This window comes from Hirundo rustica, chromosome 6, assembly GCF_015227805.2.
Source record: "Hirundo rustica isolate bHirRus1 chromosome 6, bHirRus1.pri.v3, whole genome shotgun sequence".
NCBI lineage: Eukaryota > Metazoa > Chordata > Aves > Passeriformes > Hirundinidae > Hirundo > Hirundo rustica.
The window spans coordinates 6240930-6313018 of NC_053455.1; the positions used below are offsets into that span (position 1 = coordinate 6240930).

Sequence of the window (72089 nt, forward strand, 5' to 3'; positions counted from 1 at the left end):
GAGAAAAAAACATCCATCAGCTGGGGTGAAAATGTGTTGGTAATGTACCTGTGTTTTGATGTGAAAACACATTAAATAAACCAAATATTCTGAAACTGAATATTGAAAAAACAAAACAAAACAAACACTTGAAAACAAGAAGTAATGGGGTTGGCAGGAGCCCGTGCCCCCTTTCAGGCTGCACCAGAACTGTCTTCTTCCCTGCCACGAGCATTGAGGTGGAATCTGACGTGCTGGGTGGAGAAGGGAGAATCAGGTATTGCTTTGGCTGGCAAAATAACGTTGTGTCTTAAATGCCATCAGTAGGGGCCCATGAAGCTTTTGTTCCATATTCCCCATTGCCCACAGCATAACTGATAAAAGTTTTTCCCCGTGAAAAGAATGGGGAAATTTGTATTGGTCCTGTCTTGGTGTGGGGAAGAAAATCTGCAATTCCCACTTCCATGCTGGTGGAAATGTTTAGAGGTCACGGTAGTTGCTATCACTGCATTAAGTATGAGCATTGATGCTGCTTTTGCAGCAATAAATACTAATGTTTGCAATGCCACAGGTTGTTTGGTTAGTGAAATTTAATGTGCCCAGCAGAGCTCCCCAAAGGTGAATGACCTCACAGAATCCATAGCAATCTAAAGCCTTCTGCTTCTGGTAATTTAGAAAACTAGTCTTGCTCTGCTGCTGTAGCTGCTGGCTTTCAAAGCTTTCATTACCTACAGAGAAATCATGTTTGACACAATGCTGTAGTTATTGAGAACAATAGTTCTATTACACAGTGCACCTAATATATCAAACTCCACATTCCCCTGGATGCAGACAAGATAATTTTTTAATCTTTTTCCTGAGTCGTGCAGGACAGCTACATCATTGGGAGAGACCACCAGAATTACAGCAGACAGGGAAAGAATAATAGAGCAGAACTAGTTTACATATCAAACAGTAATTTTTTCTTTGCAGTAGGTAGGCTATTCCATGACTTTAGCACTGTTGAAACAGCTGGTACCTGCTGTGGGTAGCGACAGGATGCTGTAAAAAATAATCCTCTAGTTTTGATCTAATTTTCTCTCATTCCTAACAGCACTCCCTGCTCCTGAATAAATGTGCTCTGTTTTTGCCATTGTTCTCCTATATGAAGCTATATAATAGTAGCTCTGTTTTTCAGGGGAGGAGCCCTGTTCAAGCTAGATGAGAATGTATAAGCCAAACATGACAAGCCTTATTGATGGTGACCTAATTCATGCTGCCATCTCCATAATTCTAATTTCTCTGACTGTCCCTTCTCCACCTCTAAGGTGAGCTGGGAAGTCTGTGTTACATAGCAAAGTATCCTCATCCACAAGGAAACTGCTTTCATCAAAGTGTTAGATTTTAGCACATAAGTCTGCTGCCGGAACAAAAGAAATTCTGTTTTCTGTGCCCCAGACTGGAATTCATGTATTGATTAGTTGGGGTGAGGGTGGGCATTGGTGGGGTTGGCACACAATCTGGACCAGGCTCAAGGGAAAGTAGCACCATCGCCTTTTTCCACAGATGACTTGAGTTTCTCACCAAGAAATGCAGCGTGTGTCTAATAAATTACAGATTTATTAAGAATTCCCCTGAGAATACTCAGAACGAGACGAGAATTAATTCATTATTCATTAGCAAAACTGCTTAGATTCAGGAAGTGTTTGTGGCCTGGATTAATGTGCGACGCTATCGCAGGGTTAAACAAAGCTGCCAAATCGCTGCCATCAGGGCATCCTCACCCCTCTGCCTGCAGCTTTCTGCAGTTACCTGGAGGCAATTGCTCAGCTGCTCTGAGCTCTCTGCTCTTATCTTGTGTTTTAAACATCCTACAAGGTTGTTTTCTGCAAAGTACAAAATCTTTCTGATTTGCCAGCCATGTGCTATCACAGCGCAGAGCCAGCTGAAACTGGGTACTACTCGAGAGCTCAGAGCTTTGTTTTGTGTGCCCCTCACAGCAACTCCTCCTTGCTGAGATTTTTGTGCTGCATAAGGCATCTCCCACGGTGCTGGAAGCAGCTGTTGTCTGGTTTTAATGGCATTTTTCGTAACACCCCTGTATGCAGCCTTATGCCTGGAGCCCTTCTCTCTGGTCCCTGCTTTCACCATGGCCTGCCTCTTGCTAAAGTGGAATCATCTGCTTGTCAAAGCCACACAAAGCACTCTGAGATAGTTTCTGTGAGTTTGCAGCCCCCTTGCAGGTGCCTAGATGGCTGCCTCTTGTGACCATATCTATCTGTATCTATGTGTGTGTGTGTGTATATATATATATATATATATATATATATATATATATATATATATATTTTCCCCCCCACTATAGGTTCACGGTCCTCTCTCTTTCCTTTTCTGAGTATCTGAGTAAAAAATTTCTGAGGTGTCACCATCTCTGTTATTTCTTTAATTTGCCACTGCTGGAAGTTCGCCACTTCTATAGCAATGTCCTATTTCCCCCATAGAGCAAAAAGGTGTGGGTTTTTTGTTGTTGTTGTTGTTGGTTTTTGTTTGTTTGTTTTGTTATTGTTGTTGTTGTTTTTGTTTTTCCTCCAATAGTAAAGGAGAAAAAGGTTTCAGTTTTCAGGAAACTTTGAACACTGTTCCCTTGGCCTTTGTTATTTGCCAGTGGAGAGAGATTGTTAGATCATTTTAGCCCAACACTCACTCATTTGGATTTCCAGCCCCTCCATTTCTAGGAATTTTTCGCTGCCTTTGTGCAATTGTTCTGGCCTTTTCTGGTCCCCTGACTTCCCCCAGGGTTTAATAAAACTTAATATTTTCTCAATTTCTTGGATGCCCTCAACAATCACTTTTACAGCACAGGGGTATAATAATAATTTTCAAGTCTAGTTCAACCCTTTTGTATCTTTCCAGCAGTAAATGGATACAGTCTTGTGAGAATGCTTATATGGAGTTAAGTTTATTGAAACCCATTTTTGATCCAAAAATAGGATAGCATTTTGCTGGGTACGATTTTCCCAGGCTGTGTGAACACCTGGTGTCTCTCAGGCCTAAATTCTGTGACCATTTATGCATGTGTTTAATTTCACAAATTAATTTCACTGGGATTGTCCCTGCGTAACTTTTGATTAATCACAGCCTTTCCGATGCTGTGTCCTTCCCTTCATGCAAATCCTCTCTGCTGCGGGGTCATCTAGACATGTCTCTAAGGAGAGGCTCTGTTCAGGGTGTGCTGCAGGACAGACACTTGAAGAGAGTCTGTCCTGTGCTCCCTGAGGAGCAGGGGTGGATTTGTTGGCTCCCCTGGGGATGTGGGCTCCTGTGCTCCTGTGGCCAATAATTCACAAGAGTGGGGGCAATGTGTGAGGAGTTCTGCTGCAGGAAACTCCTGCTCAGGGCAGGATGCTTGACAGATCATAGAATCACAGAATGACAGAATGGTTTGGGTTGGAAAGGACCCTGAAGATCATCCAGTGCCAACCCCTGCTGAAAGGTTACTGTTTCCCATTTTACACACAGAATGGAGATCCCTGCTCTTTTGTGGTTTACCATAGGAGTGACAAGCAAGTTCCTTGAGCACTTGGAGGAAGCTGGTTAAAACCTTCATCCTTGAGAGATGGGAGCATTGTGTGAAAAACCTGACCCATGAGCCTTTGTCATCTTCTGACCTGGGGATAGCTTTGTGTAGATTATTTAGGTTGGCTTTCTTCTTCTTCTTCTTCTTCTTCTTCTTCTTCTTCTTCTTCTTCTTCTTCTTCTTCTTCTTCTTCTTCTTCTTCTTCTTCTTCTTCTTCTTCTTCTTCTTCTTCTTCTTCTTCTTCTTCTTCTTCTTCTTCTTTTTTTTTTAATTTTTATTTCTCTGATGAGGGGAGTGCATCATACGGCAGAGGAGAAAGAAGATGTAAATCCAAACACAGGCCTCCACAATGAGTTTGGAACAAGTTGAGTGCTGTCTATGAATTAAAAACACTGTTTGGATTTCTCCTTCTCGTGCTTTTGCAAGCTGTGGCTGTGTCCACATGCACAGCTACTGCAGCTTCAGAATCACAGTGGATCACTTAAAGATTAAACTATTATTTTCTGAATTAAATCTGTCATGAAAATGTGGCATCTTCTGGGGCTGCTTTCAGTCATTCCTCACCATTAAAATCTTGAAGTTAGCAAGTTTTTTGAAGTGTGCAAGCAATTCCCTTTCTTCTTTGGAAGCTGTTTAAAGTGGGCGCTTAACTTCTGCAGCATGAGAGAAGTCTTGCCTCATTAATTTTTAGCCCATTTCTGCATCACACACAGAGTAAAAAAAGGGCCACAAAAAAGTGATGAATAATTTCTTTTCTCCAAAACCAGCCCTCAAGTTTCTGGAGCTGTTCATTTCTGTATCAATGGTAGATATTGAGCTCCTGCTTTTTCTGTAAAAGCAGGATTATGATTATTACAGGGAAATGACACAGCTGATGGTAACTTTATCAAGATTGTTTTCATCATGCTGCTATGACGAGGAATAATCTGTAATTAGAAAGCTGTGTTGAAGTTTTTAGTCTGGAATCATTCCATGTCTTCTCTGACAGGCAGGTTTATTAATGTCTTAATTTCAGTTTTGCATTTGCCCCTTACTAAATCCATACCTTGTTATGCAGTTAAGGTTAAAATCCTTTTTCTCCAATTAGATACGTTTTGGAATCCCTTTGGAACTTAAGCAACAGGAGATGTAATTTTTTTTATTTTAAAAATGTCTGAAACTTGGTGAATATTATGAAAAAAAAAGGTTAGAATTTATTTGCTATTGTATGTTTAATTTCCTCACTAGCAGTGAAAAATTTAAAGGTATTTTAGCATCTAAACTGTCACCATCAACTATCCCACCAAGAGACTTCAATTTCCTGAGGCAATCATTGGAGATTCTTTGCAAGACTAGGAAAGCAATGCTTTTTCTTGGCTCACATACAAATTTGTTCCTAAAATTTTGCTTCTTTTAAAATCATGGCATCTGGAATCTTATTTTCATAACAGATACTGGACTAGAGCTCCTGTGAAGGCCACAGCAGAGTGGGAACCCAAAATTTCTTTCCAATTGCTCTCAACCTTTGGGCTGGGGTTCCTGACAATCCTGCTGGCTGACAGATCCCTCTCCTGCACCTTTCTTCCTTCTGGGGGCTGTGCTGCTCCCTTTCCACTCTCCAACAGTAGATGGGGATGCTCCATTGACAGAACAGAACCTCTCTGCTGCCTCAGAATGTGATGAAGAATTAATTGTGCAGTTATTTAGACTTCAGACAGAAATGCAAGTCCCCATCCCAAAGACTCTGATGCTTATCAAGCAACATCCCAGATTATCTGAGCTCTGCCCTGTGTGTACTGTGAGGCAGAAACACGACAATTTGGAAATTGCAGTCTGAAGAAACCCTTGTCTTTTTTTTGTGCTTGTTTTTGGCTCCCGTTATTCTGCCTGAAGGAATTATGTGGTGGATAGTAGCCTCGGCAGCCAACTACAGGAGCTGGGAAGCTGCACTTCTCCCAGGGAGTGTCACCATACATTTCTCAGTGCCACCTGTCTCATTTGTAGCAGTGACTGCTGCCTTCTTGCTGGTTATCCTGGAGGAGGGGGTGACTGGCATCACAGCCCTTCTTCCACTTTAGGCATAATGAACTCCTACTCAGTGTGACAGGCAGAGCTGGGATCGGGATCACAGGGAGGGGCCGAGTTTAAACGGTCAAAAGTGGCTGGGAATGAGGGTGTGGATGAGACCGTGGAGGGTGTACAGATCTATAACTGGTGTTCACAAAATAAGCTGAAAAATTTCTTGGGCATGATTCTGGTGAAGTTGGTGCTGATGCTGACAGGAACTTCTGTGGATCTGAGGAATACTTCGGGCTTGCAGTAGTCCACCTGTTCATCAAGAAGCAATGGGATCTGATAGACTAGAAATTGTCTTCTGTGTTGGGGTTTGCCCCAGGCCCTGAGCCCTGAGTTGCTCTCTTGCTTTTGACATGCTCTGGATCCTGAGCCTCTGCACCGGAGCAGCAGCATTTGGTCTTTGCTGATACAGAAAGTCATTTATCTTCTCGTGTCTTGCTGTGCAGAGCAATAAGGGCTTCAAGCAGGCAGGGCTTCTGGTTTCTGGAAAATAAGCTAACAAACCCCACTTTGCAAGATTACCATTTCCTCCTACTATTTTTGGAAGTGTTTATTTTAAACCCCTGAAATTAATCTCAGAAATGCCAAGCAGCACTTAAAAGGAGGAGGGTATTGGGGCCTGGGGAGGAGGGAACTAGAGGAGAGATTATGTCACTGAGTTTTCTTCATGTAATTGAGTTTGTTCTTTAATCACAAAAAACAGTCATTTGGTTCTGAAATAACTGTCATTGCAGTACACCCTTCTCTTTTCTGATTCCTGCCATTTTTGGCAAACACTGCATACAATACAAAGGCCTTTGCAGCGTTATTAATCATGTTTGGCAGACAGGCTGCACTAATCCACTGTCTGGAAGCAGGGAAAGTACTAACTTGTGTGTTTTGAGATGTAGTGATTAAAGCTCTTTATACCTTTGTTGCTGCAATGAGAACTGCATGGAAAAAACGGGATGACCACAGGAAAAGCAGAGCTTCTCAAACCTTCCCTCCATCCCAGTAATTTGTACCGTGCTGGGACCAGAGGTATTTAATGTGCCTCTCAACCACAAGAGTGTCAAAATGGACACTGTTTCATGGGACACAGTTGGTGCAAAGCACTGGGGAGGTGGTGGCTGTGGTGGTGTAACACAGATTTCACAGCAGGTGGATGGAAAGGGCAAGATTTTGTACACCTTGCCTAAGGGAGTTGGTGATTTAGGAATTGGGAAGGAGTAAGAACTTTCCTGGCCTGATTCCCATCAGGAATTCTGGAACAAGGTTCCCTGTTGAAGGCAAACAACTTGATGGTAAAGGGATAAAAGCCTCTTTCTTTCCCTCCAGCCCAGTGGCCACATCCTTCATGTCTACACTTGGAATGTGTCAGGCATGGAAAAGCGGTGCCAGTAGCTCAGAACTTGGAGCCAGCAAAAAGCAACTGCATGTGTGTGCTGTACTCCATCAGTCAGCTCTCCACAGGTGCCAGGGTAGCAGTTCACATGCAAATAAAGTCGTTCTTTGGCTCTGAATACCTTCAAGTTTCAGCTGTACCTGAGGTTAAAGCACAGACATGCATTAACTCTTTCCTGTGCAGAAGGAGAAGCCAACTGCCAGCTCTGAAAAGACTTGCAGGGTCTCAATTCTGGGTGCAGATTTTTGGTCTAATTCTATGACCCAGTGTGCAGAGAATAGAAGCCAGAACTGTGTTTAAAAATGAATTCTTTATGGCAGACGGACCTGTGATTTTTCACTTCATTTTGATGGCCAGCACATGGATGCTGTGTAGGTGACATGGAGCAGAATAGTGGGACAGGATGCTCTTGGACAGCAATAGTCTGATCCATCCTTCAGTTTTTTATTTTCCTTCACTCCTTTTTTATTCACACACAGTGCCATGCTTCTGTTAGGCACTTCTTGAGCAGGTGGATTTTAAATGAAGTTTTCTTTCAAATAATTGAACTGAAAGCTAATGGGGTGTATCGCTTCTCGTTTAGTGGAAAAGGTAGTCTAGGTAAAGAGCTTCTGACTGGGTGTTTGGCTTCTTACCAATGGCAAAGAGTTTCTTAAGGAGTTTTAGCAGTTACCTTCTGAGGCTTTTTAATACAGACAGAAATGGCATAGACAGGTGATTGGTTTTCATGGACATTGTATATAATGGCTTTAAACCATATTAATTTACTCTCCTGAAATCATAATAGGACAGTAAGGACTCAGTGATCTGCAGTGGAACTCAAAAGATATTTATTCTCTTTTCTGCTGTACATGGTGACATTGCATCACTCAAAGCAAAAATGGGTCTGAGGTACCTCTTGGTGTAGAACAGTGAAATTGGTGTGCAAGAGAGGTATAGAGAGGTCCTGTCTTAATCTTAGTAGCTGAAAAACCTCTGTAACAGCCAATTATTTTAATGACTAAGAGTTTTCAAGTAAGAAATGATTCAATGAAAACAAAAATTATTTATGAAATCACATTGATTTCCTTTTCCTGCTCAAAATTTCTATGAGTCCTGGAATCAATTTTGTTTGTATTTCAGATTTTTCTGGGATAGATTTACAATTTCCTTTATGTTTTTCTAGTTTCTGTCTTATGCTTTTGTTCTCCTTTAGAGCACCAAGGGGGGCTGAACAAGTGCTTGTGGATGCCATTCCACCCTCTATTTCCAAGCATCCTTGGGACACTGGGATGAATCTGTGTCTTAGGTTGCAATGCAAGATGTAACCGAAAGTTTGTATTCTATTACCAGCTGTTGAAACCAGGTGGGGGAGAGTTCTGTGGCTTTTTTATCTTCTTTTCGTGTCAGAGTTGCGATTAAAGGCAGTTTTTCATGTTCAGACTTAGATGTTTATTAATTCTTATCTATGTTACAGCCTCACAAGCTGTGAGTTCTGGCTAACAAAGTGAAAAAATGGCTCTGTCTCTATCTCTCTACAAGGTTTTTAAGAACAAACTGTCCAATTATGAAATGACACCTAAATTATTTTTACTTTTAACCCAATAACCAATAACCCGTGGTCCACAATGCAGTCTTTTCTAATTACAAAATACCACCCAGACCCATGAAGAAGGTGAAAAAGAAGGACTAGCTCTAAAACCTCCATCTTGCTTTATATATATTACTGTAGTCTAAAACCTTAAACTCTAAGTTTTTCACCATGTGATGTTACACACTTCTATTCAAAATACAGTCCCATAATCCCAGTACTATGAGTGAATTTTGGAAGCCTTTTCCAAGGCCTCAGGTCAAATGTAGTGTTCTCTTGGGGGTCGGTGCCTCTCAGCACAGAAACTCTAAAATTCTCACTGCCAGGGTTCCAACAGTGCTCTTTATCTCTTCCAGGGCTCATCCTCCTTCCAGGGGATATCTGCTGTTAATGGGCCATTGAGGCTCACTGCATGACTGATACAATTACATCATCCAATTGGGAGATGCTCCACCCAGGGGAGGAGCCAGGCATTCCTACCTGGATAAAACCTGAGATTCAGAGCACCAGCACAGCCTGTTTGCACTGGATTCCCAGAGAAAGACTGGACCCATCTCAACACCACTGGACCTTCAGAGGAAAACTACACCCTTCTACAGGATCATCTCTGCTGCAACAGAACCACATCTGTCACTCCAGGAGGACTTGATTGTGCTGCTACTAAATGCCTGACCAAGAGGGTGCCAGGTTGTATTCTGACTCTGACAGGGGTTTTGTTTTTGTTTGTTTGGTTTTTTGTACTACTACGTTTTCATTTTAATTTTCCAAGTAAAGACTTCTTATTCCTATTCCCACCTCTTTGCCTGACAGCCCCTTAATTTCAAAATCATAACAATTCAGAGGGAGGGGGTTTATATTCTCCATTTCAAGGGGAGCTCCTGCCTTCCTTAGTAGACACGTGTCCTTTCAAACCAGGACAATCAGCAGGGCCACAGTGGTGCTGGGAGCCTGCAGGAGCAAACACTGCTGCCTCCCAGGGTTTCATTTATCGGATGGGATAATGTCAGTCGTGCTTTTCATACATTCCTGCAGCTCTGTGTGGGGTAAGCTGTCTCCAGACAGTCCTGACAGCTTGCTCTGAATTTTAAGAGGAAATTTTGGGGGTCATCTCTAAATGCTGAAGTATATGTTTCTGTATATTTTGATGAAGAAAATATGAGTGTTCACCAATGCCGTTATCATGGAATGGAGGGGAAAGTGAGAAGGATTAAAATGGCTTTCCTCTACCTTGCTCTGCACTTTTTCTGGTGATGATCTGCACACCTTTCCAGAAGGTTTAGGAATAAAAATTTTCTTTGGATCCCCAAAGTTTGGATGTTTTCCCAGTGGGGTAAATACTTGTATCTGAGGGTGAGGAAGAGGGGAAACAAATTGTTCACGAAGTCCTCAGTTAAGACTCAACCAGCTGAACCCGGAGAGTTCAAGAAAACATAAGTACCATCTCAATATCTAAAGTTAAATTTTGTCTGTTTCCTTAATCAAACAAACCACAGGAATTCTAGTGTATGGACAGAAAGCATAACTAATGCAGGCATCTTTCCCTCTTAAGAGAGGGTAAGTTTCATACTAAATCCTGTTTTTTACTGTCCTGAAATTGTGCTACTAATTCAGTATTTTTCACTGCTGCTGCACTTTTGTGACAGTACGTCTTAAACTGCAGTCTTGAGCTGTTAAATTCTTTTAGCCAATATATTTATATTTTCATTTTATAGAGTTCTTTTATAACATGTTGACGCAGTAGTAGCTTCGCCTGTCTGAAACTTCTAAGCTCAAAAAGATGAAGGTCGTAGCTGGTGTTCCCTGATGAGGAGAGGTGCTTTGAAGAGAGGTGAAATGAGAATGGAAGGATTCTTCTCATCCTGGATATATCCAAGCCAGGTAGAAGATACTCAACAGTGAGCTTTTCAGCAGGGAGCTCCACATGGAAAAAATTGTACGGCTAAAGTAATACCATGGAGCCTACTCTCTATCTGTCTTCCTACTCTGGTAAAAGAACCCTACATTTAAGAGAGCAATAGCTGTTTCAGAAGGTCCCTCTGCCAATTTTTTTTCCATGAGCACCATCTGAGCCATAGACACATGAGTTTGGGGAGGAGAAGACTAATTTATAAACTGTTGACTGTACGTGCTAAGGGTTTGTGGTGATCAGTAACATTCCCAGTGCTGGGAATTGTCTGCTGTCTGTAACTCACAGTGGGGTGTGGCAGGGATCTGGATGCTTTGATACCATGGTGCTTTGATTAATCAGGAGTTTATCTGTTCACACAGAAAGCTGCCACTCTGGCTCTTGTCTTGCTCACCAGATATGATGCAGAGATATTTAATGTCCCTCTCAACCAACTTAGTTGTTGAAATTATGGAGAAATTTACAATTGCTTTTGGTTATTTGACGTCTACAACTATCTTTGGTCCTATGTCTTTATCTACAAACACTGGCTTTCACATGCAAATCAGATCATTGCCTGGGCAAATAATGACTGAGAGTCCAAATTCTATTGTTTGCACAAATACAATTTGATAAGTGAAACATTTAGAATTGAATAATGTACAACTGAGCCTTGTCTCCTCAGGCACTCTAGTGGAAGAAATCAGATTCTGAGAGGTGCTACCATGTAAAAAGAGATTTTTAGTTTCTAGTATGACTCACTCTGGTGTCCTCCATGATAATCTTTCCTGTCTGCTAAATTAGCACACCGGTGATGTTCGTTAAGTCATGGTGTCTCAAAGACTCTAAGACTGGCTTCCAAGAAAACTAATTTTAGCTCAGACATTTCTGAAGACTTGGAAGAGGTCTCCTGGTTCATCAGGTCTTTCTTACTGTCTTCCAACCAAAATCTGTCTTGGATGAAATTAGAATTTCCCTTCGCCTCTGTTCCTACTGGAAGATTTTCCAGAAGATCTCTGTTCTCTTTTTTTTTTTTTTTTTTTTTTTTCCCACATTGAATATATCTTTATTGTAATGTAATCACAGAAAAATACAGTTTCAAGGTGTTGTATCTAATTGTCAGTTTATTTTGCACGTAAATTCCAGTATTTCAAAGAGTGCAATTAAATATTCTGAGTATCATTTAAAATATTTACAATTCTCTTAGCCAGATAAGACACAATATTTTTAGTTGAAGATATTCCTCAGACATCTGCTTTTTTCTAGCCCATATGGTGGAATGTGTGCCACATCTCATCTGTACGTTATGCCGTACAACTGCTGCCAAAAAGGATTCTAAGCTACTATCTAAAACAAAGCTACTCAGTAATCTGGCAAAAAACCTTTCCAGAGCTCTGTCTTTTGTAATCTCTGAGCAACCAGATACCAGTGTCATATTCTGCCCATTTTTTTTTTTTTTTCAAAATAATGTTGGAACATGACAGAATCATTAGTGGTATGCTGGAATCATTAGTGGTGTGCTGGCTTTGTCCAAGATCCTCTTGAACAAGAGATTATTCACAGTCCTCCAGCTGATCTGTATTTGTTCCACCAAGGACCCTCTACCAATGGACTTTTTTTCTTCTGGTCTTGTTAGCATAATCCAAAGGTTTCAGTGAAACTCTCTGGGTTACTGCCTAGGGATTAAATAACAGCAGAAACATGTACTGGGGCTGTTTTGTTGCTAGAGCTACAGTCCTCATACTGGATTCAGACTCTCTGCTATGTTTTGGGGAAGTGAAGTTTGATTTAGGATATTCTCCAATTAAACTGTAATTTATAAACCATATAAAGTGTAATCTATAAACTATATTCTGCTACTTCAGCTAGATTTAAATGGCAGAGAGAAAGGGGAGGGGAGGGAGTCATAGAATCTTAAAGGGTGGGAATGGACCTTAATAACCACCTAGTCCCAACACCTCTGCCATGGGGCAGGGGCACCTTCCACCAGACGAGGCTGCTCCAAGCCCCATCCAACCTGGCCTGGAACACAGCCAGGGATGGGGCAGCCACAGCTCTTCTGGCCAACCTGTGCCAGGGCCTCACCACCCTCATACTAAAAAATTTCTTCCTAATATCTAACCCAAATTTCTCCTCTTTTATTTTGTGCCCAATACTCCTCATCACTATGGTTCCTACAGACTCACTCTCTGGCGTCCCTGCAGACCCCTCAGATACTGGAGGGTGCTGTGAGGCCTCACACAGCCTTCTCTTCTCCAGGCTGAACAGACCAAATTTTCTCAGGAAGGGATTTCATAGGGGAATTACTCCAACCACCTTATTAACTTCCTGCTCTCCTCTGGACTTGCTCCAAGAGTTCCATGTCCTTCTCATGTCTTCTTCAAAATGGCCCAGCCAGTTCTTTATCCACCTAGTAGTCCATCCATCAAATCCATGTCGCTCCAATTTGGAGACAAGGATGTCATGCAGGACAGCATCATATATATTTTTATATATATATACATATATATATATATATTTGAAATCCTTGTATATGGATTTGACACCAGGAACATACACAACTAATTCTGAAATTTGATTAGAGCCCAGTGACATCCCATGTTCATATCCCAAGTGGTGGTGGCCTTTTGCTCATGCCAGGGTTGGAAGTGTGTAAGAGTGGATGTACATTTCAGCAAGAGCCTAAATTGCTCAAGGCATTGTGCTTTAAAACTTCTGTACTACAAAGTCTGTTCTGCAACCACAGGAGTCCCCAAGACTCTCATTTGAGCTGTGTCACCTCTCTGTGCTCTCTGAAACATTTTGAGCAGCTGTGTGATTTGTGCATCAAATGAAGGTGTTCTCCTTTTACACCAGTGTATGTTTTTATTGTGTTAATCACCCAATACAGGCATCTGGTTGAGTTTAAAATCACTGCTGAAAAGGTCTCTGTGCCTGGTGCTCAAAAGGATGTCTTCTTATAAGCTTCTTCTTGTGCCTTTCTTAATGATGTCAGCTTCTTCACCATCCCTATGTTGGAGTCCAGGGCATTCCTTTGGTTGCGCTGGAGGGTCAGGGACCTGGGCAGGGGGGTCTGGGACCCCAGCCCAGAGCTCAGAGAGACACTGGCTTTGATTTCAGTCCATGGGAAAAACTTCCTACACTGAGAGAAGGTTTACAGACCACAAGAATGTGAAAAAATAGTAGTTTAGCTTATCACAGGGTGAGAAAATAGTAATTTTAGGTTCCTAGCATTGAAGTGAATGGGGACAAGATGGAGAATCTGGGGCGTTGTCTCCTTCTCCTTCTCCTTCCCTCACTCCATTGCTGCATTGACATGGCACAAAGTAGTTAGTGAGGATTGGGTCAAAGTAAAGATGACCTTTTTAGTATTAGTGATAGACATTGGTAAGAAATAGTAAACAAGAAATACGTAGCAATTAGTATAAAAGATAAGGACAGCCCAGCTCGGGGGGAGACGTGAGGAATCCATGCAGCTGCGAACATCTTGTCGGACTCCGAGAAAATTGTAAGATAAGAAACAATAAACGAAGTATGCAACATTCAAAAATCTAAACCTGAGAACTCCGTCTCTTCCTTCGGCTTGGCTCAGAGCTGTGCAGGGGAGCAAGGACCCTGAAACCACCTGAATGTTGGGGAAAGCCCCCGACATCCCTATGGAATTAGCTGCAGTTCCTGGACAATTAATATAGAAAGACACGTAGGATATTAGCTCAATAAACCCATTTTTGCTTTATTGATTATCTAAAGGTCTACTTTCATGCATTTATTCTGGAGGCAGAGGAAGTTTGCATGCAGTCTTCTCACTGCAAGTGATATTTTCCTGATCTGATGTCTAATCCAAACACGATGGTTGCAGCAGAAATATTGTAAGGAAGAGGAATCAAGCTTTTTTACTAGGTGGGGAATGTAGAAGATTCTCTCTATTTTCATTTCCTAATCTAAAAAAGGGTGACAGGAAAGCACCATCAGCCTGCTGAAACCTCATTTCAGTTTTTTGCTCACCGTGCCCCTTTCCATTTGAAGCATTGCCTGTTCCTTTCTCACCACAGAGGGAGAAGTGTGAAATGCTCCTTAATTTTGTCTCAGCCCTGTGAGTAAATCCTGTTGCTGGATCCTCTCAGTTCAGCTGTTCTCAGTTGCAGGGATCTTACAGAGTGTCTTTCAATTGTTGTCCCTATTACCCATCTGTGACATTTACTTTCTCTTGCTATGATTCTCGTCCCTTCCCACTCTCAGCAGAGGTGGGTGGTGGGGAATAATTGCACCCCTTTTTATTTAGGTTTTGGTGCCTTTCACTGGAATTTTTATAGACCTCTTGATATTCGGAGGACCTGTCTTTGCCTTTCCCAAGTGTATAATTATTCTTGTTATCTTTAATTATTATGTGCACGTAGGTATATCAAATTAATTCCTTCTCTTTCCTTGCCTTATTATAGCTCTGCAATAGGGGCAGTTTTGTTATTCTTTCTCTGATGAAGTTCTTGGGGGTAGTGGTGTATCTCTTACAGGCCAAGAACCATCAAAATAAACTGAATTCTGACCTCTTTTCTTGCTGCACTAAAAATTGGGATGCTTTGGAAACAGCACATCATACATCTGTCCCACTCCTTGTTTTCTCATAGGGACATGGTGGAGTGAGGCTCTGATGTGTTTGGGGCTTCTCCATATTTTTCTAAGAGAGAGCTTGTGCTGTGGGGAGGGTTTGCTGCTTTATGGTAGGGTCACCACCCCAGTTAGGGAGCCCTGGTCAGCATGGCTGGATGGCAGGTTGCAATCAGATGCTGTTCCACCAAAAGCTGGCTAAGAGAATCAAAGGGAAATAATAACTTCTCAACTCTGTTTTTCTTCCAATGTAATTTATGTTCACTTAGTGTATTCAGAGTATGATTAAGACCCCTGTGGTTTTAGAGAACAGACCAGATAAATACGTATCATAGAATTATGGAATGGTTTGGGTTGAAAGGGGCCTCAAAGACCACTTAGTTCCAACTCCTCTGTCTTGGGTAGGGGTACCTTCCACTAGACCAGGTTGTGTACAAATGTATATTAGGCCCTCAAATCAAGGAGTTATCTGTGCTGTGCTTTAAGGGACAACCTTTGGGATGTGTTCAGCTAGAGCATTCTGAGCATGGTCGAACACAACAATAAATTGCAGAAGTTGGTGCCCATTAAAAAGCACAAAACAGTGCAGATTTGGGGAATGTGTGTGCCTGCATTTCTGTGTCTTAATGGCAGACAAAGGAGCTGGACTACACAAATGTATCTGTTGTATCCATTTTGTTCCCCTTTACAGTTCTCCATGGAGTGTCAGGGAAGCTGCTGGTGAGAGAGCTCAAAGTGCTGCTGCTACTGGGAGGGGATTCTGCTTTCCTCTCCCACTACAGAGATGCAGGCATCATTTGCCTGTGGGCACAGACACTGGGCAGAGAGGAGCATCCACAACTTGGATAATGAGCACCAGCTAAAAACCTGACCCAATTTAACCCAGCATGGGCACGAAGGGCAGAAATCACAGGTGAGGAGCAAAAGGACAAAAGACTTTGAAGTAGCCCCTTATGCGAATAACGCAAAAGCGTTCCACTTGCCTCTATTAATCTTGAAGAAATTAGCATTTAATTTCTATAATTAGCCTTTCATGCACTCCAAGGAAGCGAGCGCACACTTACACACTCATTCCTGTTTCTTTTAAATCTTGAAGGCTTTGCCACCCGGTTGCTAAGGGGAAGCAAAGACTGGAGTCGGAGAGGAACAAAAGGCAGAACTTGGTCCCATGTGTTGGTGAATCATCAGGGAATGGAGGTTTTTAATAATGTCTAAGGGAAGGCAAAGGGGAAGTGTGTGGGTGTAAATTAAATTTTCCTGAAAGGTGCAGATCTGACAGAGCAGGGATTGCTGTCCAGTGAGAACCAGAGGGGACAGGGCTGGTGCCGTGTATGTGTCCTCTCTGCCTGAGTCACCACCTGGACAGGATGGTCCTGAGCATCAGAGCAGCACCCTCAGTGGCCCTTTGGGAAATGATGGCCTGCTCAGCAGAGAGAAGAGAGGGTTTTTTGAGAAAAGAGAGCATGCCACAGAGCCGTGAAGTCTGAAACCTTAAGAAAATTGATTAAGGTTTTTCATTTCCCTAATTTCAAAACCAGGAAGATACTAGGTGGAGCAGTAAGCTAATGAATAAAAAGATGAGAATTGGAAGGAATTCTCCCACATATGTTGAAGATAACTGGGTCTGTGGGATAAACCTAGGGATTTCTATGCCATGAATTTCCAAAGTTAGTATTGTTTCTTAAATATATATTTCAATATTTGTACCATAAATCTGATCCTGAGAGTTACGTTTTTAGTCCTGTGGCTGAAATTCCCCTGTCAGCAATTGATGCAGATCAAATGTTGAATTTCAAATATATGCAGCAATCCGCAGATCAAAGATTGTGCATGGGAACCTTAGCAAACAGCTAAGAAAAAAAATCCTGTACTCTGCTTGTAGGTAGCTGGCAAACAGGAAGAACTGAGGGGTGGAGAATGACTGAAGCAGTTTACTATGAAATATCTACTGGGATGTAGTTTGTCATCTGTGGCTGAGCATTATAAAGTGCTGCTGCAGCTCTGCCAATAAAATACTGATAGTGGAATTGCTGCCCAGCTGGAGCTTTCTCAGAAAACAGATATAATTATTTAGATTCTGTAGTCCTTGGACATTGATCATGTCAACAAAGACATCCCACAGTTATTAGGTGCCAGGTGATCTATGTTACTGCTCTGTAAGGGGTTCACACTTCCCTGCTGTCCTGTCAGCAGCTCCTGCCATGAGCCTGGGAAGTGTTGAATGATTTTATTCCAGATCAGAAGAGCTGAGCTGATTTGAGCCCTTGCCAGGGGTTGGGTGCATCACCTTCCAAGTTGTGTTCAGCCACAACTGCAGCCTCCTGCTCCATGCACTGTGCAGTGCAGGCTCTTTTCCTCATGCAGGGGTTTTCCTTCAGTCTACTCAATCCCTTTTTTGTGGATGCTGTGGCTCGATCCAGTTGGTGATAGCCCCCAACATGCATATCTTCCTGGGATACTTTCTCTGCACCAACCTCCCCACTGAAAAGGAAGATGAGAATGGTTAATTAGGAGAATTGGACCTCAAGAGCTACTAAAAATCAAATAATCAAACAAGATAAAGGACAATAGGCAAATGAGAAGTTTTCAGGATGGTCCTCTCTTCCTCAACCCACTAACAAAAACAAAACAAACAAACAAAACAAAACAACAAAGAAAGAGAAGTAGATATTCTATATTCTATTGACTGTACCAAACCATCGCTTGGAGGTGGAAATGGTATCCTTTCATCTAGAAGGAACTACAAGAATTAAACAGTAGCCAAATGTCAGCTTGGTTAGTCAATAATATTGCCTCTGACTTTCTCCTAATGCTCAAATACTGCAAAACTTTGCCAAGGAGATTATCTTCTGCCCTGTTTGTTTGGGGATTTTGGAGCCTTGTTCTTTCACTTGCACACAGTGGATGACCTTGTCTTTGTCCTTCTGTTCTGCAGCAGATAAACTTCACAGCTTTTAATACCTGTTAGGGTTTTAGTGTGGTGTGCAAGTTTCCTCTTGTGGTATGACTGCCATAAAAAGTGTCTTCCATTTTGAAATATTCTGTTAGATTAAGGTTTTAAAAACAGAAATTTACTTTCAACTCCTTTTAATATTTTTGGTATGAACTCCTCACCCTACTGCTCCTCTTCTCTCCACTGAGTCAAGACTCCACTGAATATGTTACTGGTATTTCATCTTGGTTCTCTGAACACCATTACTGGGTGTGATGCAAGCTCCAGAAGGTTGTTGATTATTTTTATTAGTGCCTCGAAGCTCATCAGTGAGCTGCCTGGCTCAGAGCTGGAAATGGAACCATTCCTCATGAAAACTTTAGGAGGGAGAGGTGTAAGAGCAGAGTCATTCCTCCACATTCTAACATCAGAGATGAGAAGCTGTTTGTCTTGCTTGCTCCTGATTCTAATAGTCCTACATATTTCAGATAAGTAAGTAATTTAGGATGAGAAATGTTACCTGTTAATTCCATCTGAAGTCAATGAGGTCGACTGAAACTGCATAATCCAGAAACACTGAAAATACAAGAAAAGCACCAGAAAGTTACTGGTGTTTGAAATTTTTTTTTTAAATTTTTTTTTTTTTTTATCCCCTGCAAACAAACACAAAGCTTGATGATTCAGTGCATCTGCAGTTTCAGAGAAATATATTGGAGATTAGAAAGGGAAAACAAGGTTCTACTGCTATGCAAAGCCTGCAGCAGGCAGGAATATCTTCCCACAATTTCTGTAGGACATAAAGAGATAAAAACTAAGCAATACCTCATCACCTTGGATTATTTGATTTGTTCAAGAACATGGGTCCATTCAACAATAGGGAGGGCTATTTGAAGTTCATTATGATAAAGATCTCAGAAAAAAAAGAGTTAATTACAAAACATTTTATTCACTTCTGTCTGTGACTCCTCCTAGAAAATCTAGCAATAGATTGTCTAGAGAATGTGACTGGTATTTTGCTTCCTTCTTTTTTCCTTTGCTTTTTAAAAGCAGAGCATGTGGGTGTGTAGGAAGAACACCTTCCAGTTTCTCAGGCATTATTCCTCTCAAGATTATTATGACAATACCCTGGCAGTATTTTTGTATATGTATATATATGCACCTTGAATTGAAAACACCAACAAAACCAAAACTAAAAGCAGAATCTAAAACTCCAGGCACTTGTTAAATCTAAGATAAATTACCTACAGAGCCTGTGCTGGGATGAGAAACAGTGGGGCACTGCTGGGAGGGCAGTGTGACAGTGAAGTCACTTGGAGCTGTCACCTCCACCTGGGCAGGGCTGAAAAACCTGTCAGGAAGGGGGGGAGCAGAGTGCAACGAGTATCTGCCTCTGCTTCATTCTGGGGGAAGGAGGTGCTGCTAGGAATAGTTCCAACATGGTTCTTACACAGCTCTGTGCTTTTAAAAGCTCTGAGGAAGCAGCACTAACGTGCAGCACAAGCAAGGTGATGTACACTTGCTGGTTGTGTTCATGCTGCTCTGTCAAAAGGGCCCATCTGTATCACAAAAACCAAGCTCTCTGGCTGTCTCTGTCATGAATCCTTTGGCATACCCTCCTAGGTGCTTCCTCTGGGAAGTTCAGGACATTCAGAGCATCGAGGAAAGGTCACATTTATCTTCTATAGGATTTTCTTTCCTTCAGTCTTGGTCTGGTCACAGGAATTGTACCAAGCCATGGGTCTCAACACTTGCTGCAACTGGGTACCACTCTAGCAGGTCTTTTATAAAAACAAAAACTTCTGGCTTCTAAATCACATCTACAGGCATTATTACTGCTACTATTATTACTACTACTATTACTATTACTATTACTACTAATAATAATAATGTGGTGCCACCACGTGCTCAAGCCCCAAGCTGGTACCTACCCTCAGGGCAGTGTGGGCACAGGACCTGCTCCATGTCATTTTTTCGGGACTACAAACTGGGGAGAAGTTCCTGGCAACCACAAGTCCAGGGCTGAGGGACTGCAGGGCCATGTTGCTGCAGCAGAGCTGCTTCAAGATAGAGGAGAGGGCCCAATTTGTGACCTGCCCACTCACCATTTTGGGGGATTGGAGTTATTTGCTCTTTGGCAGTCCCCAGCCACTGACTATGAACACGGACAATCCTTTTTAAAGGTGTCCCCAGGCAGAAGTGCTCCATAAGGAGCCAGCAGCTGTGAGCTTTTGCCGTGGTCTGTAGCAGCCCTGGAGCCAGACTGCATTAATATTTGTGAATTCACTGTCTTGGACTCCTGCACAAGGGAGCTGGTTGCCTTCCTTAGTTGTGAAAGTCAGAGCACAGAGCAAAGACTTCTGGCAACACTGCTCTGGGAAGGAAATAGGCAACAGAGAAATGAAAATATTGAGTAGGTGGCTGTTGGGTTGATTGCTAAAGGCTCTGTTTTACAGGCTTGGGTGCTCAGGTAGAAAAGAGCCTTGACCATTTGCCTGTCCCAAGGGTAAAAGTGTGGGGTCAGTTTAGTTAGAGCTAAGCCTTTTCAGCCATATAAGCTATCGCATCTGGCATTAGTGCACCAGCCCATACAGAAAAATAACTGATTTTCATCCTGCTTTAAAATTCAGATCAATAAAAATTAAGCCCCTGCAGTAGACTTCTGTTTTGTTTTCTTTTCACTCTGCTGGAAGGACTTAGAGGATTAATTTCTTATATGTCTTCTTTCTATTCTGGTGCAAATGGGCAGAACCAGTGACTGCATATGCTGAGCTCTCTATCATTTGAAGCTGAAGCATCAGGATTGGAAGTTTTTCTGGAAGCTGTGTGTTGGGACAGTCAGAAGCCTTGTGGTTATCGTATGAATGATGGGGAAATTGCTGTGTCACCCACGTGGTTACAAGTTTAGGCCCAGGTCAAATGGTCAAAATTTGCTTTATCTCAGGCTCTCTCCAAGCTGTAATGAGAAATCTTTTTCATCCTATCTCCCTGCTTTGATTCCAGTGATGGATTTGTAAATCTGAAGAACCAGAAGGAGAATTACTGGCTGTCTGTTCTGACCTCCTCAAGTTAACAAGGCTGAAGTTAATAATGTTAAAGTTAATAATAAAAGTTAATAATGTTTCCTAATCAAAACATTCACATAAAGTAAGGTAAACCATTATTTAAAAAAAATAATACTAAATAATCCTGTCTTCAATTACAAAATTACCTAAAATGGTGAATGCACTGGTTTAAAGCTTGGGAAATGAGTAGTCAGTCCAAAATTTTAATATCCTTGGGATATAACCAGGTTTTTAAAGCTACTTTTTACAAGCCTAATTTCAAGGTTTGATAAAAAAAGCTTCACAATTCCCACCATGAAGTTCTGCTAGACTTACTATCTACTTTCAGTCTTCAAAGCATGCGTGGGTGGTGATTGATGTAGATGTATTGCAGAGTGAATATAATTGTCAAAAATGTTAAAGCTCTTCGAATTTTCTGTTTCTATACGAAAATGAATCTACTCCTTTTCTTTGCCATGAAATGCTGAAGTTGGTATTCAGTTGTCTTGTTTATGGAGACAGAGAATCAACACACATTGTTTTGATTAAGTTTGGGTCTGATTCCCACACTAAATGTGGTGGTTTGTGGTTTGTCCAGAACTGGAATAATAGTCTTCCTTGCTGAAAACAAATATGGATTCATATCTTGTTCATATATGTAAGATGATTTATAAGTGCATTACTCACACATATTTTTAATTTGTATTTTAAATGTAGCATTTAGTGCACATTTAAAATACATAAGTGCTAATTCTCCAGGAGGAATCGTTAGCCCATTTTTTTCTGTAAGACTGAAATTTATTGTCATTATTTTCCCTTACACTAAGTGGTGGAATTTTTTTTATTCTCTACAAAGCAGCGGTATATGACACTTCATTTGAGGTGTTGCACCGTTTTGTCACCTGCTTTTATGGATCCTGAGACTTACAGCCCTGTTTGTGGTAGGCACCCACAGCCACCTCCCAGGGACATGGCCTGTGCCCTGATTACAAGCAGAGCAGACAGAACCAGTGCAGAGTGAAGCAGCTTGTCTGGGATCACAGAGGAGATCAAGGAGAGAGCTGGGAACGGGAGACAGTCATCCTGCCACGCCAGGCCAGGCTGTGTGACACCTTGTGATGAATAAATCTGAGACTTTCCAAAGAATTGAAGAGCACTCTGCTAAGATCAAAACTTTGCTGGCAAAGCAGTAAAATCAGGTGGTCTCTGAGAGTGGCAGCTAAGCAATGTTACAATAGTCAATTATTATCAAAGTGAAAAAACCTCCAGTTTAAATTAATATTGTTTTAACTGTTTAAATGCTGACCCTGCAGCAGTGACCATGGCAGTTCAGAGTCTGAAGTACCATTTCCAGGGCTGCCTGCAGAGTTGTCTGGCTGCCAGCTGACGATTATTTTTCTTGCAAACCATTTTGTGTGCGTTTATGAAAATACTGTTTGAGAAAACTCGGAACAGCACTTTACCCATTTCTCTGTGTGTCATAGGAAATACGTCAAGGCACAAAAAAATAACTGCCACCAGAGCACTGCACTCATCTCTCCCTGTTTGGCTCGGGCTTGTGTGGGCAAGTTAAGCTACGATAACAACAGGCTCCACCTGTGGTTCTGACTGCAGCTCTTCTACCTGCGGGCAGACTGATGTACTTGGAAAAGCAGCACCTTTTTGTGCCCTCTGTCTTGACCTGAATGAGCCTGTACAACTAATTAGCAAATTAACACAGCTTCAAAGAGAGAATTTTAGTTACCCAGAAATATACTCTTTTTGAGCGAAGTATTTAAATACATATTTTTCTTGAAGCAGGGAATAAATTGAGAGAACCAGTATTTTTACTTTATCAGGTTATAACTGGATAGAAAATGGAGAATTTGGGTAAACTGGGGATTCTAGAATCTGAATGGAAGTTACAAGAGAAACAACTGGATATGAGGCAATTCTGGAGATTGTAGATACTGGGGAAAAGAAGTAGGAAAGGCCATATACTTTTGGGAACAGAAATCACATAACTGTTAGGTTTGACCTTGTGTATTAAGCTGTGGAGGTGAAGACAAGAGCTAGGCTTCTGAATTTAAATAGACCCAATTTCCCCAGAATGAGGGAATTGATGGGCATATATAATTGGATGATGCTACTGCAGGGTCACAGTGGAGGCAGGGAGGTCAGCTTGAAGGTAAGACTGCAGCTGCTAATGGCTCAGCAGAACCTGTTCTTTCTGGAAATAAATATTTAGAGGGGCTGGAATGACTCTGTCTAATAAAGAAATTATGCATGCAAACTATGAAAGAAAGCCGGGCTTATAAAGACTTTGGGAGGGTTACTTGGGGATTGGTCAGAGACACAAAAGTGACTTAAAAGAGGGAGGAAAAGAGAAAATTGTATGTTTAGTCCATAAAATCAGTTAAAAATATAATTTTGTACTCTGGAAAAACTGGTCAGAAGGGGTGGTATGTAGATTGGTTACTGCATATTTAAACATAGATTGAAATGTGTTTGTTACAATCGTGCTTGCTAAAGAATCTTTAAAACAAAGGGAAAAGGAAATCCTGGGTTTTTTTTCTCTCATTTATTTGGAGTAGACTGCAAGGATCCTGGGAAATGATTGTACATTCACATCATGCCATCATCTAAGTAAGCAGCAAATGCTTTTATAGGATGCTGAAGATTTGCCACCAAACTACAGTGGCTTTTCATCACATCTCCAGCAATCTTCACCACTAACAAGGTACAGTTAAACTTTGGGGTTTCTCTGAACCATCTTGTCTCCTTCTTTTTTTTCTTTGTGATTTTTTCCCCCCTTGGGTTTCCTCCTTGATTTTGGTGCTTGCAGCAAATTGGGGGGGCTTCAGTTTTAGTTTTGATCAACAAGCTCGTGATAATGTCTTCCCCAAAGGAGGCTGCCCTCCATGAATATTGTAGTGTTTTGTTGTTTTACTGCACCAAACGTTATTTGGGGGTTATGGGGTGCATTTTAAAAGAACCTTAGATGAGATTTGAATGGTCACCAGAACTTGTAGGTTCTTAATGAAATATTTCATGAGGCGATTTGTGATTTATCTTTGAAAGGACCTCTGGAAGTCGTACTCCCTCCTCTGATTAAGGATGGGTTACTTCAGGTTGCTCACGGCCTTGTCAAATACAGTTCCAAACATCTCCAAGTATGGAGACTCCAGTTTGGGCACATCACATCAGAGTTTCACTAAACTCAGAAAGAAAAGATGTTCTTCTTTTCATTATTATTATTATTATTATTATTATTATTATTATTATTATTATTATTATTATTATTATTTTTCCTCATGTTTTCACAGTGAGGAAACAGAGTCCTCCTTGAAGTCGCCTGCAATTTTAAGAGTGGAAACACCCAGAAATCTGGTCATGACCAGGCAGTTGTGGCAGTGGCAACTTTTCCCTGGCTTGTTTTTATTTCACAATGTTTGGTGTCACAGTTAAATTGTGTTATACCTCAAGAACTTATATAAGAGAAATGCCCAAGCAATGCCAAGACAGAACAAGGGTAAAATCTGTATGGAAACCTGGGTTTTCAAATGTATTTTTACTTCCCCCAACAGTGGCTGCTGAACATCAGGATTTTATTCTGTTTCAAGTCCCTCTTAGGCTTGTCAAATAATCCAGTATTTTCCAGATTTAAAACATTTCAATTTTAAATCCATCAAAGTCCTTTTGAGTAAGAGGGTGACTATGTACAGTATCCAGTAAACATTGGTACATAATTTCAATGTGCTCTTAAGTGTAAGTTATTAATTAGGCTAACATAATATTCATAACTGCATATTTTAGACTTGTTAAATTCTAAATGCAGAGATTTTTTTTTTCTTAAAATTGCATTCTAGCTTGTAATTAGTGTCTTGAAACAACTGAAGGATTTTCTCTTTTTCTCACCCTAAAATCAAATTTTCCTTCCAGTCTACTTATTTATAAATCAAGCTTGATAAAAATGTGGCATTTGCAGCTAGATTCTGGGGAAGACTTGCAACTAAGATACGCATTTGGAAAAATTTCAAGAAAGATTGCGGGCGAACAATTACACACAGGGAGATGTTGGAGGGATATTAGGCAGAGAAATAGCATCTGTGTGGGAAATTGTATATATCTGGATGCATTCACTGTGGAATTGACTGCAAAGATAAGAAATCAGGACAGTCACTCTGTGTTCCTGATGACAGCCATCATCAGTACCCTTCTTTCTCAAGTTGCTGAAGCAACAGTATTATTAGCAAAGCTTTTTTATTAATTTCTTTTCACCATCATTTATTTGATCTCTTCTGGTTTTATTCTAAAGAGGAAACAAAGGAGATGGAATTTCAGAGACTCTTCTGTTGTAAGCGAGGGATGCGGCTGGAATTAAGAAAATAAACCAGGCAAGAGAGTGCCAGGTTTCTCCACTGCTGGTGTGCTTTCCCATCTGCTTTCCCTTTGTTTTGCACACCAGCACAAGGGAATGCTGCTTTGTTGACTACTTGGTTTGTAGTATTCGTGTTCATCTTCAAGTCTTCAGTGAGGTTCAGCTATTTTCTTAGTGCCCTATAAGCAGAATCTTGAAACTGAATTTCCTGAGTTTGTCCGGCATGTTGCAAATGGCCGAAATCCCCAGAGATAGTCCACTTCAAATGGATTTATCCTCTTGTTGGTTAAAGCTGTACTGATCACAAGATGTGTATCCAGGCAGGTTCAATGCTTTTTTTGAACCAGTATGAAATCAGAATATTTGGAGTCAACACTTTGCTCTTTATCCCTTTTGCAGCCATCCCCAGTCACCTGGCTGACAACAAATTTTCTCCTCAAATTTGCTGGGGGTGTGACTCCTTCACTAGTGCCTGTGACAGGAATCTTCCGACTTGTAAAACATTGTGTTTTGCCTTCAGGAGAAGGGGACTTTCAGATCTAAGACTGCAGACATCCTCAGGCCTTGAAATTCCCCATTTCACTCTCAAAGCTTTTCTTTGTGCTGTCCCATGTGAGGGAGGTTTTAGGTGGTCATAAGCCCCTAATGGCGAGCAGCACAGCCAGCTGGGGTGGTCTCATCCCACAGAGCTGTTTATGGAGCAGCTCCAACCTGCACCAGCTGAGGATGTAACCAAGTTCTCCCAAAGCCTAACCTGGAAGCCTCCTTGTTAACACAGCAGCAAACGCACTCACTGCAGCTAAATCTCCTTCTTCTCAAGTAAACATATGCTGAGGTCTGTGCTTTATCACTTTGAAATAAGATTTTCCCAACTTTGCTAATTAGCAGTGTTGCCCAAACAGAAAGAAACATATGGCTCGTGCCATGCTGACTTGAAGCCTTTGGAGTTTCACTGGAGAATAATTAAAGTGATTTTGATTTACTGGCGTGATGAAGTACGAGCCACTCTCATTTGGCCTTATGTCTAGAAGCTCTGAGACAGTAAGGCACCTTAGCAGGAGAGCTGTAATAATTAACACGAGCCAGATTGTTATTATTGAGATGGCTTTGTTGCCGTTAACAATCGTTCGTAATCATCAAGAGGCTTTACATAATTCATGCTAAAATCTCACGTTTACCTGTCGCTTGAACCTCGTGGTTGGTTCAGCTTATTTTAGACTGAATGAGAGATTGCAACGTTTCAGTTCTACTTGAAACCATGTAGCTGGTTTTAATGAAATATCTCTGCTTTCCTTTTTTTTTTTTTTTTTTTAACTGATAACGTGCTGTCCAGATTTTGGGAGGTATATATTTATCTCCATGTTGTCTTTTTGAAAAGAGATGTGCATGGAATGTGTGTATTTCTTCACTGAACAAGTGAAAAATTTTAAAACTAAAATTTTGGACAAAATGTTCAAAATCAGGTTATCATCTTCCCTGGAAATCAGACAAGAAGAGATGCTCATATTCATAAAAACTCAGTTTCCTCCTAGGAAAAAAAAAAAATAAGGCAGAAATTTTACCAGCATGGATAATTTACTCTGTGCTCCTGATGCTCACTCTGAACTGGAAATAAGTGAGTTTGTTTGCACATCATTGTAAATTTTATTCCTCAGAAGGCTGTTTAACAAAAGGTGTGTCATTTCCTGCAGGTTATTAATATAAACACAAATTCCTCTGAATAATTTGGAATTAAACTGTATAATGTGGGTAGTGGATGACATAAATACACACTGCTTATAAATATACACCTCTTAGTAAATGCAGAATAAATAACTGATGTCAAAACCTTCATTCAGAGGCAAAGGGTGTGAAAAACCATGAAATAGGAGGAGCTTGAGCTTCTTGATTGAGAATCTTGCCAATTAATTTTGAAAATAGTGTTCTCTGGACTCTGTTTATTGTAAGCTCCTAGAGATGCTTCAAGGTGTCTGCATCTGAATCTGCATAAGTTGAAACTAAAGCCAAGCCATGGTTTGGTTTGCATCCAGGATGAAATCTCAGGTGCATGGGAGGCTGTGGTGAAGCTGAACAAGTGGAAGGATGCCTTGAACCAGGTATCTTCATGAACACCTGGTCAGATAAAGTATGATGGGGATGGCTCCTCTGGAAGGCTTCATCCTGCCCTGGAACTGAAATTGCTTTTTTAAAGATTTGAAGTTAAAATTTACTTTTTCTCTCAGGATGTGCATCTGAATTGTGTCATCTGAGCTACAGAACATGCTTGATGCTACAAATGGGACTTTAGGACGCTTTTGAAAGATTTAAACTGAGTCTTTAAACTTGATTTCTCTTAATGAATAGTAGAAGTTTTCTTGGCTTTAGATACTGAAACTCCTAAACTGGTGTAAAAATCTAACCTCATAAGAGGAAAACTGATTTTAGTTCTGTAAATGACTGAATATTTCATGTGTCCCTTTCAGAAAAGAGATGATGGAAATATGCAATTTGGGATGTTCCTCTCTAATGCAGATGAGTAACTTTAAGTAGAACTGTCTTTTTTTTTTTTTTTTTTTTTTTTTTGGGAGGTAGAGGAAATATATCTAAGGAGCTCCTTCTGTTTCTCTTGGCCTATCATACTATGCACAGATGTCACCTTCCTGCTTTTGACCAGACCACAGAACTCAGAAAAGCAATTTCTTCCCCATCCTTGCTGGCATCCTCAGGAGGCAGGTTCCTTAGGACTCTGATGTGAGACAGAAATGGAATGGGATTTTGCTGGAGTGGGACGCTTTGTGTTTGAGGAAATCAAAGTTAATATGTGCCTGAAGAATCAAGAAAACTTGCATTTCGTATGGGCAGCAGCCATACATATCCCTGCTCTGGTGGAGGGCACTATGGTGCCTAAATAATTTATTAGTTGAAAACTGTTGTGTTTCATTGCTTACACATGTTCTACTCAAGAAGAAACTGTAAAATTGATCTGAGGCCCATCCTAAGTGTGAATCTTTGTCTCTCTCTCAAAGAGCAAAGCTCTCTTAGAAAAATGTAACGCTGTGTGTGACGCAGGAGTTGCCATGGAAAAATACATTGAGCCAATCATTCATGATTTATTTATAGCAATTAGAATGCACATCCCAAGATCCAATGGTAACTTTGATTTAATAAAAAATAAATCACCCAGACAAAGGATTGAAGCACGTAAAATGTTGGGAACACTTGTGAGTCTGTATGGTTAATATATTATTTAAAAAATTGACTATGTATGTTCCTGGACAGGCATTGAAGTATAAGTGCTGCTATTTGCTTCTATATTTCTACTGCTGAAAATGTTGTTGCTGTTGTCCTACACTTGCCATCTGTTCAGTGCCTATTTAATGGGTATAGTAAATAGCAGTTCAAAGTGAGATTTTTTTTTCTTCTAATCATCTCTTTTAGAAAACATTTGTGTAAAAGTGAATGCTTTGGAGAAATCTGTACACCTGTATCTTGCTGGAAACACGGTGCCCAAGATCCTTAGAGCTGGATACATTTGTCTGTGGTGTTTTAACTACTACAGGCAGCGAATGCCTCCCTCCTGATTTCTTCAAATTGCATTCAGTGAGAAACTTTTTATTTCTCTGTTTTGATGAACATTAGCTGTATTTTGTTGTTGACGTTTTTTTAGGCAACTGCTGAAGTATGGAAAATTCTCATCTCCCCCATATGGAGGGGATCTCAACATCCAAAACTGTGGATGCCCCATCCCTGGAAGTGTTCAAGGCCAGATTGGATGGGGTCCTGAGCAGCTTCAGCTTGGTCTAGTAGAAGGGGTGAACCAGTGGTGATCTTTATGGTTCCCTTCAACCAAACATTTTATATCTGGTTTTTTGTTGTTTTGTTTTTGGGGTTTTTTTTGGTTTTTTTTTTTTGGTTTTTTTGGTTTTTTTTTTGGGGGGGGGGGCAGTTATAAAGATCAAGCAAACAAAATCACAAATTTTCAGGTTAAATTATTTCTATTTCTCGAATGAGCATGGACTCTTTTATTTTCTTTTTTTTTTTTTCCTCCTCCAGGGACACGTCTTATGGATACTTTGACTCTATTAGCAGCTAAGGAACTTCTCTGGAGTTTATTGCCCTTGTCCTTCTATGATTATGTGGCTTGCTGAGTTTCATTTCAGTTTGGCAGCTCATGGGACTGACAGCTCTCTTTGATGTATGTCTCCCTCAGAGGTTAAATCAATAGTGTTTAAGCATATCTCTTGCTTTCCATGAGGGCAATACTGGAGGAACTGTAATTTTTTTAAAGCTTTCATATTTTGCATTGAAAATGTAGTGTCGAGAAACAAAATCTACCTTAATGAAAATCTGAAAGCAGCTATTGCGTAGCTAGTTTTAATTGACCTGGAGTCAATATGAGGAGTAAAAAGCTTTAGTTTTCACTGCCGTGGAATTGGGCAGGCAAGAGGCTTTTCTGACTGTACTTGTGCCTGTCTCATTCTGCACCAGTTCCATGAATCAGTGGACTCCTGGTGGGAAAGGCTACCAAACAGCAGCTGGAGCTCTTGGGCTTTGTAATCAGTCAGGATTCCTGAGAGAGGCTCCTTACCAGGGAATGTTCCTCCATCTGCTCCCAGCTTCGTCCTTCACGTGGTCCAGATCCTCCTTCCAGAGGGCTCTACGGCAAGGGTGCAAGGGGTGAGGGGCGTTAGGGAATGAAAGAAGGGTCAGAAGGTAGAGGCTTCAGTAGGGTGCCTGGGATTGACAGGTGTAGAAGGGTGACCTTGCCCCTGATAAGTAGCAGATGTGTTAATTACCCAATACAGCCTTGTCCCTGATAAGTCACAGCTATATCCAGTAAAGATAAGTGTGATAAAAGGGAGTGGGTGAGCTGGTGGGGATTATGAAGAAGGATCCTTAGAGAGAATCAATCACTGCTGTGAGGTCGGTCTGGGTCTGCAGTCAGAGCCTGTTGCAGCCACAGTCTAGCTAGGTGACAGCCTGCACTCACAGTCTGCACATAACACCTGCAGTCAGAGTTTAGCAGGAAATAACCAGCAGTCGGAGGCTGCAAGGGAGACCTCAAGCAGGAGCTTTCTGCAGTCAGAGTCAGTGAATGGTTGGAGTCATGCTGTCTGAGCTGTAAGGAGGAATAAACCAGGACCCTTTTCATGCTGTGATAAACAGGAAGTCTGTGTCTCAGCTCATTTCTGTCCTCTAACAAGAGGGCTGCTGCAATATTGGGGAGTCCTTCCACAAAAGAGAGAGGCTATCAGAACTATGCTGGCCACAAAAGCAGGATGAGACAGTGGCCTTGAGGATCTGATCTGAGCTGCTGGTTGGGGCCACAAGATGCACGTGGCTGGGTGAGGATCTCATCCGTCAGCTGCCTCCACACACTTCCTTGATTTGGCAACAGGCTAATAAACAGCTGCACCCGGAGGGGAAGGGGTTTTCCTGTGTTTCTTTGTATGCCACAGACTGTATGGGGGTTTCCATGGCATGAGCAATAATTTTGCAGCCACAGAGAGATTTAAAATAATCATTGGGTCCTTCTGGATGTAGCAATAGAAAGCTGTGTCTGTTGAGAGAAGAAAACATCAACAGTGCTGAGGCTGAGTAGAAGTTATACCTTATACCCTGCCTGCAAAACAACAACTCTGAAACTTCACAGAGAAACAAGCTGACAACCAAGAGGTTGCTTTTCCTGCTTTGCTACTGGGAATAACAACTACAGCTGACTGGAATCTTCCTTTGTCTACAGGCTGAAAGTGTGGTAAATGCTCTCCTATCTTTATTAGTACGGCTTTCACCTCCAGTAATGTAGAGAAATACCTGGTGTTTGGGATATTTTGAGCTGGGATTCTTCAGCTTCAGCTGGAAGACTTCCACACTTCAAACTGACCTGTTGTCGAGGCTCCCTTCAAAGCTGATGGAGAGAAATGAATATATTTAAGAAGTGATTTATTTCATACCATGACAGCTATCCAAAATCAGTCAAATGTATTGAACATTAGAAGTTTCTCTTCCTTCATTGCTGAGAAAGGAGTCTGGACAAATAACTTTGTCTGTTTACGTTTTGCTCAGTTAAATCCAAACCTTGCAAGTTGAATTATTTATATAAGCAATATTTCAATCAAGGGAGGCTAACATCTAACAGTGGATAAGTTGTTCTCTGCTTGTTTCTTTTGTGAAAAAACTTGCTGGCCACAGATTCTTGCCCTCAGTGAATTGCCCTTAACCTTTCTAGTGATGCAGAAACATGTACTTGTGAATATTTGCAAGGATAAGCTGGATTGCTGATCAACTGCATTTTCCTAGACAAAAGCTGACAGGTTTTTGTTTCTTTTTTCTGACCTAGAGTGAATACTTTCTAAGGTGTAGCTGTCAGCTACCTGCTAAAGCTGAAGAAACAAGAAATGTGTTGACCCAGCCACAGCACAGGCCTCACCTGCATGCTCAAAGGCTCTGTTTCCAAATCAGCTCTGAGACTATCTGCAATTTCAATCCCTTCCACTTTTTTTAATCTCTGGCTTTTTAGGGTTTTTTTTTTCATGTGTCTTTCTAGCCATACATTTTCTGTTTAGGTTTAGAACTTCTACAACCAAACATAAATAGCTGGGCTGTGTGTGCCCTCCTGTGAGAGGATGTTATTGTGCTGTGGACAGCTGAGGCACATGGACATTGCAGTGTCACCTTCTTGTCCTGGGGAGGGCACAGCGCAGTGCTGCAGCCATCTCAGGGGTGGTTCTGCTTCTCTGCTGGTCATGGGCAGAAGAAGAAAACTCCACATGTAAATTATGTTCTTATACTGGTGAAATCAAGAGAGCTCAGATGTTTACTCTGGTGTAAATGGCAGGTTAAACTGACCTGCAGCCACGTGGGGCTGAGAGATGTGTGGTGGAGAGGAACTGTTCACTTTCTGGCTGTACTAGAAAATGCTGGTGAGCACTAGGGATGTACCTACCCCAAGGGATGCCCTAGTGAGTAATGGCTGAAGAGACTTTCCCTCCCTATGTGACAGCAGTCAGACTTGTGCCCTCTGCATCTCCCCTTAACTCATTTGTTCCTTCCTTGAGGAGGCGAGCCTGATGCGATTCTGTCTGTCCCTAATCAGTTTCTACTGATGGGACCTGGAACAGGAAAAGAGTTTCTGACAATGAAGCCAAATGTATGCTCAGTAGTGCTCCTCAAGGCTTTTTTTCCCACCTTGAATGTGTTCTTTGAAAATTACTGGGATATGAATGGTGAAGGCACTTTTACTTTGAGTGGGAGGACTGTGCATGTGGAAAGCAAACATTAATATTTCATGAAGGGTTCATCTCCTAATGGCAAGAGGGTTTCCGAACCTGAGGCTATCATAGGGGTGCCACTGTTGATGAGAACTAGCAGATTTATGTTCTTCCTCCCCTCAATGGCAAACAGGGAATCATCAGAAACAGACACAAAAGTCTTGCAAAAACTGATGTGGGAGTCAGAAATAAAGCTGTTGAGGAGCTGAGCTCACCCACCTTTGTGTCTGCTGGGAGGTCTCTCTAGTGAGTTGTAGCTCCACAGGGATCAACAGATGCCAACCTCACATCCTCCATGGGCTGCACATGGAACACGCTCTTGCCAGCACTGACACCAACAGCTTATATTCAAACAAGCAGTGTGATTCTATCTGTAATTCTGGTGTTCCCATGGCAGTTAGGAGACAGTATAGGCCTAATTGAGATGTTCTTGGAAGTATTACAGACCCCAGAATTCACCTCTCCTGGCAGCAGTGCAGTGTCTGGCCACTACCACATTCCTGGGCAGCTGCCAGGAGCTTTGGCAGGGTTCAGCTGCCCTTTGTGGATTGAGTGATTCATGCCCTCGAGTTGTGAAGTGCTGCTGACTGCGTGCCTGCTGTCTGTCCTGGCTGTGCCAGTCTGCAGAGGTGGGCACATTTGCTTAGGTTGTAATTCTTTGATACTGGATTTTTTTTTTTTTTTTTTCTCCAATGCTGGAGTGACTTGTGACTTCTATTTATGACACTGTGATCTTTGCTGAATTACCAGTGTGCAGATTTGGAAACACGCTCTGTTGGACAATTCTTTTCTCACTTGCTTCTCACTGCCTAAAGCCATCCCAAATCCTCCTTCGTGTCTGTTCTTAAACATTTCTCCATCAGCACATGCCTGTTTCCTCCTATTTCCTCAGCTGGAGATATCTGACTTCATCTCATTCCTCCATCTTTCCAGATAGTAGCAGACCTTGGGTTGAAAGCAAATTTGGGGAAATTTTAGCTGAGCCTGGCCCAAGGGTTGAACTAATTTTGGAACATGCAGTGCTGTGGAACTTAGAACAGCAGCAATGAATGCCACTTGTCACATGACCAGGAGAAGAAACTAAAAGGCTCCAGCAAAACAGGTGTTGCCACAATGTGTGCATTCCTCAAAATCACTGAGGGCAGACCAGTGCCCTGGTCAGTTTGATGTTTTCTCAAATTGGCAACTTCTGGCTATTTTTAAAGAGTATGAGCCTTTCAGAATGGTGTGAGCCAATGACGTTGTCTGTATAAATTAAGATATCAATCAGCTCAAATATCTCTTCTAAGCTCACCTAGGTTTGAGCTAAAAGATAAAAAGCTGGGAATAAACCCAGAGGCTTATTTTGTTTATTCAACAATAGCTCTTGGATCTTGGTTTATGACTCAGATCTCTGTTCCATTCCATACAAATCCCCAAGGCTGGCAGGAGTGTTGATCTGCTGGAAGGTAGGAAGGCTTTACAAAGGGATCTGGACAGGCTGGATCAGATTGTATGAGACTCAACAAGACCAAGTGCCGGGTCCTGCATTTGGATCACAACAACCCCAGGTACCACTACAGGCTGTGGGAAGAGTGCTAAATTTGTGCCAGGATAGGTTTAGATTGGATATTGGGAAGAATTTCTTTACTGAAGGATTGTCAAGCACTGGCACAGTCTGCCCAGGACAGTGGGGGAGTCACCACCCCTGGAAGTATTTAAAATAGTGTAGATGTGGCTCCTGGGGACCTGGTTAAGCGATGAGCTTGGCAGTGCTGATTCAGCTGTTGATGATCTTAAAGCTCTTTTCCTACTCAAATGATTCTAAGGTTTTGTGAGAAGATAATCTCTTCTAAAGGAAGAGTCCCTCTTTTTTAAAGCTGTCTACTGTGTAGGCTATGTATGAAACACCCTTCTGAGGCAGGAGAATAAATATCCCCATATGTTATTGAAAAAACCCTCATCATTTGCTAGGTCACCCCAAAATCTATTCCAATTCTGGGTGTAAAACTTTCACAGTTTAAAGTAATCTCCAAGCTTGTGAAGTATATAAAAGAGTAAGTGAAGCCAGTGCTGTCTCTATAAGCCATTTCATTTTTGGTTGGTAAGAAAATATCTCTGTTGGGAACCAATATAGACTCGTGGGAATGTGAACGTACACCTGGAGAATCCCAGAGAGCCAAAACTGCAGCAAGTTCACATCACAAACAGAGTAAATTGCAAGCTTGAGAGCAGCTCCCTGTTGGGGCATTAACTCTTCCCCCCAGATGCTTTTTGTGGGTCTGCCAGGCTGAGTCACCAGCTGGTGTGTGCAGCAGAAAGGAACAATGCACATCTAACCTCTCCTGCTAAACACGCTGCAGACCGAAGAAGGAAATCTGACTGCAGGAATAAATTCCTTTGTGCTGCTTTAGTGCACAGGGAGAGGGGGCGAAGCCTTGCCAACCATGGGTAGGAGCTGACCTTGATGAAGTGGATCACTTACTGCTGTGACAGGACACAAAAAGAGCATTTCTGCCTCAGATCCTCTGTGGACTAAGCTGGGGCACTGGCTTTGTAAATTTTTGTAAATTCTTGTGGCGGCTTCTTGTAACCCTCACCGGGTGATGCAGCACAGGGACAGGGGGGAGAGGCCCAAAGTTGTTCTCTGGAAGGCCTTAGGGAATTTCTCTGTGTGGGAGGGAGCGTGGTGGAGGATGGAGGAGCTGCTGGGGTTTGAAATCAACCTGGCTTCTGGGTAGTTCAGGGCTTTTGATTAATCTGAGAGATAAAAAGGAGAGCAATAAAGCAAGTGGCATTGAAACTGAGGACAGATGATTTAGATTGGGTGAGACTGAGAAGTTGACCTGAACCTAAACTTTTTGTATCAGGTTTTTCCTCTAAAAACAGGCATAATGACACTTTTTTTTTGCTGTTGCCCATCTTTCACTTACTTTTATTTTAAAAGTTTTGTGTCAAAAATACCTCATATATGGATTTCCACTTAGCATAATGGAACATGCATAGCAGTTGCATTTCATATTGGTGCTGCAAATACCAGGAGTTTATTGCTCACAAAACCATTTTATTTTACATCTCTATAACAGCATAGAAAAATCAATGAACTTCTAATTAAGACTTAAAAAAAATGCAGGCTAGTACTTTAATCCTAGATCAATGTGCTTTTATTTCATAACAGCATAAAAATTTATCTGCTGAGACCATTATTAACTACTTCAGCTTTTGGATACCCAGATACAACACTTTGGAAGAAGTGCAATTAAATTATTTATTTCACATCCATCCTGAAAATTCATAAATAATATTAATATTAAGGGAGAGGACTGAAAACTCTGGTTTTGTACTGAAGGAGGAAAAAAAGGCCCTAGATACATTCTTTCATGAATTTGTCTTCTCTGTGGAAATGTAAATACCACACACTATTGGTGTGAGGTTTTGCTCAGGAATGTTGTGTATATTTGTGCAAGTTCAAGCAAAAGAGCTCTCTTTTGGTCAATTAATTTTCAGTAGAGAAAACCAGAGATGTAGCTAGTGAAAATGGACTGGTGAAAGACAAAGCTCAGTGCTGGAGGTATTCAGTCTGGGATGTTCTGTAACAGAAACCAAACTACTGCCTCTCCTCCACTGTTCCAAGTTCAGCTCTCAAAACCACAACTGGAAGCAGTTGCAAAGTGTAGCAATGACTCCAATTGTAGAGCTGCAAATAACGTTATCAGGCTTAAAATTACAGCACCTAAAACTCAAAGCAAAACCTTTACATCCCGTTCCTGCCAGGTGTTTCCATGTCTGATCACTGGACAGAACACACCTTGCATAAGGACCTGGAAGTCCCATCCTCTGCTTTCCACCTCTTGCACCTAGAGGAAAAACACCATTCGATAAGTTTCTGTGCTCAAAAGGCATGGCTTTGGAATCTTTCCTCTCTCAGTGAAATGTGTAATTGTTTGAACTGTGGGACTCAACCTGTTTTGAGACATTTTACTCCTGCGAGTGAGGGGCTGAAAACTTTTGGAGGAGTTATGTATGCACATACATTGCCAAGTGGCATCAATTGTACAATTCTGTTTGGAAATGAAGGCAAGAATGGCAATGGTGACAGAAAGATGTTTTTCTTCCAAAAGAGATTGAATGAGGTTTGAACTTGAAATAAGAAAATTAAATCACTGCTGGACTAAACAAGACATTTGCTGTCAAAAGCATAAGCTTTGGGACCATGTCTAGAGAAATATTGGCAGTTTTTGTGAATCCCTCGTTTGTGTTAACAAAGCCAGTCTATTATAGTTGGATTGAATTCCTTTACAAGATGTGCTTTGTGGATGATAAAAAACTCCTTGAGATCAGAGAAGGAACAGCCCAGGATCCTGGTCCACTCTCAAGCAGACAATGTGAGTGCTGCTGTATTCTTAAACTGATTTTCTGGCAAGCAAGAAGGAACATGATTTGTTTTCTTTTATTAAAAACCTACTGAAATATAAAAATAGTTTTGTGCTGCATTTTGAGATGTAACAAGTTTAAATTCTGTAGGTGAGAAATTTCCTCCCCTCTTGTTATCTGACAGGTGTGGTGATAACCTCTACTTCTGTGCAGTCTGCGTCAGGATGATGAAACCAGATATTGAACTGCCTGGATCTGCTGTTAGTAGGACTGATACAATACAGAGTCTGTGAGTAGCACAAAGCTTCCATTTGACCTCCAAAGGCAGAGGATCAGATTTAGGAAGGAATACAACACTCTGCAAGCAGGTCCCTTGCAGGGCTGGGGAGAGGGTGAAATGGATTCCCCTATTATGTTTCCATGTTTGAGCATGGGAGGATCTGGGCTTAAATTCAGCTTTCAAAATCAGAGTTCTACCAGAAAGCTGCTCAGGATCTGATGTGAGCTCACAATAGGCTCTTTGGTTCACTCATTGCCTTAATGCAGGAATTGCATAATATTTAAGCCACTTTGTATGGTTCACATAATAGCAACCACCATCTCAATAATAAAGTCCCTCTGGAATCTGCCAAACAAAAATGCTGTAATTTTTTTGTAGAAACATTCTGTGTCATAAATGATGGTTTATACATCTGAAAAGTAGTTTGGGAGGGCTGCTGTCTCCATCTCTGCTTTAGAGTGTTGGATCCAGAACTTTTTAAAAAAATTATAGTCCACTTTGACCTGACTACACTTCTGGAATGGTCTTTCTGGCATGCCTCAGCATGGGATTGACAGAAATAAAAACATTCTTTTTTCCACCCCAACAGATTTCAAATGCCTCAGACCTGCTGATTGCAGCACAGCCTGGACAGCAGATATTTTTTCTGCATGTTGCTTGTGTGCAAGGTTTGTATTTGAAGTGCAAAGAGCAGACAGTAGCTTACACAGGTACGAAGAGCAGAAGTTTGCCCCTGATTCTCTGCTGTGGTGAGCAGTTACATTTGTGGTTTTATTTAACTGGTTCTCAACTGCAGTCCTGACAGAGCTAGGAGTGTAAAAAATGTGGTTCAGCAATTGCAGTGAGCTTTGCTGTCTCCAGGGTGCTCCTGCCCAGAGGGTCTCCTGAGAGTCAGCAGAGGTGGCACAAAGGACATACTAGGTGTTGCTGGGAGGAGCTGCAGCTCCTGGAGTAAGTCAGAGTTAAGCAGGGAGAGACAATGCATAGGTGGCTTTAGGACAAGGGAAAGAGCGATGGAGCCGGGCACTACCTGGAGCACCCAGAGATGTGCCAGGCCACAAACCTAACTCCAGAGTCCTTGGGATAGATACTCTGCATTCCCAAGTTAGCTCTGTGTCTGGAATTGCAGCTTGTCTCACGTTGGCAGTCACATGTGATTATCATCCCTTGGGCTGCTCAGCACGGTTTGAAGAGCAGGAGTGCTGCTCCAGCTGAGATGCTCCACAGACATCTGGGTTAACTCAGAGATTTTTCTCCTGCAAGATGGCTCAGTCCTCTACTGGAATCCTGTCCCAGCAGGCAGAGGGGACTGCAGCTTGTTTAGGAGTGTCCCTGGGCCTGTTGAAAGCCCCCCAGCAAACTTTGGGGATGTGTGTGCTGCTATCTGAAGAGACCAGGCTGCCCCATTTCTTTGAGCCCCATATAAAAAGCAGGTTGCTGAAGGATGTTTCCTCCTCTAGCCACTTTCTGTGTGGCTGATCCAGAAAAGGGTGGTTTTGTTGAGACTTGAGTATTTCTGAAGGAAGGGGTGCATGTGTGTGGGGGGGGAATAAAAAAAGAAACAGCGTGCTCTGACGGAGTCGTGTCCCCACTTAACTTAATGACAGACACCCACTCGTTTCACAGGGGTCAAGATTCAGTATCCTGCCTGCGGGGGATCTGTCAGTAATGCTGTCCTTGTTACAGCACTAGCTGAACTCCTGTTAGCATAGCAGGCTACTGGGAGCTGCCAGTTAGCAGCTCTGTCACTTACGCTCCCTTTGTGTGAGTGTTTGTGTTTGATTGCTATCTTGGTTAGCCAAGAAGGCTTCGGGTTCCTGGAATGTCCCTGGAGTTATCTTAGTGCTAAAAGAGAACGAGAGAAGAGTCTCTCAAACTGGACAGCTGAAGTCTCACATCCTTGGGTCTCATCTCACATGAAGATCACCCTTACCTCTGTCACTTCTCCTCTTCCCTCTCCTCTTAAACCCTGTAGGCACACTGCCACCCCTGACTCTCATACTGAAATTCACCCCTTTCCAGGCTTGTCTCTGTATTAGGTAGAAGTCTTCTGGGCTCTAGTAGAGGAAAATAAACGTGGGCTGAGAAATTGCTATTGTGACCCTTGAGAAAGAAAGAACAAGATGGCAACAACCATTAAATGCTGACTTCATATCCAATGAATTGAAACTCTAGAGCTGTCAAGGCTCTCTGGACACTTAACTCTGCTGGAATAATTTTCTGAAGATGTCTGTTCAAACAAACCTCTGCAGAGGATGGTTTCAGCTGTGTTCAGGTGCTCTTTCATCACTCTTCAGGGCTTAGTTGGATTTATTCCTTCTGGGACCTTTTTTTGCTTGGTGCTCTACAGACAAAATTCCCCCTCTCAGAATTACCAGTAGGAACTGGATCTAGCTCAAGAACAGTTCATCCTCCAAACAACTAGAAAATAAAACATTTTTGAAGCACTGCATCCGCTGTGGAAGCATTAATCCTTCACCAGTGGCTCTCTAACAGCATCCCTGTTGTGGCGGGCTGAGTGTCGGAGTTCTCACTAAAAACAACAATATCTCTCATGTTTCTCAAATACCTGATCCACACACTTCCTTCACAGCCTATTTTAAAGTCAATGATGATTTCCTGAGACATTTTGCATCTATTTTCTTATTTTCTGGTCACGGTCTTGATAAACCTCCAGATAAAGTGAACCGTGCTGGGACTCAAAGCTGTTTTTCTTCGCTTACAGGGTCTCTTGACTGAACTCTCGTGGCACAGCAAGCTTGACATGGACTGTATCTTTTTACTCTTCACACCTGTGCAACTTCTGACATGGGTAAAAAGTTTCCTATTTTACAGCTTCAGAGGGTTGCCAATAAAAAGGTTGTGATTCAAGCCAGAAATAGCACTTTGAAAACTTGCATTTCTTCAGTTGAAAAGCAGTGCTGTTTTTGTTGCGAATGCTCTTCTGCTCTGTAAATCTGTTCTAAAATCTGGAAAGACTGTAAAAGCTTTTCAGACAGTGCTTTTTTAGGTCCTACACAGGTTACATTTTGTCTTTCATGTTTTAACTTCTTAATTTCCTGTGGTTTTTTAATGGATTTGTATACAATAGCTATGCCCCACTGTCATTAAATGTGCCAAACATGATATGCAAGTTCTGCAAAGGTTCCTCACCTCCTATTGAAGCTTTAGGTCTGCACTGTAAAGTCATCCTTTCTAAACTCATACAGCCCATTTCCAGTTAAAATCCCTTCCATGTTCTTTCCATTGGGCACCTCTGGCTGCATCTTGGATGAGGAGAACACTTCAGATTTCCCACATTCTGGAGATGTCTCCATTGGCACTGTTGTCTGTGTGTATTTGTTGAGAGGTCTCCCTGGTCCTCCTTGGTGGCATGCAGATGATACACAAATGATAGGTATACGGATAGCAATGTTTTAAACATAATAGTGTTGACACTTGGAAGCACGAAGCTTCTCTTCTTGTGAAGAAGACACCAAAAGATGATATTCCAATTATGGCTTTGGCTTAATGTGGAGAAGTATGCGAAGAAGAGATTGTTTCTTGAAATTTCATAACATTAATTTTACTCGCTGGAGGTTAGGATTTGTAATTTAAAACTGGCAAAATATTAGATGAACAAACTATAGCTGTTTCTCTCAGGAAAGAGAAGTATTTAGAGAAACAAGAAGTTGTCCATAATTCATTATTTTACCCCGAAACCTCTAAGAGGTAAAGAAAAGGAGAGGCTTAACATTGGCATGATGTGGAATTTATGGCAAAAGTAAGTCCCCCTTGATGCGGCTAACGTCGGATAAATTAATTAATGTTAGATTAAATAATTTGAGAACAAAATAAAGAGAGAATATGAAGTGACAGGTCTGGAATTTGGACATTTTTTCCAAAGGACTAGCTCATTTAATGCAGGATCTTTTTAGACTAAATGAAGGATCTTGGTAATATACAAGATATTGTGCAATCTTTTTTCATTATAGAATATTGCTGCAATTAAGTAAACATATTTTAATATTACTGTGACACTAACTAATGCACTTATCTTAACCAATTGACTACTCCATATCTGTCAGACTATGTGCAAAATACATAGTTAATAAGTAAACATGAAGATGAAAAGGAGATTTTGGAGCTCATTCTGAAGATGATGTGGCATCTTGCCTGCTGCTAATCATGTTTCTAACATAATGGGGTTTAGGCTGGAGTTAGTTTAAACAAATTCTTGTGAGGTTGATTAACTCAGTTTGTTTGGTTTATGTGAACACACTTCTCTAACAGCTTTGGTCCTATTTAATAGGCAAAGGGTTATCAGTCTGAGAAATAAGCTAATAAACTGAAGAAATAATTAGATCTTTCTAAGCAGACAGATGGCAGGGTCATGTCCTTTGATACCAAGAATGCCAAAAAGCTTCTCTGTTTTTACGATTAGATTGTTTCATTTGATAATTAAAAAAAAAAAAAAAAAAAAAAAAAAACCAAAAAAAAAAAAAACACCAAACCTAAAAAAATCCCAAACAGAACAGATCATGGTATAAATCTTGGGTTTTTTCCTCTGTAGGCAATCTTTACTGTAGCAACATTTTTACCATGATCTAAAGCTCAATAAAGCTATTAGTCTCATTCTAAATACTGAGCCAGAGAGAATACTGGCGTGCTGTTAAAAAAATGAAAATAGAAAAGGGAAAAAAAAAAATAAAATACTCCAGGGTTATGAAAGCTTCCTTCAAGAGCTAAGCTGTTTTAGCTCATTGCTTTTAGGAACTAGGTCTGGCGTTGGAAGGCAAGGAGGAGAATATGGACTGGTTGAGAAAACGTGCAAGCCACTAGAATAGCAGCAGAAAGACACTTGCATTTATGCTGGATCTGGGTGTGCTGAGTTCATAAAAGGACATTGGCTGGGAGGGGGCCACAGGAAAGTCCAGGGCAGCACTGCCTGTGAGGAGAGGATAGGAAGGGTCCTGGCCACCTCAGTGTGATCAGTGTTGAGTACAAAGTGGGTTGGAGAGGCCTAAGTAGTACCAAAGAAGTGTTACCAATTTGCTTATTGCTAAATGGGTAATATCTCAACCTTTTAAATGGGATATTGGCCATTTTATTGCAAGTCATAGAGCCATAGAATAGTTTGTGTTGAAAAGGACACCTTAAAGACCCTCTTGTTCCAAGCCCCCACCATGGGAAGGGACGCCTTTCACTACACGAGGTTGCTCTAAGCCCCATCCAGCCTGGCCTGGGACACAGAGATGGGACATTCACAGCTTCTCTGGGCAGCCTCTTTCAGTATCTCACAACCCTCACAGTAAAGAGTTTCTTCCCAATCTATAATCTAACCCTGCCCTCTTTCAGTTTGTAGCCATTCCCTCTCATCCTGTCATTGCATGCCCTTGCCAAGAGTCCCTCTCCAGCTCTCCTTTCCCCTTTAGGTACTGACATGTGCTCTAAGGTCTCCCCAGAGTTGTTTTTTTGTGTTTTTGTTTTTTGTTTTGTGGTTTTTTTAGTCCAAAAAAACCCATTAAAAAGGTTCAAAAGTGCTGCATCCCAAAGAGGAGGTTAAAACAGTGGTACTTAATTCACAGAGACCTCTTGGTTATTGGATGAGGTTCAGAAGGGAGTAAAAGGCTGTCACTGAGGAAGAAACATGGGAATGTTTAATTCTTCACAGCTGCCATTTATAGCCATAAGAAATAATATTTAGGAGACTTAAAGCTCTTATAGACATGTAGTAATGTGATTTTAGATCTTTATGTACCAAACTACACCTATTTATAGTCTTTGTCATACTTTGTTCCCTACATAGTAGTAAATTCCTGTTTGTTGAATAGTTTATCAAAACTTTCAGTCATTAAAATAATTCCCTACTTACTTCAGAAATGTTCTGTAATGACTATAAAGAAGAAAAAAAAAACCCTTTACTTTCTAAAAATAACTCGGAGTGTAGGAGAAGGCTTTGAGTTCAGTATTGCAGTCCCTGCTCTCTGCCTTACTTGCACCGATTCTGCTATTGACTGGGTGAAATGGATTCACTTGATACTTTATCCAAATAGATTCAAACAGCAGGCTGGCTCATGACTCCGTCTTTTGTTTTACCAGGAATTACATAATTGGATCTCTCAGTCTACTTATGAAATATGGGAAGTTAGCTTTTTAATTGCTTTGGTCACTACTGTTTCGTAAAAAATGAATATATCAATGGATTTTATCTAGTGTATCACAATGCCTCTTCACATACCAGGTTTTGAAATAATAGTGGAGATCCCAGAATATAAGAAGCTTTGGAGGGCTGTGGGTGACCACAAAGCCTATTCCCTTTCTGGAAAGGTAGGCTTTTTAAGCTTAATTCAGAGTGGATGGTAAGAGATGTGATCCTCTGAGGCTGCATCAGGACATCTGAACTAGGTCTGTCTCTCTACAGGAATCTGTTTCTCTTCTCTGACTATGGATGAAGCTTGGGAACCTTTTCTCCTTGTGCTGACATGAGCCTTTGAATAACTGCTGAAGACTTCATAACTTTTTTTCCTCCTAATGAGGTCCATTAGTGCAATTTAAATCTCATTAAGCTAATTGTAGTCTGTTAGACTACACATCTCTGAAAATATGTTTAAAAAACATGAGGGATGTTTAACTCATCAGCGTGTTATATGAAGTACTCAATTAATATTCGAGTAAATTTCCCTTGCAGTTATGCCTGTATCTGGAGCAGTTGGGCTGGGGGGATACTCACCATAAAACATGAGTAAAGTATTGTGAAGTAATTGCCCTTTTCTATCAATTATAGCAGTGTTCTTCCTCGAAAATTAACCCCTTAAAGTGATGGAAAGATGAGATAGTGTTCTTGCAATATACTCATTAAGGGGATGGGTTTATATATCCAAGTTTTGCTTTCTGTCAAAATACAAATCCAAGTTCCCTGGCTGCTGGGATCCCTCCCAGATGCATTGGCATGAATGCTGCTGCCTACCTGTGAAGGACTGCTTTTCATTTCCGTAAGATTGAATTTCTTTAAGAGGTCTCCCAAAGCAGAGGTATCCCAAATCCCTGCACAGCCTAGGAAAAATCTTGGCTACCGTCTAAGGCTATAGGACAGAAATAGAAGCGTCGGCTCTCCTGCGTTAGAAAGCTCTTTGACACATTTGTGTTACTGCAAAAACTTCTCAGATCTTTGTTTCCCCAAAGACATGTCAGGCTCGAGCTTTGAATGAATTCCTGCAGGAAAAGGTTGGATTTGCTCCCTGCAGGCATCTAGACGTGGTGCAGGACCTGTTTCTCACACGGGGGCTCTTCCAGAGATTTTTGCCTGCAATATGCTGGGTTTGGCAGGGCAACCTCAGCCAGCCGTGTTGTTCTTGGGGAATGAAGCAAGCTCTCAGGCACTCAGATCTTATTTCATGCAAGTTTTTGTAGGTCAGAGCTCACGTGGTTCTGTCTGGGAGCATGCTGGGGCTGTGTGTTTGCAGCCTTCTCCTGGTGAGGAACTGGCTTCTTCCTTCACCACCTTTTTCTTCTGGTGTGTGTCTGTGCTCTGGCCCATTGGGATCAGTACGAAAAAAACAACGTCCTCTAGACATGGCAGCTGGTGGAGATCAGGTTGACAACAAACACAGATAAGAATTGGTGGGATTATTTTTTCACATATAAAACCAGAAAGTCTTCAGTTTTTCAAGTTGAAGTTATCGCTTCCCCATCCCACCTCACCTGGATTGACGCTAAAACCTCTGCAAACACCCATGGGGAATGCAGACATTAGAAACTTAACTTCTTTCTTCCTTTCTTTCCTCCGTGCTTTGTAGTCACTTGACTTTCTGGATCTGAGTCTTGGTCAATGGTACAAATCCTCTTAGGGCTTGTACCCTACTGGGCTGGTGAAGTCTGTCATGAATGGAAGTGGTGAGTTACGGGGAAGGATTTTGACATCTGAGAAAGAACTGTGAGAGAAGGCTGTACTAATTAGTAAAACTTGTGATTAAGGTGGGTATGGGGTAGGGAGTGAGAGAAGAGAGGTTGCTGCAGCAACAAAAACTGTGCGGGTGCTGAATGTGCTGATTATAAGCTTGAACTTGGAGAAAATGGATCATAATGGCTATTGCTGACAAAAAGTGGTTTAGATGGAAAATGGAAGTGTAACCTGTCTGGGTACGTGCAAGTGTTACTTGTGGCTTTCAAAGTGGGAGAGTCACTCTCCATTCTGCTTAGCAATGGGGGAAATAAATGTTAAATTTGGGGGTTGTAATAAGAGGAGAAATTGGAGAGCAATGAGACTTCCAAAATCAGGATGATAGATTAGTGCAGTGTTTGGTATCAATTCCTGTAATGGTTGGTAAATTTCCAGAGGAAAATAGCTATAAAATGGGGTTGTGTGTTTCCTGTAATGACACAAGAAATGTGCAGCTGCTCTCTGGGTTGTGGGATCACTGAGAAGTAGGGGTGGGAGGTGACTCCCACCACCACTGATATGGCTGGAGACCAAAGAGCAGTAACAGGAAGGTTACTGTCAGCCAAAGCTGTTCTCATTTTTAACACTCCCTCTATTTCAAGAGCAAGGATTTTGCTGTTGTGGTTGTTTATTTAAATCATAAGATGCTCCTTGCATCATATCTTTCCTGAGAGGAAGAGTGAGAATAAGCTATTGGCAAAGTTGGTCAGGTTGCTTGGTATGGTACCAGGAAGCACCACAAATGAGCTCCAGTAGATGAAAAAAGCAGTGAGGGGAAACATGGAGGGCATGGATGAAAAGCACCCTGAAAAGAGGGAGGAGAAACATCGAAGCAGTTCTAACCTGGGAAGGCTGCAGGGCAACATGACTTTAAGAACTAGTAAGGAGATTAGGCAAATGTTAGGGAGCTTTTTTGGTTCTTTGAGTTTGTTTTCTTTTTTTCTTTTCTTCCAGTGAGAAGAGGTTTCATCTGGAGAAAAATGGTATGTTGACAACAACAAGGCTGGACTTAAACTCAGGAGGTCAGGTCCTCATCAGATTTTCATCCTTCAGTCATAATTCAGAGGAGAACTGAATACAAAAGAAATCTTTGTGAAATCTGTTTGAGAACACACTGACAAAAACATTGAACTATGTCTCTTGTGATCCAGTCAGGCATATCTTTGAAGCAAAAATATTCCCCCATGGAGGTAGGAATTGGTATGCAGATCTGCCTGTTGTCTCTTGACTTCCTGGCACCGAACAGATGAGTCTCTGTCCCCATTGTTCTTCCTCTGACCTTACAACTCCTGGGCCGTTGGCTAGAAAAGGGTTTTTAATTTGTGCACTCTTGTACAGAAGGCAGGAATCAGGATAGACGTGTCAGCTGCTAAGTGCAGAGAAGGCTCCAGCCTGGATTTTGATTTCCCTGATGCTCTTTTCTGCAATCCCAGGATACAGAGCTATGTCCAAGAGTGTGGCAGTTTGATGTGTGTCCTCTTGACTTCAGCAGTTCTTGGCTTTAATCATCGCTTATTCGCCACATTGAAGTGCAAACCCTTGTGCAATGTGTAACTAAGCAGTGTGAAGTTTATATTTTGAGCAGTGTTTTTGCATGTTTTCAGATCTTGCCATCATGCTGCTGCCCTTTTAACTTCTGGCCTCAAAATGCTAGGGCTCTGTCTGGTGCAATGTTCGAGTTCAGCTGGGGCATTTCTGAAGCATTGAAAAACGTGATTTGGGCTCTCTCTCAAATATCTTTTGTCTCTTACTGGTGGAACTCTAAGAAAAACATCTTACGTAAAAGATACCCCACCTTGATTGAAAGAACTCAAATATAAGAGTGAGTTCTGGCATATTTTACCTTGGACTGTGGCTAAACTTGCCATATGTTTTGCTCATTTCTTCTTGAACTTCAGCTTCCAGTCTTTGCATCTTATTTTGCTCCACTATCAGGTGGATATCTGAAAGCCCCCAGAAGCATTAGAATAGGTGCAAAGTGCCAGTCTCTAAAGCAGACACTACATAATGTGGTAAAATACAATGAAAAACTATTTATTAAAAAAAAAAAAAAAATAGTGCATGACATGTGCATCTCACTGCTGGATTTGAAACTTCCAAGTGATAAAAGTACCTGGCACAATGAGGATGTAATTTTGTTCCTCCATTCCTGTTCTTTAATAATATGAGAATTTGAAAGGCATAAATATGCAATGAATTTTTTTTCCCCAGTTATTTTTATATCACAAGGCACAATAAGAAAAGATACTTTAGGTGAGGTGTTTTAATAATGGCCCTTTTTCAGTTGCTGATGATTGAAAAACAGCAGCAATAAGGTACAAAACCTGTTCATGAGGCAGCTTCTAAATAATTACTGGGCACAAGTTTGTCAATGCTATATTAAAACATTATTAAATTTAGGGGAATAAAATCAGCAAGATTTGTTTATCAGCTGGCTTATGCATCTGGAACAAGTTGAAATAGGCTGTTAAGGGGTTTTCACAGCATGTGGGAAAAGGCTACAGTCCTTTCTTTGGGTGCATTGTCCTTAGTAGGATTGCTTCAACAGAGCTGTGCAGATCTTTCCCTTCTCTTCTTATGTGTCCCAAAAATCACAAGCAGAATGGGGCAGGCTTTCACAAAACGGGGAGGGTTTTCTGGTGTGACCAGCTTTAAAGCACCATTTTTTCTGCAAAGGTTACTTCCATTCTAAGTGGATAAATAAATAAATTAGTCGTCATTTGACTGCGGTAATCTGGACCATAATGGATGTGAAAAAGAGGAAGCTCAGCTGAAAAGTGAGGAAATATTGGGAGACAAGGTTCCATGGTGGTTTGATGCATTTCTTATCATGTGAAGAATACTCTATTTATTTAGGTTAAGAAAATTATAACACATTTAATTTACCTGAATATGTAAGTCAAGCAATCCAAAGCTGAAGTATGGGAGACAGAATAAGATATGATGTGTGATATGATAGAATTTATGTATTTCAGTATGTCTTCAATATTTTGTTCCCATAATTGTGCTAATAATCCTTAGAGTGGCAGAAATTATAATTTCAGTTCACAATCAGGTTTTGGTAAGTAAAGTCCTGCTTCCCTCTAGTTTCCTCCGTTTTCCTTTGGAAATCTGGACAGTCAAAAGGATGTGGGGATGATGCTATAATTAAATCTGGGGCATGTAGTGCAGTGGCCTTATCTCCTTGGTCTCTCCCACAAGGAAGGCTCTGGGGTGGGATGTGTTTTTATAGAAAAGACCATGGTTATCACCCTCATGACAGAAGATGAAGCGCAGTTAGTTGCTCAGAGATGGCTGTAGACAGCAGATGCTCCCTCAAGGGAGATGGACTGATGTTTCTTATCACAAGTTATTTGCAAAATCAACAGTGTAATTTGTTCATAATGATTTTTTTCTGATTGCTTAGATGAGAATTAAGCCTTTCCTAGTGGGAGGACACATAATTGATTTGAACAACTGCTCCTTCTGAAATCCTGAGGCAGAGAAGAGGGTCAGTGCAGGACACCCCAAGATGGGCCATCCTTATGTGAATGAGTGTTTAGACCTTGCATTATGGCCACAAATGGGAAGAAAATTCTGTTCAAACATATGAAAATACTTTTACTGCAGATGTGGTCAAAGAGTGAAACAGATTACCCACAGGGGTTTGTGAAATCTCCATCCTTGGAACTTTTTAAAACCTGACTGGGCACAGTCCGCGCAACCTGCTCTCCTTGGCCGTGTTTTGAGTAGGGGATTTCAACTGGAGCTTCCTTCCAGCCCCTGCCTTTCTGTGATCAGAAAATCTCCCAGACCAGGAATGGCCTGCTCTGTGTGCTGTTTCTGTGGAAATGATGCCTTGGGAAGGCTGACCTTGAACAGAGACTGGACAGAGCTAGAGAATAAAGTAGGTATTTATTGAAAGACCTTTAAGGATACAGTTTGGGCAGTACAAGAGCCTGACCAGGGCTACACCCAAGATGGACCCAAAATGGTCACAGAATGCCAAACCAGTCACAAGCTTTTACAAGTTTAGGTCTATTTGCATATTGGAGTTTAATTGTCCAATTACAGCTTCAGGTTGTGAGGTCTCATCCTTCTTGTTTTCTCTCTTCAGTCCACAGTTTTTGCTTTTGGGCCTGAAAACTTGTACCAGTTGTCCTTGGTGTGCAGCAGGAAAGGATTTGGTTTTTGCCCCTACTCTGTGCAGAGAGCTGACTGACAGTGAATGTGAGCTCAGAACTGCACCCCTGGGCAGCACAGAATCTGATATACGTGAAAGATAAAACTAAAGGCATCAGATAAAGAAAGATGGAGCGAGCCAAATAGAGCATGCACACATAACCTCTAAAATTATATGTATTAAACATTTCTTTCTGCTGAATATTCCTTTATCTGGCCTTTTACTATCACTATTCAACCTTGAGTCCTACTTCCCAACATCCCAGTCTGTTCCAAACTTTACAATGCTCCCCTCCAAAGTCAGGTGAAATTTCTATGTTGTTTCCTTCTGATTTTGGCAAACAGGTGTCCAGTTCTGAATCCAGCCTTTGTTCTCTGCTGGTGGCAAATCTGGATGGTAAAGAGGAAGGATTTCCCTCATTAATGGCTGAGTCTCATGCTGCTGCCTGGCTATTCTAAGACAGGGTCTGATGGAAACTGCTGTTCTGGGTCTCTCTAAAGGAAAAACCTGGGGGAAAAATCTCAGTTTTGAGGCAGTTGATGGTACTGCTTGGGATACAAGAATTAATCACCCTCCAAAGTGATTTGTCTGCAGAAAATACTGCTGTGCTGTGACTCCATGGAGTCTCCCTGAGTGTGTGTGCACACACACTTCCCTGCCAGTCCATCCTCTCTGACTGGCAGCTATTTTTGCAAAGCTGCCTTCTGTTTTGTCTCCTGCTTCCCTGCCTTTGCTCACACACGTCTCTGGCTGATGCCATCCCTCCCTTTCATGGGCAGGGAGCTCTTCCACCACTTAAAGCTGCTTTGCTTTTCATCCCACTCCACCATCTCCACCATCATGGGCAGTGCCCTGGGAACTCTTTGCATTTTGAAAGATGGATTTCCAGTTTATTATTGCCAGACTATTTCTTTTAATACATAACCATGTGCCATATGTATTTTTTTTTTCCCCACAGAAATTTCCTTTGCTGCAGCTTTTGTGTTACAGATACCTGCAAGCTCTTTATTGATTTGTCTTGCCAGCTCTCCCCGCTCAGTCTCCATGCTGTCAGGTCTCTGGCTCTGTTTACTTCCTGCAGCTTTTCTCTCATCACATAAAGGTGAAGGCAGATATACCTGTGAGGCCTCTATTGTCAGCAGAAAATGGACTGCCACTGTGGCCAGAAGTATAAATATCTTTCTTGTGATCTCATACAAAAAAATAAATTTAAACAAAGCTCTTTTATCTCTCTGCACCCGCAAAAAGTGCAAAACCACTCTGCTAGTGTATTTTCTATAGCTTTATAAATAGGCTGTTCCTTTCCTTTCCCTGCATGCTCAGGGCAGCTGAATGAATGCTGTCCAGGGATACTTAGTGCCCTCCACCCCCTCAGTAGACATGGCATTAAAAAGAAAACACAAAAGATAAAAGGGTCTGATGTAAAATGACCATTTGCTTCAAAAGAGCATCGACTGAATAATAGATCAAGCTTCACTTTGGTGCAGTATTTTTAATAAAGGATGTGCCTTTGCCCACATGTTTCTGCTCAGCTTTAACTTGAGAGCCTGAAATGTTTGAGTATTCTCTAATTTAATAATCAGTGGTTAATTCTCCTCTGGCCTCTTCTGATCCTTTTGCTGGCATGTATTGGCCACTCAGAATATGAAGCTGAGATTTGAATTGAGCTCAAGCCTCCAAAGTTTTGATCAGCAGACTAGCCTGGATTTCTTTGGCAGAAACTAAAAGGTGTTGGCATCCAAATTCCCAGCTAGAGCAAAACCAGAAGGTGCTCCTGCAATCCCTGCAGTGACAGTGGCTGTTTTTGGTGACACAGCTGAACTCTGTGGTAGGGGTAGGGCTGCCTCAGCCACACTGAAATCTTAACTCCTAGACAGTTTCATACTTTCCAGGGAGCTTGCCAGTCGTTTAAAATAGAGATTTTGGGCTTGTGCATCTTGGATCCCAGTCCCATGTCATCACAGGTGAAGTGGGACTTGTCCCCAGACCCCCTTGCTCTGCAGGAGCTGCTCCTCCTGCCAGTGCACACAGTGCCACTTTGGCTTTTCCTCTCTGTTCCTGTCCCATGGAAAACTCAACTTTTCACCTTCCATGTGAGACTTGGTGAAATTCTCATGCCCCCATCACATCATGACCTCTTCTACTGCCTGACACCGTGAGTTGTGCTGCTCCAGGTGCTGTCCCAGCTGAGTTGGATCAATGGCAGGTGACTTTCTCAGGCTGAAAATTGACACTGGTGGCTGCTCTAAATGAAATTGCACTTCCATGGGCTAATTTCACACTAAACCTCATGCTGGCTTTGCTGGAAGGGAAAAATAAGATCATTTGTAACCCATCTTGTGTTGCTTTGCTGTGTGTTAGCATTGACTTTATCAATATTACCTCAAAGATATTGGGGACATTTGTTTGAACCTCTGTGAGATGGGAAAAGATAATTCCAGATTTCCATCTGGTAAATTGAAATCAATCCCTGCTCTTCTCAATTAAATAAAAAACCAAAAAAAACCAAAACAAAAAAACAACCACCCACCGAAACAACATTTATATTTTTGTAGTTCATTGGTGGCAATCTTCTGTACTTGGTGAGACCCAGGTTCTTTAGAAGCTAAGGTCAGATTTATTTAAGCTCCCAGTTGCTCTCTATGGAAATTTTGCAATTTCCATGAAGGACAATAAATTCAGGCCCTCACCATCAGCATAAATAGTTAAACCCTTATTTCTTTCATGCAAAGTCAAATTGCTTGCTGATAATTTGAGCAGTGAACTGGCTTTGATAAATTCCTTTCCCCACATTATTTTATCATCGTAATTATTTGCTGTTCTGCTTTGAATCTGCAAATTATCTCATACAGTTATATTTACATATGCAATAAGACTGGGCACTTGATTTATTGTCTTGTCAACAGCAAAATAAATAAAACAGTTTGTCAGAGATTATCCCTGACTTTTGGGCTGAGCTGTAATAAATAAATAAACAAATACCTCGATGATAGATTTTTAGAAGGGATAAGTATGAAACAAGTTTGAGGTGCAACGCTTCAGCAAAATACACGACTGTGGGAGTTTTGTCTGAAGGCTGACTCTAAGGTCCTATTTAGATTAGAGATGGAATTTCAATGGGTTTCTCATTTTGAAACGTGTTGATAAAATATTCCTCTGCAAAAGGAACACAGCCTTTGAGTTGGAGCATTTGTAGCTTAGTCAATAAACCTGTCTAAAAGACGCAGTTGATGAAGGTCCATCAATCACATTATATGATTATGATAGCAATGTGGCAAAGAAGTAATGTACCAAATAAGTGTTGGAATTGATGGCTGCAGCTTTTATAAGCTATAAAGAATAAAAGGTTGGGAGATGTATTTTTAGTATTGTTGGTAAATTACTTAGGTATTTTGATTGCAAATATTATAAAATTAGATGTAGAATTATTGGCACGTATTTTTATTTCCATGTATGTGTAAAAAAATGCTGATGGAGAAGACCACCAACCACATGCAGAATAAAAATCCACACAAATGCATATTTCTACAAAATTGTCTTAGAGCCTTCTCTCATGGTTTTAACATTTTTAAATTATTTTTCTAAATTTACTGATAACCCAAACTTTTGGTTAAAAATAATTTTAATGAAATCAATTAAGTATTTGAGAGCCTCATTTAAAATTGCCAAGGTAAAGATTAACAAAACAAATTTCACTTGTTCTTCATTTTGAAGCTGACCCATGAACCTCCACAGCACCTTCAAGATTTGGTGACAAATCAGTACACTCTATTTACTGAACAATAAATAATGCATGAGCAGTCAGCACCCTGACAGAAGTTGAGAAAGACTGTTGCAGAAATGTAACTGTAAAAAAAGTAAATTAAAATATGGTGGTAGAAGTGATTTTTGAAACGGAAATGGGTCAACAATGTCAAATTACCAATTTCTTCTGAATGACTCACACAGCCATAGTGCTTATAGTAGTGTGCAGTCAGCAAGAAGGAACTGGGACAATAACTGCGGATTTCCTTCCTTTTTCCCTCACATTGACCTAAAATTCAAACTATCCCAAGTACTGCTAGGACAGGGTGTATCTTAATACTTCTCCTATGTTTGTCCATCCTCTCTTCAGCCCCCCAAACTCTAGTGGCAGCTCTTCAGGTCAGCAACCCCTCTTCTGCTACTTCATGTTCTCAGTTTTCTCCACCTGAGCAGAGCCAGCTTTGATCCCTGCAGTGGTGAAAGTCTCATGCAGAGAACTGTGGTTACTTTGCTGTGCTCTGTGAAACAGGCAGTGCCTCTCCTTGCTGGGGTAGAGTTCTGGGTGGTCTAACCCCTTTGCCAGCATGTTTCTGAAGATGCCATCAAACACCAAGTAGGTTGGAAAAGACCTCTGGGTTCATCGAGTCCAACCTTTGATCACCAGCCTGCCAACCAGAGAACAGCACTGAGTGCCACATCCAGCCTTTCCTTAAACACCTCCAGGGACGGGGGCCTTTGGCCATGGACCAAAGGAGATGGTAAAACCATGATGACAAAAATCCTCCTCTAGACTTGTCTCAAGCAGACCTTAGGTGACTTTTAGACTTTATCTGCTCCGGATAACCAGCAGCCTGTGGATATGCCCAGATGAAATTAAATCTCACCTCACCTTTGGGACTGGCAGGAGTTTTGCATCTGCATAGAGGAAGTTGGACTCTGTGGAGTCCTGCCAGGAGCAGGACGACCAGACAAACGGCACAAAATTATTCGTGCCCCTGTACTCAATTTGCTACAGCCTGTACCTACTGCTGCCAGCCCAGAGATGCCCTGTGGCACCAGGGGTTGCTGGTGACACGCTGTGTTCTGCTATCTCAACGTGCCTTCAGAGCTCCTCAGCTCCCTTTCAGCCTTCTGTGGAATGCAAACATCCCTGTCTGTCCCAGACTTGTGGGGTGTTGCCCATGGGGATCTTGGCAGGTCCTGAAGACCTCTGCCTTTCAACATGAATAAATGATTCTCAGGTACCTGAAGCATGGGTAGGTATGAGATTTTTTTGTCTCTGCTTCTTCTTCTGCTAAGGGTCCTTTGATCTTTCAGGCTAGGAAGTCTTACTCTAATGAGCCAAGGTTTGTTTGTTTTGCTGAAGAAACATCAAAGAAAGTAAAGACCTCTTGGGTTGTGTAAGAAGTAACTGGACGTGATCCTAACCTTGTATCTATGCAATGGCTGAACAGTTTGTCTGGAAGGAATCAGCACAGACTCATCACACTTAGAGAAGTGAACAAAAGCAGAGCAGAATTATTGAAAGCAGCAAACCCCAGGCTGTGTATCAGGTGAATCAATTCAAGGAGAGTTACAGCGAGAAACTCAGCATGGGTCTTTTTGTTTTCAATCTTTGTGTGCAGGTTGCTGCACTATAATGTCTTCTCCCAACCTGCAACCAACTTAAAAAATTACTATAGATTCCTTGTAAATCAGCGCTAATAACAGTCGTTGAAGCACTCTTTGCCAGCCTTTTTGCACGGTGCTGAAGTGATCAACTCTGTGTAAAGGTAATGTGCGTGGAATGCAGCGTTCCCCTGGGGAATGATTTGTCTTGCCACATTGCCTTGCCCATACCCTTCAGGCATACCTTCCTTAGCTGTGATTGCTTTGCAAATAAGGATATTTACTTTCACGTAGCTGCTTAAATGCCGCTGTGAGTATGAGCCTGGGGTGGTGGTTCATTCAGCTTTTAGTCTGAAAGAGTGTTACAGCACTAAGTTAGGTATTGGAATAAGTCCTTCTGGCCCTTACCTGCACGGGCAAATGTGGAAAAGGATTAGAGAAATTGAACTCTTTGCTCTGGGATGACAGAGGATATCTGCTTCAGTTTCAAAATGTTTTTGCTATTGGGCAGAGTTATTTGCACCCTGACTTGCTGTAGTGCACTTCTGGAAGGAATCCTTGAGAGTCAAATACCTTCCCACAGATGTGTGGACACCTTTCCAGGCACAGGAATCGGCAGCAGTGAACTGAACTTTGTACCTGTACACACTTTTGCTTGCTGTGTATGATGTTAATGTTCTGTGATGTTTGTTTGAACGGCAGCTCCTTGCAGTCATCACTGGAGCTGAGCCTTGCTAAGTTCTGCGAAGGAACAAAATTGGAGTGATAATTTCCATTTACAGCTGAAGAAGCTGAGATCTCTGTCAGATCCAGGTGATTTCTGTGAGGTTGAGCAGCCCATACACAGCTGAACTGTGGCTTCAACTAGAGATTCCAGCAGTGTCTATTTCTCTTGACACAAATGAAGGTCTCTCACCATTCTTGTAAGGAAACTTTCTAATGCACAGAGAAGAGCTACCACACTGAAGACTCTTTCTCCTGAACTACCCACACCTTTTTCCAGGTGTGTGTGATCTTTTTCTGAGGAATATGGAGCACGTGTTCTGTCTGCCACCTCTGTGCTCTGTTCTCCCTGCTTGTGAATGGGTGAGCCTTGGGCAGAGCCAAGTCAGTTCCTGGCTGCTCTTTCTCAGTGTGGCCACCAGTGATGCTCAGTGCATGAACAAGGGGAAAACTTGGAGTCTGGTGGTGACTCCCAGAAAAAAAATGTGTTTTCTGTCCCATTTTTGAAGGGATGGAACCTGAGGTCAGTCCTTGTACAGGGCTTGTGCCCAAACTGCAGGATATCCCAGACCCACCCCCCTGCCCAAACTTTTCCAAGTGTTCTGGAGTTGAACTGTGTGTAATAGCATGCCCTGATAATTGTTTCATTTACTGCAGCTTGTGTTAGCCTGTGCATAACAACCCCTGTCATTATTGGCAATTAGGTACATCATGGAGTCTCGCTGTGTATTCTGTGTTTACCAGAATCCCTTATAAATATTGCTCACCTACCTTTTGCCAATGCATGTATCGTGCTCTAAAAGCCCTGAGTGCATTGAAGAAGTACAGAGGAGATTGGCTCACATTTCAAGGTAGGGAAATACGGCTTCTGCTCTTTAGAGTTAGTTAAAGCCTCCAGGGATCTGAAAACTCTTCCCTTGACTTTACAGAACTTTATCTATCTATATCCTCGGCATCCATCCTGCGCATACAATATTCAGAGACCTCCCTGCAAGAATGCCCAGCTCTGCCAGCATATTTGGGCATTCTCTTTCTCTTGGGAAGTTCTACTTTGCATGAAAAAATTAAATGCACCCGGAAACATAAAATGAGACCCATGGAAATGGACAACGAGAGCCAGCAACAGTTTTGTATTTTTTATATTATCATATTTATATTCATAGGTACTTGTATATTCACCTATATATTTACATACATACATACATACATATATATATATATATATATATATATATATATATGAAAATATATTTTCATTAAAATGCACTCATTCCCAAAAGCCATTTAAATGCTGCCTGTCAGGAGCTGGAAAAGAACCCCTATGCTAATTTAGCAGGGATGAGATGGCTGTCTCCCAAATGTTAAAGAAAAGGACTTTATAAACTGCAAATGTTGGGCCCTTAGTAGGAGATACAACTTTCTAGGACTTCTACTTTGAGCATGGTTATAGGTTTTCAGTGAAATGTCTTTGTTTCTTCACAATACAGGAACTCCACTTGGGGTTTTACCTGGTGTGGGGCTGTACCAGAGCAGGGTTGCACACAGACCCCAAGGGATCAGGCCAGAGTGGGAAGGGGGTTTCAGCATGGAAAGTTGGGGCATTTGTCACCTGAGCAGCAGACACCTTCCACCAAACCAAAACATCACAGCAGGCTATTGTTATAATCTCCAGCCACTGGCAAAATCATCAAAGCAGTGCTGAGGTGTACACACTGTGTATCTGTTGTGCATCTCCTCAGTTGTATTAAAGATTGATTGAGCTGCACCAGCCTATCTTAGCAGTCATCTGACTCGGTGCACTCTAAAACCAATATAAGCCTGTAAACCTATTTAACCTTCCCATCTGGGAATGCATTTGGTTGAAGATGGCAGCTTGATGTTCATTAAAATTAAAGACAGAAAATAATATGAGATAATGCAGTGCTTTTCCCTTGGCAACATAGGGCTGGCACCTCCTTTAAGTTCCAGTTTGACCCTTTGTGGTTTTTTGAGAAGATTTAATTTCTTTTAATGTTATTTGGGATATTTTCTCTCATTGCTCCCCATACTACTTGTTCATCCACTTTGTCTTTCCCCATTCAAATATTTTTGGGATGACAGAACACCCAAATAGAAGTGTTTTACAGCTATTGGCCTCTCTTTTAGCATATAACACTTGCCAGTAGAGAACACTGGACTTGCTGTAAAACGAAGAAGAAAGGAGATGCAAGGTACAAAAAAATGTTTCTTTCATGATGAGCATCACTGTGGTTGTTTGGGCCTAAAATTACAATAATGTTAATTTTGTAGATGTTATATGCTCGTTACAGCTACGGAATTATTTTCCCTGTGTTGCATATGTGAACTTATTAGATCAGTGACTACAGGATTTTTCAACCTAGCACAAGCCTGGTTTACCTCAAATTCTGGAATTGGGCAGATTTCTCTTGAAAAGTAAGAACTGGAAACGAATAGCAGTTTTCAAAATGTTGAATGTGGAAGGTGGTGCTCATAAAGCTGTAGCCCCAGGACTGGAGCAGTTACAGATTCAGAAAGGCAATATTTCAATATTAACATGTATAGACCCTCTACAGAACATCAGGATTATGATAATGGAGCAAATGTGTGCTGGGTGTTCAGATGTCTGAGGTCACTGCTGTTCCAGCAGTGCTGCTGATGGGCAACATAAAAGAAAGAATGCTCTGGTTTTTTTGTTCTTTGTGGAGGATTGTTGCTAGGCAATTGGGAAAACAGTAAGGCAAAAGATATGAAAGCATAATTCACTTTGTAAACAATAAAGATCTTTACAATTTTGTAAGAAACTGCAGCAATAATATGTAACATTGGAAAGGAGAAGCTCTACAGAACATCAATAGAACATTATTCAAGCTCTCTTTTTTTAAGAGTGCCAGAAGATTGACGACTTGGTGCTGATGTAGAATTGAGTTACCATCACTGATATCAATCATTTCCCTACCATGGTTCACAGAACCTAAAACCACAATGAAGTTAGAGAGGAACGCTCACAGTGCAGATATATTTCACCAGTGTGACTTTATCATATCAAAATTCATGACAAGCTTGCAGGTGGGGAAATTTTCTTCCCATTAATATGACTTTGTACAGTTATTGCTTTACAGATGGTTTTGAATTGTCTCATTCTGTTTTTCAAGAGTGCCAGTAAACATCTGTATTGCAGTGGCTTTTGGTATTAATAAGTACAGGAATCACTGATTTCTCAAAGACAGCAGAAAATTTCCTGATCTTAGCAAAGGCAATTTCTTGTTTATCACTTTTCCAAAAGGTGTTGACTCCCTGGTTAGGCATGTCCAGCTCAGCACCTACCTGGGTGTTCAGCAGCATTATTTTCTGTTTCAATCCTTGTCTGATTAAAGTGATGCTGACCTTTTGAAATCGATGGAGTTAAGTAATTTCATATTGCCTGAGGATCTATTCTAATGTGGAAATGTTTCCTTTTCTGTCAGTTGGCATTTTCATCTGGCTTGGAGGTGAGTTTGAAGGCTGCAAAATACTTTTATCTTTTAAATCAGCTGCCAATACATTAAGAAAGGGTGGCAAAATCTGTTCTCCTGTCATCTTTATAAAAAAGATCCAGTTTTTTCCTTGAAACTCCCAAAACTGGGAGTCCAAAACTGCTCAGTGGTCCTGAGTACCTTCTGAGAGATGGCTCAAGCCAGCTTCATGTGTTTAGCACAGAGAGATGTGGGAAGAGCGCACATCTTTCATTTGGGCCCGTGAAATTTTGCACAGAAACTTTATTTCTGCCTGTGGTTGCTGTATTTCACTACAAACCATTTTTCTCCAGCAAATTTAGGGAAAAAAATCCCCAGTATTCCTCTTTAAGGCATGCTCACCTGAGCCAGCTCATGCTGTGCTGCTGCCTTTTCTTTTGCCCTCTTCCTCTGCTGGTTTGTATGAGCCATGGGGATGGGATGGGATGGGATGGGATGGGATGGGATGGGATGGGATGGGATGGGATGGGATGGGATGGGATGGGATGGGATGGGATGGGATGGGATGGGATGGGATGCTGGACTTTTCCAAGATGCATCCACATTGCCTTCACGTGAAGGGAGACCTGCAAACACAATTGAAAATCCCCAGACAAGAGACAAAATCTAATGCTGCCAGGAAACCAGCATAAATGGGGCCTGTGGTGCTAAACCTCTAATTAAAAGTCTGAAATTAAATTCTAAGTTGCCTTATGATCCTTTGAAACCAATGGCCCAAATCCTGTTGATTACAGTTGATCCAGGCTCTCTCCTAAGGTGTTTCTGCTGCACTCACACCCTCAGAAATGCTCAGGATGCCGCTGTCTGTTCACCTGGTGAAGGGCTTTCCAAGTTCACAGGGAGACAGAACAAAAAATGACTGTGGGTTTTGGCCACCTACAGACAATGTGAATGTTTGTTTTTTGAAGTTTCGCTTTGGGTTTTGTATTTTCATTAAACAGCAGGAATACAGATTTTATTTTCCACACAATTCTGGTAATAAAAAGAGTTTGTTTGGTGCATAGGTGAACTCATCCATGACAAATTACATGGAAACTATGGAAACACTCTGCTTAATGGAGTACAAGGTCAGGCTGTCTCATACTAAAAAATTAATCATTCCTCTGCTTTTTTATTTTTTTCCCCCCACAGGATTTCTTGGGAGGTGGGAAAAAAAAAAGTTTAGATCAGTAGGACATGGGAAGATTAAATAGTGGAATTGATTAGACCTAACTAAATTAATCACTGAGAACAAGTTGCCTCACAAATTTAATTTTTTTCTTTTTTTTGATTTCTTCCCCTTGTGTGAGAGGAAGTATTCATTTCAGGAAGTATTGCTCAAATGATTTACCTGAACACATTCTGGAGCAATCATGTCACTCCCCAATGCGTCCTTATGTCACCTGGGATACTTTTTTCCTTTCTTGCTCTTCAGTGGCTTTGTTGGTGGTGGTTCAAATAGGCAACTCTACTATAGAATGCCAAAACATTTTCAGGACATGAGATAAGGATTCTTTTAGTTTCTACTCAGTCTGACTGCAGGGAGGTTGGTTCTGCACAGTGTGTTTAGATTAATCCCCAAATGAAATTTGTGGCAGCAATGATCTCTTCTTTTCTACACAAATCTCCTGTCCAAGACAGGTGTATCCAGCGCTGTGAGTGCTCAGGAGAAGATAACTTTTCATGGGGGGTTGAGAATTTGATAAGATCTCCAGACATTTTCCCCCACCCCCATTCAGTGTTTTCAGACTGTGATAGAAGTTGAATCATTCTTTTAAAACTGAGATAGTTCAAATTTTTTGCAATTCCATTTAGTGTGTAAACCCCTGTACATTTGGACTCACACCATACAAAAATTATTACTGAGGAGAGGAAGGTTCCATATCTGCCACCTGTATCTCTTTTGCTTAGTCTTTCCCTTGAGCTAGCTGTGACCTGTTTAAAAGAGTGAATCCTGAATTCCAGATAGGGAGGGGTTTTATGGATTCCAGCAACAGGAGAAATGATCTGCCATATACACAGCCTTGCCACCCTTAGTCTAATTTTATTTAATGCAAATACTTAATGGAACAGAGTGGGATGTACCAGGTAGTTTCACCTCAATAGGATTTCAGCTGACATTTTTATCATTTTGATGAAATAGTGCATTCACAACTACAGTTTTCTATAGAGGTGAGCTGTTTATAAGGATATTTTCTTTAGACAGGAGATAAAGGGGAGAAGGGATGGAGATTTCACTGCCATTGTTAAGGACTCTGACTGAGCTGGCCAGAGAAAACTCTCCAGGCCTGTGCCCTGCCTGTATCAGAGACCTGATGTATGAGGAACTTGGCTGTGAACCAGACAGGCTCAGGGCGATGAACCTCAACCTTTCCCATCCTCCCCATCTTTTTTTCTAGAGGAGGAGAAAACAAATCTCTATTTCTGTGTTTTCATTCAGAAAATTTCCCTAAAAACATTTTTGTCTTCTAACTTTCTAGCTTTCTTGATGATTTTCCACTATTCTTCCTATAAGGTTTGAAGTATTCTGCTTCAAATTCTCCTAAAACTTGACATTTTTTAGTGGTGTGGGTTTGTTTTGTGGTTTTTTGTTGTTGTTGTTGTTTTCTTTCTTTTTTTTTCTTTCTTTCTTTTTTTTTTTTCTTTCTTTTATCATGTAGGAAAGGCTCACACAAACCCAGCTGAGACCTCTGGGCTCATCTCACACCACCATAAATCTGCTGACCGAGGCTCGTCATTTTTTGGTAGTGCTGAGTGTCCTGCAGCTCTGGGAGATTTTGTTGCTTTGCCTGACACTGAATTCTCAGTTTCATATTAGAACACTTGTGTACAGTTTAGTGTTTTGAACTGCCACAGAAAATGCCACTTTCCTTATCAATTGCTGCTTGAATTCACTTTCCTCTTCAAACTGCTCTTGTTCCCACATGGTCCACAGCTCTCCTTCCCTCAAGTTTATGCTATAGTTGGTATTTCTGAGCGCTGCCTGGCTGAAGGTCCTCCCTTGTCATTTACCTAGGCTGGCATGAACTAGGAATGCCCATCCCTTTTCATGAGCATCCCCACTACTCTGTAAGCCCAGAAAAGTTGCAAGGATTCGGTTTCTGCTGACTTTCCCATCTAGGGTTACAGACACAGGCACACCTGAAGATTTTTTCTCTAAAGCTGCTTACACGGGGATGATTGATGTATGCAGGGAAAGGATGACTTAAACCTGGGAAGGGATCTTGGGTTGCCATTCAAATTCCTGTGATTAGACCCTCTGGCTTGTATGCTTAGAAGGAGCATGAATCACCCACTTAAAGCTTTTCTGTAGCTGAAATTGACTTCCCCGCAGGTCGGTTCAATATTGCTACAGCTTTCTCAGCTTCCCCAGGGTGAGTTCACCCACCTTTTCTTCAAGGAAAATAAGCTCATATTGAGCACCATTAATAATTTTCCGGAGCGTAGGGATTCGTCCACATCTACTCCACTCCCAAACTTCAACCAAAAGTATTTCTGAGGCACAGTGCAGGCTTGTTCTCCTTCTGCCACCCCCTTTACCTCCATCTCAGCAGCCTTCTTCTCCAGGCAGATGGCTGCCACCCCCTCCCAGCTCCCCCTGACACCCTGCCAACACCGTGCCCAACCACCCCTGTCATCTGCCTCTTGTCTCTAACCCAGTTCCCGCAGAGATGACAGACTACAGTCTCCTTTCTCTCGAAAAAGAAACCCTGCACCATCCCACCAGTACCCAGGAAATCTGGTCAAACAAATGGGCCTGGGGATCAGAGAGGGGGTGCAGGGTTTTCCTGTGGAAGTTTTTTTTTACTTTTCAGCCAATATAAACTGACTTTTTTAGGGTGTTTCTTTCTTCCTGTTCAAAAAGAAAAAAAAAAAAAAAAAAAAAAAGAAAAGAAAAGAAAACAAAACAAAAAAGAAAGCAAACACACCCTCACTTCCTCCTCCCAGTCTGGTTAGAACTGCTGCTGAAGCACAACGTGGGAGCTGTAGTTCAACACTCGGTGCCTCCATTCTCTCACGATGTTTCCTGACCACCCCCCACCAGAGCACCTTGCCAAGCCCCCTGTATTCCATCCCCATGCATTCCATAAGAAACCCAGACTGGAGAGATGGAAAGAGCAAGTGGCATTTCAACATCAAGCCAGTTATGTGTCATTTGTTTGGCTTAAATCTGATAAATTTTCAGACTACAAATGCTTTGGTTTTCCATTTTCTCTAGTGCATTGAATTTTTTTTTAAAAAAGCAGAATCCCTCTTTTTTTATGGGAAAAAGAACCCTAACAATCACAAGGTATTTTCATTCCCTCGATTTCTCTTCAAAATGTTTTTATCAACTTTAGTAACAAACTGATTTCTGCAACTTGTAAAGTAGCCTCAAAAGTGATTTTTTTTGAGACATCTCCCTAAGATCTGCTAGCTCCAAGCTCAGTAGGGTTTTGGGTTTTTTTGTCTTTGGTACTCCTGAAGTCCCCTGATCACTGCACCCTGGTTAAGTTTTCTTTGTGTGTTAAACAATGTCGTGTTCTCATCTCCCAGCACTGGATTTGCACACAAACCTTTGTAAATTTGCCCCAGGAGAGCCTGAGGAATTTATAATCAGGATCACAATATAATCTTCAATGAAGTGTCCTCATATAAGATTTCACATTTGAAGTTAGACACGTCCCTTTCTAGTTCAGGGAACGATTTGGGACTGCTTCTCTCTTTAAACTCATGGCTATAAACTATTCTTAATCCATTGCCTCCCACTGGCACATTGGGCTTCCAGTGATCTGTTAGGCAACATTTCATCCCTTCTCTTCATTGATCTCTTGTTTGTTTAATGTATTTTCCATCCCTCAGTCTTGCAGCAATGTGATTTCTCAGTTGTGTTTGGCTTAGTGATACTGGGGAAGGCAGAATTAAGAAACAATCCTTGTTTTCCTTACTTTTTAAATACCTCAATATGGAATCTCTGTCAAGAAAATAGTGCTAGTACTGCAGAGGGTTCTAAAGTACTTTTAGAGAGACTCTTCAGGATTTCTCAGTGCTTGATGTATATTTCAGAGGACACAACCCCAGGTAAGAGAGCTAAGAAATCAAGGAATTTGTCACCACACAGTATACATATATATTAGCACGTTAATAGATATGTTTCTGTACTTTGAAAGCATGGCAGTGGATGTAGAGAGGTGTACTCATGCTGCATTCCTTGGTGTCGTGGCATCTGGGGCAGGGGACAGCTGTTCTTTGAGTTTTCATTTTGCTCTCATTTGCTGCCCATAGAGCTGTCAACGAGAAATGTCAGCTTAACTTTTCATGGTTGAAGCTGTGCTAACATTTGAAAACCTCACTAATTCCATTTATAAACCTAAAAGAGGCCAGGTTGGCACTGGTCTGCTGAAGGTGTCCCTGCCCTCAGCAGCAGGGTTGGAACTGGGTGACTTTTAAAGTCTCTTCCAGCCCAAACCATTCTGTGACTCTGTGATTAGAAGTGGTCACTGGCAGAATGAATGAACTGCTCTCTTTTCTGAGACACTGAGCTGTTATCAAAGAGTGTATAGAGCTGAAAAATCCCATCATAAAAACCATAGACAAGGACTTTATGACTTTCAAAAGCAGCTCGGTGTCTTGGGTGACATTTGATACACTGAAAATCGGTGAGACTTTTGTTCTTTAGCAATTTAGGCTTAAAATCCCCTCCTTTACTAAATTTAATGAGAAAACTGAGATAGGCAAAATCCCAAAAGTGAGAGGTGAGTTAGGAAGAGAGCATCATTGTTTCCCCAAAATGGAAACAATGATCAGCCAGGCTGTGCTTCCCGCTTTCTTTAAAATTACTGAAGTACTTCAGGAAAGAATTGCGTGAAAGGCCTCGGTATTTTTTCCTTCTGTCAAATTTGTCCAGGAAACCTTTATAATATATTACTGATTTTCACCACCATTTTCAGTGCTTTTTACCATCAATTCTGCTTTTAGTTTCAGCTTGGACAATGTAAATTTCATTGACCTATTTTTAGCCACACAATATTTTTGTTGTTATTATGCAGCAGCCTGGAAAAAGCATTGGGAATTGAGAAGAAATTTTAATTTACAAGACTCGATAAACCTTACCAAGCACAACTGTTTGTATTGTGTATTTCAATTTACTGAAGGAGCAAAAAGCTGTTCTCTGCAGCTTTTACACAAAAAATGTCACATTCTTAACATTGATGTAAAATGCAGAAGAAAATGCAGAATAATAAATTTGGACCTGTGAGCAGGGTCCTTCTTTCCTAAAACTCTTTTCTGAAGAATTAGATGATAATGTTATTAGAAAGAAAGTGAATAACTAAACACTATCTATCAGAAACAGCTTTTTTTCTGGGGTTCTATTTAACCAGATTTGTTTAGAAATCTTCAGACTCCACGATGTTGTTTTAATGGCATTTAAATTTAGCATTCATATTGCAGGACAAGGAGATGGTTGCCCCTGTGCAGCGGGGCCCCCAGTTCCCATACAGGTGTGAAGTCAATAAAGATTCTGTTCATGGTGCCTTGGGGACTAACCATGAAAGGAAAGGAAAACAACACCCTGCTTGCCCCTTCATTGCTAAATAGGGGTTTGGTGAATTAATAACTGCTCCTTTTTTTTTTTTTTTTTTTTTTTTTTTTTTTTTTTTAAAAAAAAAAGCAGCTAGGTTATCATGAAAAGGGAGGAAAATAATCACTTTGTGCTGGCTGGGGCAGCAACCCTGCTGGCTGCCTGACTGTGGCAAACAGCCAGGGTGGGAGAGGGAGCAGACAGAATATTCATTATTTTCCCATTGAGAAAGAAGGAGGACGGTCTGGGAGCTGATATTTGGAGTCCATGTAAGCCATGGTTGCTGCCTATGATCCCCTTCAGCCTCACCCAAAGACCCACTCAGCAGCTCTCAGGGGAATTGGTGTGTCCAGTCACCCATCCTAGGTCACTCATTGCAGGAGGGAGCTCTGCCTGCTCTGCTCACCAGATGGCACGTTCCCCATGGCCCAAATGTCATCCTGCATTCACCTGATTTCAAGATGTGACCCTTGGGTGTCAAAGACCAGGTGCTGTTTGTCAGGAGGAGGGGGGAGGTGGCATCAGCAAGCCAGTTGCTGGAACGTGTTGAGTTCTGGTTGCCATCCTGAAAACAGAGATTGGAAAACTGAGAAAAGAGCTACAGAAATGTCTGCAGATGTGGGGCTGTGCCCTGGAGAGACTGAGCTTGAAGGTGAGTTAGTTTTCCATCTCTTCAGATGGATGGTCTCTGAGACTGGGGAATGATCTCCAAACTAATGAAGACAGAATGTGGTCGAAGAAGTGGAACAGGAAACTCAGTTGAACTCATGCTGAAAACAGAGAGTGTGATTTTGATAATAAGGATTATTGAGTACTGAAACTGCTTATGAGGAAATACATAGAACATCATCATCCTAGGCTTGATTAATCAGCCTTCTAAAACATGGCCTAGAACTTCATAGAAACTGGGTTTGATGGTGCTTTTGGGGTGGAGGAATTCTGGTCCCCAAGCTGGAGGGTGGTACAAGGCTCTAAACAATTCCATGCACTTCTTTATAGGAAACACTTTCTAGGCCACAACATTTTTTTTTTCTTTACACACTTTGGTTATTTCTCTCTGTCCTGGAATGAATAAAATGCTAATCTTAGTGTTCTGTTGTTTTTCATTTAAAATTGCAACATTTGACAGAGATTTTTTTTTTTTTTCCTTCCCCTTAGAAACTTATGCCTTTTCTCTGTTTTTATGGCCTGGAGGTTTTCTCTCCCTTTTTTATTTATCATATCTTACTGCTATGGTTTGAAGATACACAGCAGTGACGCAGGCTGCTGTAGGGTTTTGGTTCTTTGACTGTTTTCTATTTTTAGAGTGCTCTTAGTTGCACTGAAAACAGGCAGCAGCAACTGTACTGGCCCCAGTATCTGGCACGGCTTTTGTCAGAAGCCGAACTGTGAACAACACTCCTTGCCCTATATTTAGGGGCTATGAAGAACACGATACTTTTAAAGAACATACTCTACCTGTACAAGTTACAGGTCTTGTGGCTGCCCTGGTCTGTCCCTGGACAAAGGAGACCAGAATTAACTTGGCTCAGCACCTCCCCTGAGGCACAGTGCCCTGACCAGCTGTGTTGGCTCACAGTGCAGGAAGCCAGGTGAGCTCTGCTGCTGCCCAGCTGGACACCAGCCACCAGGCACTGGAACTGCCTGGCAGCCCAGAGGATCAGCCTGCCTGTTCCTTCTGCCCAAAGTCTGATTAAAAAGTGGAATGTCTCCTCCAAGAGCTGGAGCAGCTCCCCATCCCAACCCTCAGAGCAATTAGAGATGACAGAAGAGCCAGGATTAGCTCTTGCTGGCAGAGCAGTGCCCATCCTTCAGCTTGCCAGGGTCCAGCTGAGCATCCTTCATGCAATTAGCTATGGATTTTCTCTTGGATTCTTCTCTTTGCCAAAGCAAAAAAAAAAAAAAAAAAGGCATTTTATCCCTAGGTATGGCGGGATCACCTGGGCATTCCCAAAATTTTTACTGGTCAGAATTCATTTTTTTTTTTTTTAATCTCTGCTCAGTACCTGGTATAGCTTTTTATCAGTTTGTGCCTTAGAGCAATCAGAAATTCCCAGTTCTACCCTTTCTTGCGGCCACCTTCTGTCTAACCCAAACTCCCCACAGGAGAAACCTTCACTTGGGATAAATAAAATGAAGTAATTTTGTTAGCAGTTTTCTGAAGAAGCTTTGCTTGTGAAAGATTTCTTGAAATTGATTTTCTTGGTATGTGGTTTCCTTTTTTAACTTGAATTTCCTCTGAGGTTTTGCCCCTATACTTTTCCCTGGATTACCTGAAGTAAGAAACTTTTAGCCGAGCTGCATTTGAAGAAGGAACACCAGTACTAAGAAAGAAAGATTCTGTTTGAGATTGTAATTTTTACCATTTAAAAATATTACTAAGGTTTGTATCAAAGAAACCCCCAAGCTAAGAGTGAACAGGGCTAAGTAAAAGAAAATGTAGGCTGAGTGGTGGTGTGGGGTTTGAGTAGATTAAAAAAGGTTGTTTTTTTTTTCCCATCCAGTGTGAAAATATTATCCATGCCAGCCATTTAATGCCAAGGCATTTAATGCTGTATAGAACTGCCCTGGGAGAGGGAAGAGTCTTGCACAGGCTGTATTATTTCTCACATTTTCCTGTGACTCCTCTTCCCAGTTGTGTCCCTAAGTCTTGCCCTGCTCCTGTGGATATTTTTGGTGCTGCTTGGCACCGAGCAGCCACGTCCATCCTGCAAGTGCAGGTCCAGGCCCTTTCCTGGGGTCAGGCTGGTGGCCCAGGACACCCTTGTAGGCACCAGTCAGGCACCATGAGACTTTTCAGCCTGCACTCAGACTCCTTGCTGCCACATGGAGACATCAGACACAGTCCAGACAGTGAACTGACAGATCTGTCCCCAGCAATGTCTGTCTTAAGTCAAATCTACTTAAGTCTGCCAAGAGACAGTGATGTGCTCAGAATCTCCCAATATGTTGCATTCCACTTTTTATCCTGGTTTCATCACCCCTTCCCCATCACAGACCAAGACCATGGGTTGAGAAGTACAAGAGAGAACCTCTCTGTCTTATTTCCCATCTTGGATCAGGTCTCATGGACATTTGCTTTGTGACTACCCTGAAATAATTCTGTCTAGCGTCTGATTTAAAAATACCTCAAAGTCAAGCTTCGTGCAATATCATCTGTTCAAGGCAACACCCAAACTGAACTGTGACTGTACACTCAGTGCCCCTGCTTGTTTCTGAGGAGGAGGGAATTTAGACAGGAATGGAAGGGTTTCTGCAGCTTCTGTAGCTCCTCTGTGATTAACTTTTATCCTGGGATGTGTTCTGAACTTGCAAAAGGCGTGAGGCTTCTTCACTTCTGCACCTATTTACAGTTGTCCTTAATTGCTACTTTTGATTGCCCGTGTTAAAATCTAAATGTCTCTTGGCAGTGTATTCTGCCCTAAATAAAGGCATAATAAGAAGTCTTTGAAATCAGTTTTGTCGTGATTTTTTTTTAGCTTAATTAGAATGTCATTAATATACTCTTCTCTGCATCAGTCCTATATCAGGCCTTAAAATTTTTCCCACTGTATCCAGTATTTTTCATCTTCACAATCACCTGAATTGCTGGTTTCACCCCTCCTGCTCCTCTCAGGTCATCCCTGGTGACTGAACATGATCCTAATGTCAGTTCTAGGGCATGTTCCACTCTCTCCTGCCAGGAACCCCCTTCCACAATGAAGTACACTGTGAAAGTCCAGTGTTACCTGCGTGTTAAATGGGCCACACATGGGATTAGGTATAGCAGAACCTTGGTAATAAAGGAATAATCTGGGACCCAAGGGCTGTCAGGAGCTCTTCTAATCCAAAGCAGGCACAGCACAGCACCCCAGATGTACCCTCACAGAAGAGAGGGGAAGGATGGCTTCCCTTAGCTCAGTTCGTTGTTCTTTTTTGAAGATTAACTATAGCCAGGTTTGCCCTCGAGGGAGGCTGCAATGGAAAGAAACACCAAAACTTCTCTCTTTTCCAGAAATCTTGTGTTGCACAGAGCCCCAAGAGGGAGGGATAGCCATGGGGTGTGAAAGCAGCAGTGCTGAGGAAGTTTATTTAATGCTTCCTTTGGTGTGGGCTAGAGCTGTGGATGCAGCAGAACAGGGTAAAGGGTCACATCCTGTCTGTCCTAACCACAAGCTACAGCCCTTGAGAGCCCTCACATCCTCAGGGGATGAGTTTTGCTCTTCTCTGCACCAGAAAGCCATCATCTAAATCCAAAAGAGGCTGTTTAATTCTTCATTCTGAACCTCTGCCTAACGCAGGCCAGGGAATTCCTTCCAGTAATTCCTGCCCTGTGCGTTGCATCCCAACCTCTGTTTCAGCTAGAACAGATCTCTCTGATGCAGAGATTTACTCACGTTTTAGTAACACTATGAGGTGCAAAATTTGCTGCTTCCCTTGATAATCTTTTTAGCTTAAACAAGTCTCTAAGTGGGACAATAGGCTTCAGACTATTCCAGAATAAACTGGAACTTTAAAATATTCTACGAAATATTTTAAAATAGATTTGAGAACTATTTGGAGCTTAATATTACAATTCTTCATCTGGAAAAAGGCGTCTTGACATCAGCAGCAGACCTGGCAGGCACTGTAACACAATTCCATTTCACGAAGAAATACTATAATTGCTCCACCATCTTAAGGTTATTCCTATAGACATTAGCCTTTACAATAATGCAAATGTGTTACTGGTATTAATGCTATTAATAATATACTATTAACAATATTTATTAATTTAATCTCATTTGGTAACATGCTGACCCAGCGTTCAGAGGCCAGTCAGGCAAAAGAACAAATTCAAAACCCAAACCCAAATGACAAAATCTTGATGGACAATGCTTTTGTCATGAGCACTCATTGCCTATGCAATTTTTAATAAATCTAAGGCTCTTCTGGTACCATTGACCAACAGCATGAGAATCCTGTTCTTTCATGTCAGTACTTTGTAAAATGACATTTGAATGTTCCTTTTTTTTTTTTCCTTAACTGCAGCCTGAGATCTGGGTGAGACCCAGATGAAGGCTGGACTTTGGGAATACCTGAGCAACCTGATCTAGTGTAAGGCTGGAAGGAGATGATCTTTAAGGTCCCTTCCAACCCACTACTTTCTGTGGTTTTTGTGCCTCTTTAGCAGCCATTTGAAGACCAGCAAACAGTGGTTGCCTCCTAAATTTGAGGAAAACTATGCCCTGGACAATTTTCTCAGAATTGTTGTTGATATACATAACAGGGATGTCCTGTATTCCTCAGGGTCTCCAGCAATCAAATCAATCCCATATCTCTTCCTGTCTCAGGGCTGAAGTTCTGGGCTCCATGGGGTTGTGGCATGGGGCAGGTGCAAAATCTCACAAGTGTTTGAACTGTGTAAGCAAACAGAAGAAAAGGGGTTGAAGGAAATTAGGAAATTTCTGAGCAGACGTATCACTCAGAGCCAGAGAACCCAGGGTAATTGTTCTTTTTGAGATATTATTGAGCCCCCTGTAGTGGAGTCATTGCTGTATTTCATTCCCATGTCTGGAGCTTCATCATAAACTCCTCTCTGTGGTGACTCCAAGCTGTTCTCTGGGAGCAGGGGCAGAGCTGTGTCCCTCTGACAGCAGAGGAGTTGCTGCAGCACAGGCAGGATTCCATCCAGGAATGTGATGTTGGTACCTGCTAGGATCTTTCCACATGAGGTAATTTAGTTGCTATAATCTCCTGACCTTTACTTCTGGGAATTTACTCACACAGTTAAGATGTGTCCTACAAGATTGTGTTCAGATCACAGCTGAAAATATTTTGGGTACAAGAATAGGGTCTGAGATTCCATCAGAAACTCTGCATTATTTCCTTACAATTTAAATTGGGGTGGTGATGGCGAGTGTACCCCATATCCCTTTATTTTTCTGTTCACCATTCTTTAGAAAGTAAAATATTTAAGCACTTTTCCAGCACAGACAGATGTAACACCTGGTTACAAAGCACACCCCTGGCAGACTCCATGTGGAAACACATTTCTGGTCAGTCCCAAGGACTGGACAATCTCCCTTTCAAAGTTAAGAGTCTCTAGTGATGGAGATACCAGGGCAAAAAGTTTTTTTATTATGATAATTCAGAACTGAATTATAGTACCAGAAATAGGCAAAAGCCATGCCACAAGAGCCTCTGTCACTCCTGTGAGCCTGCTTTTTTCTCCAGATTTTTAACAGTATAGTAACTCTCCCAAAAATGTTTCTTATGAACACATTGAAACTACTTTAGGGAGAAGCTGTTGATCAAAAAAGTGCATTCCAACTTGCCCTTTGCAGTGCCCACTGAGCTGGGATGACACACAGCTGGCACATCTGCATGGCCAGAGAGAAGAGGCACCATTCCAGCTGCAGAACCTCTGTAGCTGGATTTCTAAGCTGCAGTGTAGGACTGATCGTTGCAGTGAGTCTGGTTCAAAGAAAACCTTCCAAAAATTTTTGTACCCACACATTTGTGAACCCAGAAGCAATGTTCCACTCACAGTATGAAATTCAATCCCTTCTTCACCCAGATGAAAGCCTCATCCTCTCCAGCAAGCCAAAACGGCTCAGCAAAGAGATGCTCCCACCAACAGCCATCATCCTGATACCACATTCCATTG

The 72089-nt window shown here is 41.6% G+C and overlaps 1 long non-coding RNA gene across 3 annotated transcripts; it reads left to right on the forward strand.

Moving 5' to 3' along the window:
- Nucleotides 1-30247: 30247 nt before the first annotated feature.
- LOC120754183 (uncharacterized) lies at nucleotides 30248-40129 on the forward strand. 3 transcript variants are annotated; one of them, XR_005701337.2, is made up of 4 exons: nucleotides 30248-31101; nucleotides 37155-37259; nucleotides 37840-37999; nucleotides 39976-40129. It is a non-coding gene; the product is annotated as an uncharacterized LOC120754183 (long non-coding RNA). The 3 variants fall into 3 exon arrangements; XR_005701338.2 differs by having other exon boundaries at nucleotides 37840-37960; XR_005701336.2 differs by having other exon boundaries at nucleotides 37840-37918.
- The last annotated feature ends 31960 nt before the right edge of the window (nucleotides 40130-72089 follow it).